Source organism: Pelodiscus sinensis, chromosome 4 (assembly GCF_049634645.1).
Source record: "Pelodiscus sinensis isolate JC-2024 chromosome 4, ASM4963464v1, whole genome shotgun sequence".
NCBI classification, from domain to species: Eukaryota; Metazoa; Chordata; order Testudines; family Trionychidae; genus Pelodiscus; species Pelodiscus sinensis.
The window spans coordinates 124,875,452-124,936,394 of record NC_134714.1 but is presented as its reverse complement, the minus strand read 5'-3'; the positions used below and the strand labels follow the sequence as shown (position 1 = coordinate 124,936,394).

The following is a 60,943-nucleotide window of genomic DNA, read 5'->3' as shown; positions in this document are numbered from 1 at the left end:
GAAATGAATTGGCCTCCCTGGGGTTAAAAGAAAACTTTGGAGTTTACTCCAGAGAATGTCTGGATGAATATGACACTGGTTTGTAGAGCCCTGATACTGGAGAGGATTTTTCTGTCTTTACAGAAGTGTTTTCAGAGGACTCTTGGCTGTTGTGGGAGGATGCAGAGCCTCTATATGCCATCCAGGTTCTGAATGCTGACAGCCTGAGCGATCATGATTTGGAGTTACCAATAGCAAAGGCTCCCTTTTGTGGTTTCTGAGATGGCTTCCTCACAGCGAGCCTCTTCTGGCCAAAGGCATACTCTAGAATCTGCTCCACTGTGCTAGGGAGAGGAAAACAAACTGAGAAAAACCTTTACAGAGCACAGCCCCATTACAATTTGTACAGCGAAGAGGGGAAACATGCTTTTTGTTTGCTGCTACCTCAACATTAGCTTGGAAAGCAAGTTTGGAAATACATAAAGTGAGAGTAGAGAGCCTCTGCTCTGTTTGCCCATGCAGGCAGATAATAAGTGTGTGGCTGAGAGAATACGGCCACGCCCTATAGCCTCAGAACATGTCTGAACTGCCTCCAGAATTTACTTGGAAACACAAGCACAGAATCATCCAGATAGAGTGAAAGGTCAGGATCCAGAAGGGGATAAGCTATAAAAAGACAGAATCATTACATTCACAGTGCATTTACTCACAGGCTTTCTGCTGGGTGTCATTACTGCAGAGGGCTGTCACTGAAATAATAGATTTAAAAGCCCTCTCTTGTCTTAAAACCCAACACTTTTCTTATATAGTTGTCCTATTCTCTGATTACATGACTGTGTTTTCCCATTAAACAGTAACATACAACAGGCAGGGATACTGCTGAATTCTGGGGGGGTGTTTTAGGAATTAAGCTAAAGGATGAATGTGAAAATATTTCAGCATTACACACATGCCCAGAAGAGCTCAAAATGCAGTAATATTACATTGAGGGGATTATTTATTGAAGAGTGAGCTGGGTTGTATTGTAGTCCTCCCAAGACAATGAGTTTCACATTTAAATGACTTACACTATATTTAAAAAGAAATAGTCACCTTTCCTGTATTACTGATGCTTGGAGCAGTTTGAAGTGTTAAGTCTGTTGATTTTGATGAAAATTGGAAACCTGTGATTTCCACTAAAATCCAGCTACTTAATCCATAATTAATTGCAATCTTAATCCAATTTAAGCATCAGGAAATTTCCCATGAGAGTAAATTGTAGTCCTTCGCCATATGTTTTCTTGGGGGGAAAAAACAGAGCAAACTTGTACCTTTCAGGCTGCAGCATAACCCTAGACCAGTGATGGGCAACCTGGGCTAGTGAGTGGGCCACATGGGAGGCCCTCATTCAGCTCAGTGGGGCACAAGATTGTCATACCAAGACAGTCTCCTGAGATAGGGCAATTTTGCTAACTGTGCTTGTATACTTAGAATTTGCAGGGGGAGGGGATGTTGATTGAACCGCAGCAGCACTTTGAGGGGATACAGAGGGGAGTGTCTGACTTCTAGCAGCCCAGGGATCTTTTTGCACCAAGGGTCCTGGGCTACAACCCCTTTCTTAGTCTGACCCTGCTGTTCCCTCCAACACTCCCCTCCCTGGAAAACGGCAATTCGTTCCTAGAGTCCCTCTCTGCTTCTGTAAGGTGAGGGGCAATAGGGCTACAGAACTAACTGAGCCTTAGGGAGCACAACTGTGGAGTCTTGCAGCAGTACAGATGGAGAAAATTAATTGTATAAAAAGGAGTGGTCACCCAAACACGACCTCTCTCCCTCCCCCAAAATGCATCCTCTGCACACAATGCAGGGAAGGACAAGACCTCGCCCCTCATCTGTAACATATTACAGAACTAAGCCCTATAGTTTTAAACTTAAAAAATAATTACAGCCTGTCAGTTTTCGAGTGATGCACAACAAAATATGCAATCACTTTTCAAGTGTTTGTCACTTGTTTGAATTGCTTGCGCCATAGGTTGGCAGCTTTGAAGGCTGGGCAGTATGCTTGAGTATACAAACATCATTTCTGTTAGCTAAGTGGGGGCATTCTGTACTGGCTCTGTGATTCACCCATTGCATAGAATTGCGCTTTTCACTTGAGAGCCCATCATCACACCAAACTACTTTCATGGCAGCCAACGGGAAATGAATAACTCTAATGGAAAGCCAGAAAGTCAAAAAAACATTGTAAAGCATTTGGAATGTGCTACAGTCACAGTTCCATGAAAACTTCCTTGATACATGCCAATCTTTTGTTAACAAACCTCAAGTTAATTTAATACTACTAATGGAAAGGTGTTGGATTTGTTTCATACATATCTTGAACCACACCTACCCTTCATAGAATCCAGATATTTCTCTGTGTTGCCAGCCTTACCTATTCTTGGTTCCTATAGGCTCTGACCCTTTAGGGACAAGGTAGGGAAAAGAAGCAGGAAGACAGCTACAGCTATCCTTTACATCAGGGCTACGTCTAGACTGGCATGATTTTCCAGAAATGCTTTTAACGGAAAAGTTTTCCGTTAAAAGCATTTTCGGAACAGAGCATCTAGATTGGCACGGATGCTTTTCTGCAAAAGCACTTTTTGCAGAAAAGCGTCCGTGCCAATCTAGATGCGCTTTTCCGGAAAAAAGCCCCGATCGCCATTTTCGCAATCGGGGCTTTTTTGCGGAAAACAAATCTGAGCTGTCTACACTGGCCCTTTTGCGCAAAAATTTTGCACAAAAGGACTTTTGCCCAAATGGGAGCAGCATAGTATTTCCGCAAGAACACTGACAATCTTACATGAGATCGTCAGTGCTTTTGCGGAAATTCAAACGGCCAGTGTAGACAGCTGGCAAGTTTTTCCAGAAAAGTGGCTGATTTTCCAGAAAAACTGGCTAGTCTAGACACAGCCCAGAGGTAGCCAGGTTTTATTTACTGTGCCCCACTTAGATATTCACATCGTATTTGCCCCCACCACTGTGGAAGACAAGGGAGAGAGAGCTCAGCCAGCTGAACTGGCAATGTTCAGGTCAGAGGGCAAAAGGCAAGGAGTTGGGGTACCTGGAAGAGTGTTGGTGTAAGCCTGAGGGAGGTGGGAAGACAGGGGTGTTCCCCATTCACTATTGCTCCCTTCCCCCTCTCAGGAGAAGGTACTAACCCCACACTGGCCCTTTAAGGGTTAAAACCCAGCCCTGGGAGCGATGGAACCCACAGCTGAGGCAAATATATCCAATTAGGGCCCATCTGGGGCTGCATAAATAGGAGCTCTTGGAACACACCCACATTCTTGCTCTAGCTAGGGAGCAGGAAGGACTTAGCTGCCAGGGAAGTTAGAGGCTTCCCCTGAGACAGGGCTGTGCTGGGAAGAGGCTGGGAAGAGGCTGGCAAGCTCTGGCCTGGCCTGGCCTGGCCTGGCCTCACGCCACAGCTGCAGGACCTGGGATAGAGCTATAGGCAGAGCTAGCAGACTCTGGCCTGAGGGTACTAGGGCTGCAGGGGAACAGCCAGGCTAAGGAAAGGCAGCAGGTCCATATTCCCTTGCCTATGTCGAGTGACCATTTCAGACTGTGGTTTGCTCCTGACATAAGGGGCTAGATAAAGACTGGCAGTGGGTCACTGAGGCAAGGTGGGTATAGGGGGATTGGGGAGGAACCTAGACTGTAGGAGCACCGAGGACAGTATCCGCATGTGTGACACCAGCGGATAGGGGTGCCCTAGGGCTAAAGAGCTAATTCCTAAAGCAACCAGCAGGAGGTGCCTTTGGGCAGAGTGCTCATCCTGTGCCAGTACCCAACATCTTTGCTGTTGTGCTAAGCCCAGCAAGACCATGATTTGTAGCTGCCCATCTCCATCTGCCCTGTGCTGCTGCTTGCCTACAGCATGGGACTACAGTAACTCCTCCTGGTCCTGCTGAATCTAGTGCCCTGGCAGTGCACATGCGCAGGCACCTCAGGGCGGTTCAACTGTCTACCTGATCCAAACTGGAGTGAAGCCTGCTCTCGGAGGCCACATTTCCAGTTGGGTTTGCTGCTGGTGCATATGTAGGTAGCAGAGCAGTCCCACTGGAGGAGTAGAACAGGAAGAAGGCAGAACTGACAACTGTTCAAATGCAGATGTAGCTGACTTGGAAGCTCCTCTGTTTTGTGGTGCTCACTGACCCCCTAATAATTCATTGTGCCTCACTTCCAGGGGGGTGCTCCCAACATTTTGAAAACTGCCACTCTCCCTAGCCATCCACAAGATGCTGCTTTCTTGCTTGTGGTGCATCTCTCTGACAGGGCTGGCCCACAACATTTTGGAACCTGAGGTGGGGAGCTCAAATGATGCTCCCTTGCTTGGGCCAAAATTTTGAAAAGTCTCAATTCTGCCTTCTTCCTGTTCTACTCCTCTCATGGTACCGCTCTGCTACCTACATATGCATCAGCAGCAGACACAATTTTCTACACTCTGGGTCCTAGTGGTGCTTCCTCCTCCCCCCCCCCCCCCACAGATAGTCTGGCACCTGAGGCGGCTGCCTCAGTTTGCCTTATGGTAAGGCTAGCCCTGCTCTCTGAACCTTTTTTCCCCTTCTGCATCTTGTGAGGGCAGGCCGTATTAATCTGCCATGATGAGTTTGGGAAGCTCCTGAACTTTTCTATTCCATTTTCACACTCCCACGGGCTGTGTCTACACTGGGCCACTTACTCCGGAAAATCAGCCGCTTTTCCGGAAAAAGGGCTTTTCCGGAAAAGCAGCCTGCCAATGTAGACGCTCCTTTTCCGGAAAAACTGAAAACGGAATAGTATTCTATTTTAAGCAGTTCTGGAAATTCATGCCAGTGTAGACACAGCCACGCTGTTTGCGGTTCCATTTGAGTAACTCAGTTTACAGCATAAGCTCATGGAGTGAATAAACCATGTCCAGCAATAATTCCCAGTCTGTGGTGCATGTCCCATAAATGGCACTTCAAGTTTTCATGACTATTTATAAACTCTCCCTCCTCGCTTTGCTTATCATCCCCTGTGCTCAGTCCCCATATTTGGCTGACTCATTTAAAAGTTTCTGTTTGGGCAATGTGCAGCTTCACAGCACGATGTTCAAGTTGTTATCATATCCTTTCCAGATATGTTGATGTTGCAGCTGGGTTGCCTGCTTATGGTGCAAATTCTTGATATGATGACCTATAATGGGCTGATAACGTGGTTTAATGCCCCAGCAGAGTCCGTATGCTTGCATGATAAGGCTTGGTCTCAGAAAAAGAATGATGATGATGCAGAGAACTCTGGAAAAGGTAGCAACTCCAGTCCTGGTGTATTGCTGCCACCTGCCTCCTAGTCAGCTGTTTGTTCTCTATCAACAACAGTGAGCAAAGCTAACCCACTACTAGCTTAGGATGGAGAGGGAATGCTATTCCTTACGCTATATAGTAGCTGTCTTTTGATAATCCCAAAACATGCTACAAAAGTTCTTCACTGACCTTACAGCACCAGACATTCCTGTGATATTCTGAGACCCGAATTATACTTGCATAGTGTAATAGGACCAATCACTTGGAATAAGCAGCAATGAAAAGGAGAATGTAGATGTCAAATGATTAAGGAGCAATAAAGCACCAACTATAGAGATACGCAGAAGGTGTTGCAGTCCTAGAGCATTCAGGGGGATGGTGTTGCAGTCGGGGGAGGGGATCAGAAGTAGGAGTCAGCCTTCCTTTGGGACCATCTCTACACAAGGATGTGGTCTTGTACCCTCCTGAGCACCCATCAGTATGATTTCAAACATATCTTCATCTTATCAGTGATGCGGAAGAAAATATAGTATCCTTGCTAGTAGAATTTGCAGGTGACATACACTGGTGGAACGGTAATAACAATGGGAATGGAGTCAGTTATACAAACTGGCCTGGATCACTTAGCAAAGTGGGTTCACTTGAACAATGTGCATTTTAACACAGCTAATTTCATAAGAACATAAGAACGGCCGTACTGGGTTAGATCAAAGGTCCATCCAGCCCAGTATCCTGTCTGCCAACAGTGGCCAATGCCAGGTGTCCCAGAGGGAATGAACCAAACAGGTAATGATCAAGCGATCTCTTTCCTGCCATCCATCTCCACCCTCTGACAAACGGAAGTTAGGGACACCATTCCTTACCCATACTGGCTAACAGCCATTAATGGACTTAACCTCCATGAATTTATCTAGTTCTCTTTAAACCCTGTTATAGTCTTAACCTTCACAACCTCCTCAGGCAAGGAGTTCCACAGATTGACTATGTGCTGTGTGAAGAAGAACTTTCTTTTATTAGTTTTAAACCTGCTCCCCATTCATTTCATTTGGTGGCCCCTAGTTCTTATATTATATGAACAAATAAATAACTTTTCCTTATTCACTTTCTCCACACTACTCATGATTTTATAGACCTCTATCATATCCCTCCTTAGTCTCCTCTTTTCCAAACTGAAAAGTCCCAGTCTCTTTAATCTCTCCTCATATGAGACCCGTTCCAAACCCCTCATCATTGTAGTTGCCCTTTTCTGAACCTTTTCTAATGCCAGTATATCTTTTTGGAGATGAGGAGACCACATCTGTACACAGTATTCAAGATGTGGGCGTTCTGTGAATTTATATAAGGGCAATAAGATATAGTTCATCTTATTCTCTATCCCTTTTTTAATGATTCCTGATATCCGGTTTGCTTTTTTGATTGCCGCTACACATTGCATGGACATCTTCAGAGAACTATCCACGACGACTCCAAGATCTCTTTCCTGATTAGTTGTAGCTAAATTAGCCCCCATCATATTGTATGTATTGTTGGGGTTATTTTTTTCCAATGTGTATTACTTTACATTTAGCCACATTAAATTTCATTTTCCATTTTGTTGCCCAATCACTTAGTTTTGTTAGATCTTTTTGAAGTTCCTCACAGTCTGCTTTGGTCTTCACTACCTTGAACAATTTATTATCGTCTGCAAACTTTGCCACCTCACTGTTTACCCCTTCCTCCAGATCATTTATGAATAAGTTGAATAGGATTGATCCTAGGACTGACCCTTGTGGAGCACCATTTCTTACCCCTCTCCATTCTGAAAGTTTACTATTTATTCCTACCCTTTATTTCCTGTCTTTTAACCAGTTCTCAATCCATGAAAGGATCTTCCAATTTGTCCCATGATAACCTAATTTACACAAGAGCCTTTGGTGAGGGACCTTGTCAAAGGCTTTCTAGAAATCTAAGTATACTATATCTACTGGATCCCTCTTGTCCACATGTTTGTTGACCCTTCAAAGAACTCTAATTGCATCTGGGACTGAAAAATGTAGGTTACGCTTATAAGACAGAGAACTGTGTCCTGGAAATGTATGACTCTGAAAAGGACTTTGAGGTCACAGGAGCTAGTCAGTTGAGTGTAAGCTTCCAGGATGATGTGTGAATTGTCTGTACTGCATGCTTTCTTAGCTTGGTTCCATCACATTGCAAAACACCAGTTTGAATCTACCCTGGAGTCTGGCTGTAGGTACCCTATATATACACAATATGTTGCAAAAAGTGGCATATAATGAAGATGTAGACTCGGATACCCCTGGACTTCTTCAGATTAGGTCATGTTCATGTTTAGTCATCGTTGTCATGGGTGTTCTCCATATTCAGTCATCACTAATCTTCATGACTGGTCGTCATCCGTTTTATTTTGTTAGGTAATCATTATGGTTCATGAAGACAATATAGTCAAAGTGGATTATGGGTAATGAATTGTCCAGAAGGATTGGCATGATTTTGGGTGAGGGACTGAAGTTGGCTCGGGTTTGTCTTGTTTTCTACTGTCCATTTGTCTTGTTTTGTTTTTTACCTTTCTAATTTAGATAATTTAGACTGCACTATTTTACAAAAGCAATTTAAAAAAACCTTTATTTGAAAAAATAGATCATTTCGTTTTTTGAAAGTGATCTAAAATAAACATTTTGATACAAATTCTGCAAAATATCTTTTAAAAACTGACTTGTTTCAAAAATGAATGGAATGAAAATGGTTTAAAATGTTCACTCTTTGATTTCTGACCAGCAGTAGCAATTATTGATGATAGAAATGTTGATTATTCTAAAATCCATTAATTGCAGACAAGGACAATGGAAGGAAAAGGCTGAGTGTGGGGTGCAGTGGCGGTGGGACGGAGGAAGGAAGAAGTTTAGCCCTCCCATAAGCTAGGGATGGTGTGGGTAAAAGTCACATGGGGGGATGGTCACATGGCCAGTGTCCCCTTTGTGTCCCTCCCCAGCAGTTGCCACTGATGGTATGCAGAGAGTAATTTCGGGCAGGTCTTTATTCTTATAAAGAAGAGAACAAGGTAACATTTAATTAAATTGATGGATTTAAAGTTGATAAAAGGAAATCTTTCCATCCCATACCCAATATAATAAATGTGTGGAACCCAGCACACACCACTGAGGCTAAGAGCTTAGTAAACTTTAAAAGAAGATTAGGCATTTATAGGGTTAACTAAAAGGTCTCACTTATATTAGGCAGTATAATAACCAAATACATCAGGAACATGAACCCTTAATTGTCAGAGTATAGGCCAACCCCTAATTTATAAGGGTCGGGAGATGGGAAAGATCCCCCTTTACTTTGGTTAGATCCTTTTGTAATACCCTATAGTCTTATGCAATTTTGACTTCTCTACGTAATTTTGTGTTCACTGTCAATTTTGCTATAGTGATTCACCCCTTTTTACAGGTCATTCTCATTAGTTATAGGAGCTGGAGCTAGATGGCTGCTGCACCCCCTGGCTTGACGTGGTTTCCATCACACACAGGTTTCACAAGTTAGTTCAGTGGCTTTAGGTTGAATCAATATACGTATCTCCAGCTACATTAATTACATAGCTGGAGTCAATGTAGCTTGTTTCAAGTTTCTCCACCGTCCCCTTAGTGGGAGGCTGATGGGAGCAAATGCTTCCATAGGCTTCCCTTACTCCTTGCAGGAGCAGGAGTGGCATGGGTGTCTGCTGAGTTTGATTTAGTGAGTCTTAACTAGAGTTGCTAAATCGAACTCCAGAAGATCGATCACGGCAGCGTCGATCTGCCGTTTAGTGAAGACATGGCCTTGGATAGCTACCAAGATACCAATCTTGGCAAGACACTGGGTAAGCTAAAATGACTGTCCTTCCAAATTTGGTCATAAAGAGAAGAAGAGTTGAGACTTATTAGCCTATTGCAGCCAAAACTATGTTGTTGTTTCCTTCAGCAACCTCACGTTATTCATACAGCTTAGGGACCATTAGAGCCTCTAGTCAGACCTTCTCTGAAGAACAGGCCATTAACATTCACCCAAACACCCTTATACTGAATCCAATAATTTGTGTCTAGCTAACGCATATTTTCCAGAAAGGCAGCCAGTCTTGATCTGAAGAATCCATTACTTCTTTGGGCAAAATAAACAGAGACAAAATACATTTGCCAAATCCCACAGGAGACTCCTCCTGGGAGAAAAATGTGCCTAGCACTAATTACTGGATATTCTGGACTGTCTCCATTGCCAGGAGGAGATCATTGATTAGTAAGAGCAAAGCACTGTAATCAGATAGAAAATGAGAAACACTCAGTTCAACATATTAAGCAAATGCAGCACGGACTGACCAGGCTACCCACCATCCAGATTGGTTCATTTTCACTTCTGAAATCCCAGTCAGTATAATTGACTGTTTCCTCTTTGCTGGAAATTACATTATAATTTCATACCAAATTGTCCAATCTTGCTTTTAGGCTTACTTAGTCATCACAATTAGTCATCTCTTCTTTCTGTACAATAGTAATTGTATTTATCATATAAGCTACTAAAGGAATAAGTTTTTTTATCGTTCTGTGATCTAATTCAGTTTCCCTCTAGTAAACGAGGACTTTATAGAAGGTTTGGTTTTTTTGGTAACCTATGACTTATATGGCACAATTATTTTTTTTCAAAATTACCCTGACACAGCAGAAACTCAAGCTGATTACTTTAGCACAGGTTGAATGCCAAAAATCTGCTTTCATCTATGTTCTGTGTGGGCAGCTTCTTAAAAGTTTGCATTGTGCTCCTAACTTTCTTGACTGCAGCAATACCATCCGTTAATGTCCCTGTTGGGCTTGCAAGATCTCAGTGGGGATAGCAGGCTGTAACTTGCCAATGCTGCGTGTTCCTGTAAGTTAGTTAATTTTTCCCTCTTTGTTTATTCTTGGCATTATTTATTACATCTGTGGTTTGGTATTTAGGCCACCAAGGCCTATGAATGTGTTCATCTTTATTTCAGTAAGCATGCCACTTTGTTGTTAGTTACAGAATCATAGACATGTAGGGCTGCAAAGGAACTTGAGATGTTATCTAGTCAAGACCCCTGTGCTGAAGCAGGACCAGATATACTGGGTTATACAGCCACATACATCAGGTAGTTCTGAAGAATGTGCTGTTCTGAAAGAGCGGATTTTGTAAGACCCCTTTGCAGTTTCTCAACATGACAGCATTGCCAGTTCTGAAAATTGAGAAATACCACTCTCTCTCAAGCATACAAATACCTATGTATCCAATTGTGACAATGCTCTTTTGTCTCCAGTCCCTAATTTTTGACCTCTTGTCTGAACTCTAACTGAGTCCTGCTTGTGGGCCTGTCTCAGGATGAAAATTCAACCTGAAACAAACAGGAAATGCACGTGGAAAAATGGGAGTGGGGAGGGGGCTTCCTTGTCTGCCTTCTAACAAGGAGCCTCTATTTGCTTTCTCTTAACTTTGAGGAGATATCACTTCACTTTCATCACCATGCCCTGCCCTTAGTACTCACCAGCATCCCCAATCCTGCTTCTCATCTCCCTTCTCTTCTCCAGCCCCTCTGGGCCTGGTGCTCTGACCCATCAAACTGCAACCATCCCTGTTTTGCTATAACTAGCCTCTCCGGGCATGTCTACGCTAGGAAATGATTCTGAAATAACTCCATTCAAAATAACTCCCCACATAACAAAAATCGATATAGCACAGGGGTGGCCAACCTGTGGCTCTTGAGCCACATGTGGCTCTTTGCTCACAGAAATGTGGCTTTCAGGGTTACAGCTCGTTTGCAGCCGGACATCCACTTTGTACACATGCCCCAGTTCCTGGAGGGAGAAGTGCATGGCTGTGGCGGTGGCGGTGAGATCCAGGCATTGGGTTAGAATGGGAGGGGCCTGGGGGTGCCGGGCTCTGGGGGAGGGGGAGGGCTTTGGGTTACAGTGGGAGGAGCTGGGGGTAACTCTGCGGGAGGGATGTGTGGCTCTTTGCACTACTATCCACAACTCTTTTGGTTCTTCGTGTCTAACTGATTGGCCACCCCTGCTATAGCATGTCCACACTAGGGGGGAGCTTTGAAATTAGTCTGAGGAAGGCTCTGTTAATGTGGACGCACTACCTGAATTAGAGCCCCAGGAAGCACTGGAGAGCACTGGAGAGTGATTACTTTAAATGACTCTGGGGAGTAGTTATTTCAAAATAGCAGCAGCAGAGTGTCCACGCTACCACTATTTCAAAATAAGCATTATTCCCCGAGGAAAGCAGGAGTACAGATTTCCAAATAACCAGCCCGTTATTTCAAAATAACAGGCTTGGTAGTGTGGACGCGCTGCTTATTATTTCGAAATAAGGGGGGTTATTTCAAAATAACTCCCTAGTGTGGACCAGGGCTCACAGAACTCATCCCTAAAAAGTCCATTTCCCTTGCCTTGTCTTTGGCAGATTCCAGCTCACCTCAGTTTCGTTTATCCTGATGTATGGGAAACTGCGGCAAACCCTTTGCTTCTCCTCAAACCAATCCAGCAGATTCAAGCAGCCCACACTATTTCTGCATTTCTAGTACTGCCAAAAAAAAAACCCCAAAACAAATAGAAATATCCAGTTCCTAAAACAACCAAGAAAACCCTGTCTGCACTCCTTGAGGATTTACATTCATATCTCTCTGGCAGTAATTGTTCTTACTGGATTAGACAAACACCCCCAAAGCACCAAGCACATGAGAGGGAAGATACTGCCAAAAATCACAGATGGATGGCACCAACGGTAACTATCATAGGGTAAATACAGATCTAACTTTGCAGAATTTATAACACACCAAGGAAGGCATTGATCATGGTAGGAAGAAAGAAGAAGTAGCATATCAACTGTCTAGTATTATTTCTAGAAAATTGTTCTCTTAAATGAACAATAGTGATTTGCAGAACAGTGCTTCTCTGTTATTATACAGGTTCCTAGACCTTTCCCCTTCCTGACTGCTGTGTAAGCATTTCACATCTCCTTTAAAACTAATCGCCCAATCAAGCTGCAATCACTGAAGTTCTTTCCAGCCTTCGTGAAAGTTTAGACTCTGAGCCCTGGTCTAGCCTACACTAGTCTACAGTGGGAGGCTGAGAAATTTCCACCACAAGCAGACAGGAACATTGATGAAAGTGCAGGGGTTTTTGAATGCCTCTTAGGCGCTGATCTTTCCCTGCCTTTCCATAGCAGCAGCTGGCATAGCACTTAAGAGTGAAACTGTGTTAATTTGAAGAGTGGCAGGAGTCATCTGTATTAACCTTCTCAAGGAGAAATTGAATAGAAATAGACTTGCTTAACATCCATTTTTGGAGCATCTCCCCCGCCCCATGCGCTCTACTTTCCATTAGCCTTCTTAGTCGTCCCTCCCTCATCTAGGCTGTAGCACTGAGTGAAGACACCGCCGATGCTGAAAGGAGAGCTTCTCTGTCAGCATAGGTACCCCAACATCCCCAGGTGTCAGCTATGTCAATGGGAGAAGCTGTCTACAAGAGGCCTTAGGTCAGTATAACTGCATCACTCAGGAGTGTGGATTTTCCACACCCACAAGTGATGTAGTTCCACTAACATGTTTGCAACGTAGGCTGGCACTTAAGACACCTTTTAGAATGAATAGATTTGTATGAACCTCAAATATGCATTAAGTACAAAATACTTCCTTGTAACAACTTTCATTCCCTGTTGATCTGAACTGAATCATACATGGTGATGCAAATGTGAAAGGCGCCTGAGCTATTCACTCTTCCAGTAAAGGGTTGTTTCAGGGCATTCATCCATGATCTGATCCCTCCCACTTAATTATGGTCAGAACGTTTTAGGAAGCCTTCTCTCACATTTGCAAAAGCATGCTTTGTACTGGGCATTGATGGCTGCTTTTTTGAACAAAGCTCTGACCCTCTAAGCATCCATCAGTGTTCCTTAAATATCCTGTAAGGCTTCCAGATTCCTCACCTTTCTGTTACCACTCTGTGGTTATTTCATGTCATTCATTTAAGGCTACATTAATTATGTTACAGATGACCTACACAGTTGAAAAGAGTACTAAATGCTCATTTGTGCTGTCTGGGCAATCAAGTGAATACATGTTAACTTATTTTTGAACCATTTCCAGTATGTATAGAATAAATCTTGTGGCAGTTCTGTATGAATGGAAATTTCTGTCCTTGAAAATTTAGTGGCTCTTCTGGATGCACTAGAAAAGTTCCAGAATGCATTATTCTGGAACAAAAACTTCAGAGGAGTAGCCAAGTTAGTCTGTAAATAGGAAAACTTAAAAAAAACAACAAATACAGGCAGTCCCCGGATTACATGGATCTGACTTACATCGGATCCCTACTTACAAACGGGGTGAGGCAACCCCGCACTAGCTGCTTCCCCCCCGCAGACCAGGGAGACGCGAAGCTAGCGCCTTCCCCCCTCCCCCAGCAGACCAGGGAGACGCGGAGCGGCTTTTCTCAGCAGACACCTAGGCTTGAGAATAAAGGACTGAGGGAAGTGAGGTGTGGGAGAATAAAACTGAGCTCTGGAGAAATGTTTGGCTAGAGTTTCCCCTACAATATGTACCAGTTCCGACTTACATACAAATTCAACTTAAGAACAAACCTACAGTCCCTATCTTGTACGTAACTCGGGGACTGCCTGTCGTCTAGCAGCACCTACCTGTTTTGTTAGTCTTTAAGGTGCTGCTAGACTATTCATTGTTTTTTAAGTTTATTCTGGAACAGACAAGGCAAAATAATATCTGTTGTTGGTGAAAGAGATGCTTTCAAGCTACACAGTGATCCTCTTGAAGGCTGGGGTGACCTGAAAAAGAGCTCAGTGCATATTGAAAGTTTGTCTCTTTCCCCAACAGATGTTGGCCCAGTAAAAGATATTACCTCACCCACTCTGTGTCTTATAACCGGAGACCAGCAACAATGCAATAATTCTGGGAGGTCAATGATTCCAGGACTCTTCTGGAATGTATGGCATGCCAGGATAACACGTCCCAGGCATCTTTAAAGACATGAAAGCCAGTGGATTGTCACAAAAAGGAAAATACTTTGTTAAAAATTTTAGATGAGATCTTTTGAAACTGAGGCCAAGTCTACACTGATGCTCTACAGCGCCGTATCTTTCTGGTTCAAGGGTGTGAAAAAACACCCTCTCCATGCGCTGCAAGTTACAATGCTGTAAAGCCACAAATGTGAACCAGGCTCTCAGCACTGTTAGCTACTCCCCTCGTAGAGATGGTTTACACAGAGCGCTAGCAGAGCTCTCTCTCAGCGCTTGTGCGGTGGCCACACTTTCAGTTTTAAGTGCTGCCGTGGCTGCACTTTGAACTGTTCAGTGTAGACAAAGCCTGAGGCTCTGTTGGAAGTTATACAGAAAGTGTCAACATTACTTGCTTTTGTGGTATCTGAACAGCCTGGAATGATGAAAGCTGCTATAGAAAGTTAAGATTATGAGACTTTATTTCGGCTCTAAGATCATCCCACAACTGGGTGAACTGGAGCAGAGTCAGCACGTGCAACATTTCCTGCCTTGCCTCAGTCTGCCTTTTAGTTTTGCACTTCAAAGTTTCCCCTCAGTTTTTCCACCTCTGCCTGCTACTTCAGTACATGTTGTGTGTCCTGCAGAGTTGAACCACAGGGTCACTGTGCATGTCTCTTTCAGGGAGACAGAGGGAGAAAATACAGAGTTCTGGACAGCACCCAGCCTGGAAATAGAATTCTGTCCCGCTCTGTGTTTATGCTGGTGAGGGCAAGAGTGCAACTTAAACTTGGAACAGGTGACGACCCTTAGCTCCTGTAGGAGCCCACTCCACAGTTGTAAACCAGTCCCAAGAAAGCCACGTCTGCTGCACAGATGAGATGAACCCAGGACCACCGACAGGGGTGGGGGGACAAAGGGAGCAGTTGCCCCGAAGCCCTGAGAATCGAAGGGGCCCGGAGCTCACAGTGGCAGCAGCCGTAGCCTGGGTCCCTTTGAATTGCTGCCAGAGCTCTGCTCCATGCGGCGCTGAGGGGGCACTGTGGTCTGGGTGGCGCTACGGGCTAACTGCCTGAGGGCACCCCTACACCTTGCCTCAGGGCCCATGGTGACTGTCGATCCCACTGGATTAACCTTTATGTTGGAAGGGATGGGGGAAAAACAGGGAGGTTTCTTTCTAATCCCCCACATGAAAGACAATGATGGAAAAGAAAAGGGACAGAACAGAGGAAAACAACCATAAGAGCCCAGACGATTTCATTTAATTTACACTCTTTATTCAATGCTTCAAATTTATGATTTAATGGCAATTTAATTAATTCCATTAAACAAAAATGAATTCTCATCCGAGCCATTGTCGAAGGTGAGGTGACATTGCCTTCTTCCCAGGCCAGAGAGCGAAAGTTAGATTTCTTTCCCAATCCCCTTTAGATACTAGGGCCATGTCTACACAAGGAGCTCTTTGCTGGCATGACACACAGCGGTATACCCTCCTGGCAAAGCTTGCCATGTGAAGATACAGCTATACCAACAAAACTGTGCTTTGTAATGGCATAGCTTATTCCAGCCCCTCTCATCTATCCCAGGAAAAACCAGCTAGCCAAGGAAAGCCCAGTTCACTGGTGTAGCTGTGTCTGCACTAGAGACTTTTGCTGGCCCAGTTGTGCAGGTCAGAGATCACACCCCTTCTCACCCTGACACAGCTGTGCCAGCCAAAGTCTGTGGAGTAGACTGAATCACCTGTTACCTTCACTGGGAAAATCTGTTGGCTGGCTGCAGTAGGTACCAGAGGGAGGGCAAGGCAGGAAAGATGAGGAGTGTCCTCAGTCACACTTGTCCATTTAAGAACCTCAAAGAGAGAAGGAAAGAGGTTGGACCCCTGGAGAGGGGTGACGCAAACACAAAGAAGTGATGGGGGCAGGGAGGGAGCGAGTGATCAAACTGCAGCCGTTGGAAAGGTCACGTGAGGTGCTACTTGTACTTTGGCAGTTGGGGTGTTAGGCCTTGTAGGTGGTGTCAGCAAACACTGTTAAGGCTAATTCATATTTTGACAGTGTTACAGTGAAGCCCATGCCCTTTCAGAGCATGTCTCGGAGGCACATTTCTTATCAGGGTGTCTATACTGCAGTCGAAGAGCCAGGGCACTGGAGGGTCTTGGAGCCTGGGATCTTGCCTGAGCCCAAACAACTACATGGCTATTTTTAGCCCCACAACCCAAGCCCTCCACACCCAAGCCGGCTGACTGAGTGCTGTGGGCTTTTTATTGCAGTGTAGACACACATACCCAGAGACAACCAGAGGAACAACATATTTGGCCTGTGTTTGTGTGCATGTAATGCATGCCTCCACTGCCCTCTGCTGGCTGCTATATTAGACATGTTCAAGTGGTATCCTGAACACTAATGCCTCAGCAGGGGAAGATTTGCCTGTAGGTCACATGGGAGCATCCTGTGCTTTAGATGTAGAAAACCCTGAGTTCTCTCCCTATACACAAACGCCTCAGTAGTCACAGGGTATAACGAGTGTGCACTCCCACGGGTCCATGGATTAGTTATACAGTCTTTTTCTTCCTAAACTGCTAAGGGCTCATCTGGGGGACTAGAGGCTCCATTTGCACTAATGTCTACCTTTTTAGAGCATCAGTAACTGGCCCATCAACTCTTTCACTTTTAGGAGTATGGCTGTGGAGGCTATTCAAGCCATCTCCAGTGGAAGTTGCAATATGATCATTTACTCAGGAATCCAGGGGCCCACCCTCCTACCTTTACAAAAAAAAACCACACAAGGCATGTATATACCAGCACTCCCATTTGGCACAGCATGCCAAGTACCCCGCATCTATGGAACAGCTCTGGCATCCCATCTGTGCCTCCGCTGTGGTTTGGTCTCTCTCTTCTCAGATTTGTCCCAACAAAGCCGTCTAAGCCCTTGCCCAGTGGTTTGACCTCTCTTCTCTACCCTGCTTCTCCAAGGTTTGCACTGGGGCTGCCATTCTTAAATGCATAATGATGCTTAACAACACAGCCCTCGCATAGTTCTCTTCCCCACACTTGCATTTCTCCCTCTTCCCCACACCCAACTCCTATTTTCATCAACCTCAGATTGTGCCAGATTCCTTGATTCGCGTACATGGGGCCAGAGCAGGGCAGGGGTTAGATACCAAGGTGCCAGGCATCTCAGAAATATCTATGTTAGATAAAAGGTTTCTTTCCTACAGACACAGCAAATGAAATGTCACCAGACAGAAGGGTGTTAATTCCCAGGCCCACAGACTCCTCTTTCCAGGCAGGTGGTCTCCTCCCTTCGCATCCTCTCTATTGTTCAGTGCCAAAAGAGGAGGAGTAGGAGAAGGACTAAGAACAAACATCTTAAAAACCCCACACTCATTACTGGAATTAAGCTTCTGCAGCTCCACACCTCTGGCTTAGCCAGCTCTCTGCCCTCGGTGCTGTGTCTTCTGGGAGGCAGCAAGGGAGGGGAATACCTCTATGTGGAGCTGCTGCTGCTTATTTATGTAGATAGGCATCCAACCAGAGCTCCCCAGAATCCTTCAAAGAGCTGCAGGACAAAGAGAGGGAGTCTGATTAGTTTAGCAACAAAATGATGAAATATAGCAGCACAGTGAAATTAAAGATCAAGACAGCACATTTGAGGGCTGGGGGAATGAAATGTAGCGTAATATTTAAATCTCTCGCATGGAACGTATCAGGAAGGCCCTCAAAGACACAGCGACTTCAGGCTACAGATCCTGGGACAGGCATAGGACAAGTCACTATGGAGTCATAAGGAACTGCTGTATGAGCCGAGGGTTAAAGCAAACAACCCACCAGGAGATATAAAGGAAGGAGGCAAGCAAAGGAGAAGACATGGTCAAGCAAGGTTTCAAGGCTGCAAATAAGAACTACAAAAAGAGAAAGAAGGAATGAATGAGGCTTGGGACAGACCTGTCTAGCAGACCCCCATGCTGGCATAATAGCAGAGTGACGAGAGGGGAGTCAACTAGCTGGGAGAAGAAGCCGCTGGTGGAGGGTTCTCCAGTAGAATGTCCACACTAGCTATCTGCATCTGATTCAAACCAGTGGTGAGATATAAATGGGTCCATATCCCATTCTCAGTCCCCTGAACCACTCAATTCTATTTCTACTGCCTCTCTTCTGTGCACCGGTAGCCCTTCCACCCCACATCACTAGCAGACTTGCTTTCCCACAATGGCCATTGTCTTCCCACAAGGCTCAGTGTCCCCATCTTGTCAAAGGCTACTATCCAACATTTTTACATTGACTGATACATACTGCACAATGTCTGCAAAGGCAGTGAAGAGGGGCTTAGACTGGTATTCGATGTCGTGCTTGGCACACAGGGACTTCACCAGGGGGGCCACCTTCCAGTAGTTGTGTCGAGGCATTGTGGGGAAAAGGCTGTGGGGAGAAAAGGGGGCAGTCTTAGTGAGCTCTCATAAACTTTAAGGCAGAAAGGATCGTCAGGATCATCTAGTCTGACCTCCTACATGTACACTGCAGGTCACAGAACCTCACCCACCCACCTCTGTAGTAGACCCCTAACTTCTGGCTCAGTTAGTGAAGTCCTCAAATCGGGGTTAAAGAGTTCAAGTTGCAGAGACTCCACCATTTACATTGCAAGGGAGCTGGCCTCTCGCTCAGTGCTTCACAGGCTTCCTGCCTTTCCACAAGGAGCAAACCTCACAGATGCATTATTCCCACCTTGGCTCTGGGATCACTTAGGCTACGTCTACACTGGCATGAATTTCCGAAAATGCTTTTAACGGAAAAGTTTTCCGTTGAAAGCATTTTCGGAAAAGCGCGTCTAGATTGGCAGGACGCTTTTCCGAAAAAGCACTTTTTGCAGAAAAGCGTCCGTGGCCAATCTAAACGCGGTTTTCCGCAAAAAAGCTCCGATCGCCTTTTTCACAATCGGGGCTTTTTTGCGGAAAACAGAACTATGCTGTCTACACTGGCCCTTTTGCACAAAAGTCTTTCGGAAAAAGACTTTTGCCCAAATGGGAGCAGCATAGTTTTTCCGGAAAAGCACTGATGATTTTACATGAGATCGTCAGTGCTTTTCCGGAAATTCAAGTGGCCAGTGTAGACAGCTGGCAAGTTTTTCCGGAAAAGCAGATGATTTTCCAGAAAAACTTGCCAGTCTAGACACAGCCCCTGTGCTCTATAGCATTCCTTTCTCACGCTAATCAGGGCCTGTACTCACAGATCCCCCAGACTGTCTCCTTCAATGGATGTAGTCACTGGGGCCCCAAGAATATTCCTGCCCATCTGGTGCCCAGTACAGTTCCCTCTCCTCCTCCATGCCTGGTGTCCCATAGATTTCCTGTCCTTTGTGCCTGTCTTTACTGATGCCCCACAGGATCCTTTGCCCTCCCCATAGTAACCGATGTTCCTTCACCCCGGTACCTATACTTACTGATGTTCGATCTGGAAGTTCAGGTGCCCGCTAAACCAGTCATTGAACAGAGACTGGTGAACATTACACGTTGCCTGGAGCTGAGGAAAAAGGGGAGCAGTGAGTGTGGTTCTGTGAATGCTCCTTTCTCATTTGCCTGAACAGTAGGACAACCTGGTACCTCCTCCTCATCCTCACTCTGCTCTCATTGGAACAGATTCAGCTGAGGATGGGGAGCTCTCGCTCCTGCGGACAGTGGGGCCAGGCCGGGGTGAGAATGGCATTCTGGGATATGGGATCACAGTCCGAACCAATACTGAACTGGTCTCACCAGCAGGATTAGGCCAAATCTGTCGCAATTCTCCTCTGAGAGACCTCCTCACACAGGAGCCAGGCACAAGAAGCAAGAAGGACATAGCTGCCTCTTTCACTCCAGATCACCCTGCAGTCACCATGCCAGCCCTTCTGAGTGCAGGCTCCCATCCCATTACCACAGATTCCAGGGTGATCACAAGGCCTTTCCCTACTGAACCCTATTATACCCTATGGCTCCCTTCTGACCCCTAACAGCTAGGGCAAAGTGCCACCTAATCTGGAGTTTACACCCACACACCCTCAGCTCCCAGGGAAGGAAAGGATCATACCTGGGTAGATAACCAGTCCACGTTCTTATCGTAATCGATGTGCATGGGGATGTGGTTCATTTGCGTCACCCACACGAACCAGTTACTCTCTATGAACCTGTGTGACAAACCCACACAAAACAGTCACTCCCCATATGCCCCACTAAGCCGTGACAGCCCAGGAACAAACCCATAGACTGGGCCAAAGTAGTCACTGCTTGATAAAACCCCTCCCATAGACTCCAACCAAAAGGACAGCCATAGGCCCACACAGGTGATAACACCACAGGGAAAATGGTCTCCCCAGGAAGTCACAATGGACAGAAGAGATGGGGCAGACAAAAAGGAGAGACGGAAAAAGTGACAGGAGGACACAGGAAGGGCAGAGCAGAGGGACTGATAACAGCTATGAGCTGGAGCAGCCACTGGGGGCTGTAGGGAAAGTGATACCTGACCAGAAGAAAGAGCCCCAGGAGCCCTTTCACCCCCAGTAATGGCATGTAGGTGAGGAAGAATCGGATGTAGAAGGTCAGCATCCAGGCCAGGTCCTGCCAGAGAGGAGACAAAGAGAAACCTGCACTGGCAGCCCCAGAAATCAGCACTGTAATCCCAGTCTTCCCGTTCTGCCCCCCACAACACGTGCCATCTGAAATACAGCCCTGAAGACACCCGCCCCCCTGTCCTTACTGCCCATAGGATTTAGCTTCCCTCCACTCTCCAGCACATAATCAGCCTGATCGGGTCATGGGCCAAAAGGCGGCACATGCTGAAAGGTCATATCTGGTTCACCTCTGAAGCCAGAATGGGCAGTGAGGGTAAAAAGGAGAGACTCTGGAGGTGGAAGGGGAAAAGCAGCAGCTGCTAGCGACAGCCTTATTCTGCCTCATTTCCCTCCCACCATTCTTTGTTCCTCTTCCCTTTCCAGCAGGCTTTTCTCCGGTACTTATTCTCTTTCCTGCTTTCATCCTCTCAGCTACTTTTCTGTTCAGTCAAGAATCAGATCCACCTGGCACCTAAATCTCAGGATAGAGCTCTTCCTTTTCTGCATTTGCCTCCCAACCCTCATAACTCCCTTTTGTCCCAGCATACCCCCCACCATGCTCCTCCCCTGAATCCCCCATATTCTCCCTGGTCCAGTCCACTCTGGAGGTCTGGGCTCTAGGCCATAGGGAAGGCCGAACAGTGTAAAGGGGAGATAATAAAGCCTCTGCAGGCAGGGAGAAGTGGCACATGAGGCACCCAGGAGCCTGACACTGCTCTGGGTGCTCTCTCATGCTGGGCTGTAGAGCAGGAGCTTGGAGGCTCCACCACCAAAATTGAATGGGAGAAGTAGGATAAAGGGGCCTCCCCCCCCCAGGAGAAAATCTACTTTTTTTGTAATGTACTTGTCCTAGGCAGACAAGGCACCGAATCCCATTATCAGCTCTTCTCATTTCTACTCTGTTCTTTCCCGTTCCCCTCAACTTTCAATGGTTTTCCTCCTCAGGCAGCCACAGAAGGGTAAGCACTGTCCTCCTTCCTGGCCCAAGCCAGCAACATGTGCCATCTGATGATCAGGCACCACAGAGCTACTCCAGCCCCACAATTTGAGAAGACAGACTCAGAGAGCCTTGCTGACTGACTGCCATTCCTGCCCAGCAGCAGAGACCTGACAGCTGCCTTTCTTACCAGAGTAGGAGCTGGTCCCGCACAGACCAAACAACACATGCATTAGGTGACAGACACCCAAGCTCAGAGGATTTGGCACCACTCAAACACCTGGCCACTGTGTCACAGAGGAACATGGTGACCAGCCACTAGAGGCTCAGGTCCTTCCCTCTGATATTTCAGTGCCAACTCCTCACACCAAACATTATCCAGAAAACTAGAGGGAGATACCACCAGGTCTGGCAAAGCGGGAGATACTCACCACCCACTGTCTACGCTGCACTGTGAAGTAGAATATGTACCACTGGAAATAGAGGGGCACCAGGGCTGGGGGGCCAACTAGGAGAGAGGAAAAAAAGAATGTGGAAACATGAAGCATTAATTGGAGGATTCTGGTGATGGCTGGTACTGCCCAGGAGTGGAAATACTCACTTATAAAGAAATATTTGTGCTGGTGATTGTAAGGCATAAACTTCTTCTTCTTCATCCCTAGCTGTGAAGGGAAAAGAGAATACAGCAGGTTATCTGGACTACAGAGACACTTATACAAGTACTTCCACTGCTCTCCCTGAAAGAGGGAGAGAGATTCACAAATCCCCTACCAACTCTGTCAGAAAAAATGACCATGTAAAGATCTCCCAGAGAGAAGCCACATGAGGTCCCATCAGTTGTCTCTTCATGCCAATATCTCTCTCAGCACCACATGACCCTATTTTATATTTATGTTATATTTTCTAGAGAGGCTACTCCCCACCCTGCCTCTGACTTACAACTGGCTAGTCTAGGTCAGTGTTTCTCAACCTTTTTTTATAAAGTACCCCTTTCCCTCTCTCCCCCCGCAAAAAGTACCCTCTTTTTTTAAAAAAAATAAGTGCCCCCCAGTACTTACAGTTTTCAGTCACACATTTTTTTCTACCATTGCAACACATTTGTTTAATCAATGTAATCATAGCTGTGCAGGTGATGAAATTTTTGGGTGTAAAAAGTACAAAAATAATAAAGTGCTGTAAAACTTAAAACAAAAATTCAGTTTTCTCCAAATTTCAGTTCTGTTGATGTACCTCCCAGACTTCTCTCAAGTACTCCTAAGCAGGAGTGGCCTGAGGCCGGCTGCAGCAGCTGGCGCCCTAGGTGGAAGGCGCGATTGGCGCCCCCGTCTGCTCGGCCGTCAATGGCCGTGACGTCATCATAGGGCACCCGGGCCGGCGGCTCCCTAGGCAACTGCCTAGTCTGCCTAGGCTCACGGGCCACCCCTGCTCCTAAGGGTATTGTACCACTGGTTGAGAAACACTGGTCTAGGCCCTTGAAATGTGAATGCTAGCATGCACCACAAGCTCTACCCCAGCAGGGGGCACTGAAGCCACATCACAAATGTAATCCTATTTATTATTCAGACCAATTCCAGGGTTTTGTCGTATCAAAAGTGTTCTCTAGAGACTAAAGAGCTGATAAGACCCACACAGACAAATGACGGCATTCACTACCAAATTTTATCAAAGCTAATGTTAGAAAGGTACATAATACACAGCTTAAGAAATGAGAATCGATACATCTGGTATTGTGCTTAGATAGTATCCACCAAATTTGTTTTTAAAAAAATCATATGATACTTATAGTACATAATCATCAATAAGCCAAATATAGGTGAATAAACTTTATAATGCACTTTGGATATTGACACCTAACTATTTGGCTACATTATTCGTGAAAAGACATACAAAGAGTTGGCTGCAGAAAGCAAATATATCAATGAATGAAGATTGACCCTCAGTAACTGAGAATTTAGGGTACGTTGTCCATTAGAAAATACAGTCCATCAGAGAAGTATTTGAAATTACTTTCTTGACTGTGCTTCTCATTGGCAAGTAATACATCCAACAGCAAGCCATGTGCACAGGTTTCTCTGTGCTCTCAGGATTAACTCACACCAGCCTGTTAACCAAAGGAAGGAGATTGCGAAGATGGAAGACAACACACACCCAAACCTCTCTAGGGTTTTGATCACCACCCAATCCATATCCTTCAACTCAGTCACTGGGACTCAGAAAATAGGAATGCTTTGATGTATACTCAGTTATTGTTTGTGATGTTGCTGCAGCCATGACGGTCCCAAAATGTTAGAGAGACAAGATGGGTGAGATACTATCTTTTAGTGGACTAGCTTCTGTTGGTGAAAAAGGCACGTTTCTGAGCTACCATGAGGGACGTGAAGAAGAGCTCTAGGGTAGCTCAAAAGCCTCCCTCTTTCAACAACAGAAGTTGGTCCAGTAAAAGGTATTACCTCAGCCTCCTTGTCTCTCTAAGTTAATAAAGCACATCTGCGAGCCAGCCCAGATTAGAGCCGTCACCTTTGTAGAGAAGGAACAGGTGATCCTACTCTGCTCCATCCTTCCTCTACTGAAAGAATGAAGATCAGCAAAATGGCTCCATGTGGATGATTCTAATCCAGAAAGCTCCCTCTACTCTGGCATGCACAAAAGGTCCCACCACATGTGCAGGAGAGAGTGCTTATCACCTGGGTGATACACATAGGCCAACAGACAGACCTGTAGCTGAATTTTGCCTTCTGTAATGCTCTGGAATAAACCAGGGACCAGGAGGATCTTGGATCTGAGATGGACTCTTCTTCATCACCAACAATACTCATGTCAGTAGTCTCTTTGAAGCCCAGTGGAACTAGTCTTGTGCTTAAAGTTAAGTACATGCTGGACTGGGGTTTTACTCTACACTATAACTTGCTATTGATAGCAGAAGCTGGCAATATCCCATAAGGTTGCCTTCTAGCTGTTTAATACAGTTCCTAGCACTGGGAAAATGCACATGGTACAAAGCACAATGTGTATGCTATGCAAAAATACAAAAACTAAAATAAAACATGATGCTATTAATACACGTAGCAGTGTTTAGAACCTCCACCCACATCAGATTAACCACCAAAGCAGAGACAAATACTTCCATGGAGTATAGGTGGTTATCTCCATGGAAACAAGGATAAATAGATTTTCCTGTCTTGGAAACACTTGATTTTCAGTTTAGATAAGTGAGACCATATTACTGCCATCCTCAGACTACCCTGCTAGCTCCCCATAAACAGAGTCACAGAATCACAGAATCATAGAAACCTAAGGCTGGAAGTAACTTGGAGAAGTCATCTAGTCCAGCACCCCCTGCTAATGCAGGACCACATAGTATCTTGATACCCCTGATGGGGGGTTGCCTAACCTGTTCTGAAAAATCTCCCCAATGGGGATTCCACAGCCTCCTGAGGTAATCTGTTCCAATGCTAACTATAAAGGTTTTCCACCTCGCTGCAAACTAAGCTGATCACTTCGGTTACGTCTACCCAGCAGCACTGTTTCAGAATAACGGACATTATTCCGAAATAACAAAGAGCATGTCTATACTACAAGCTTTTATTTTGAAACAATGCTGAGCAGAAGGACTTCTTACTCTAACTCATGGTAACCCTCATTTTACGAGGAGTAAGGGAGTTGAAGGAAGAGTGTTCGTTCTTCAACTTCCTGCTGAATAGACAGCACCCAAAGCCCAAATAAGCTATTTCGACTTAAGCGATGCAATTGAAGTAGTTGAAGTTGTGTAGCTTATTCCAACTTTAACCTTGCTGTGTAAATGTACCCTTTTTTTCCTACTCTTGGAGGACAAGGAGAACTAATCACTGTCTTCTTTATTACATCTCTTAACATTTGAAGCCTGTTATGTTCTTCCTCAGCCTTGTTGCCTTGATACTTCACAGGCACAGGGTATTTTTAACCTTTCTTCACTGGGAAGATTTTTTTTAAACCTCATGTAATTTTTGTTGCTCTCTTCTGGATTCTCTCCAATTTGTCTACATATTTCTTAAACTGTAATACTCCAACTAAAGCCTCACCAAGCAGAATGGAAGAATTATCTCCCAAGTCTTGCCTATGACTCTCCTTAATATATCCCAAAATGTTATCTGCCTTTTTTCTCCATCACGCTACACTGTTGACTCATATTCAATTTGTGATCCATTATAATCTCCAGATCCTTCTCTCCAGTACTGCTGCCTATCAACTTATTCCTCATTTTGAATTTGTGCATTTAATTCTTCCTCCTAAGTGTACTACTTTGCACTTGTCTTTATTGAATTTCATCTTACTGATTTCAGCTCATTTCTCCAATAGATCACTTTGAATTCAAACCCTGTCCTCCAAAAAGCTTGCAACTTCTCCCAGCCATGTGTCATCCACAAATTGTATAAGCATACTCTCCACTCCATTATCCCAGACACTAATATAGACCCTTGCAGCCAATATAGACCCTTGCAGCACCCTATTGGATATGCCCTATCAGGTTGATAGTGACCCATTGCTAACTATTTCTGAAACTGTTCTATTAATCAGCTCTGCATCTATTTTATAGTAACTTCATCAGGACCATATTTCCTCAGTTTTCTTACAAATATATCATACTGGAATTGTGTTAAAAACTTTACGAAAGTCCAGACATATCATATCTACTGTTTCCCTGCACTGACTAGATCAACAACTCCTCAGTTCCAGGGAAAAGTCTGAGCCAGTAACTATATTCATGTTTTAAAAACCCAAATGCCAAAACCGTTTCCAGAAATGTTACACCAGGGATGCATCTGCACTCCCGCTGGGACCCATTCCAAATCTCACAGAAACCTACTCACAGATCCCCACTGATTTCAGTGGGCTTATGGGTGCAGCACTGAATTAGCTAATGTTTTGGTTGAGCTACAACATAGGATGCTTGAATCACTCATGTTTGCTAGCAGGTGCTTCACTCGTTGGAGCACCAAAATTAGCCACCCTAATCTGAAATTAGCAAAACAAGCCACTTGTATCCAGATCTATATCTCATCACAGCCCTCCTCCAGCTGAGAAAATGATCACTGACTCATCATCATGGAGCAATCTTTAACACATTCTAAATCACAGCCAAAAAAAAAGCAACTTTTAATGAAGTGTAACTGTATAGAAAGCTGAATGAATTATAACAAGCTATTTGGAGGGTGAGACAAAGCAATGTTAAATATAGTACAACATTTCAAAGGAGAGTAATTTTTATACTGATTCAAAAGCAGTTTAATGGACTTTCTCTTTGGTCTCCTGAGTAAATCTGGGAAAACACATTTAGCCTGAAAATTTCAAATCAAGGTTATATCAAAATAAAAAAATAATGGAAGCTGGTTGCAACCCTAGTTACAGGGAGGCTACTGCCTCTCCATCATCTCTCACAAGAAATTGGATTTTGAGCAAGAGGGCTGTCTCTCCCAACACTGCCCCAGAATGCCTGAAATGCAGGGGCAACCCAGCTGTTCTGCAGCTGTGCTTAGTAGTCAGTGTTCTCCCCTACTTGATACTGCTGCCTGATTTTGGATCCTTTTATTGAAGTATCCTTCCAGTGACCCAACCTGCCCCAGACATCCTTCAGACTCACCTCCACAGACAGCGTCTTTCCCAAAGCAAAAAACAAGGGGTGCATGTTAACATCAGGGTCCTTGCGGAAGCAGTTGGGTTTGGCATGGTGCTGGAAGTGCAGATGATTCCACCAGCTTGCTGGTGCACCCTGCAGGAACAAACGAGACCAAACCTTTAATGCTGCCAAATACAAGTCAACTCCTCCACTATTCATGTACCTTTTGGCCTTTTCCAAGAGCTGCACCACATTCCCCTCCCTGTCATGTTCTGGGAACAAGGTGCTTCTTGAACCTGCAGGACTCCATGTGAAAACTCTGACCATGGCTCTAAGCACTGAACACTTACCTTCAGATGGCCAATCACAAACTTGTGAACCAAGTGGTTCCATTTGGATTTGCTGAACACTGAAAGGTGCCCGAAGTCATGCTGGAGCCACCCAGCCTGGGCCTGAAAGACAAAAGGGGTCATAGAGACAACATCCTGAACTCAGTGAGTTTCTGCCACAGAGTTCATTCTCCACCCGCAGCGGTAGGGACAACATTCCTGCTCTCCTGACGGTTCACCTCAAGCAGGTGAGAGCACCCTGTACTGCCCACACAACCCCAAACATCAGTCCCTCCCTGCACAGCCACAAAACTCCAGACCCCCTCTCGACTGCGGGAAGTTACAGAGCACTGGGGAGTTGTTTTCGTGGGGAAGGGGGCACACGAAGAAAAGGCTATGGATCTAAGAATCGGGACATTTATTCTCTACAGGCTGGTCAGAGCACTGTAACAAAGTAGCCTTTGTAATTCCAGAGGGACCACCTGGGCAAAGGAGAAACAGCTGGGGCTTTCAGAGCTGCTATGTCCTGTAGGCCGCGTTCCCATGGGAACACCAGGAATGCGTGGCCACTGTTAGTGTCTCTCAAAGTTCATCCAAACCAGAGCAGAGAAGTACAGCCTTGTTGTTCCTACAGAAAGACCAGGACGAAGGAAGTGCTCGAGCAGACTATGGGGACGAGATACATGGGATACCCCTTCTAACTACTCACTCAAAAAGCCTGTGTCAAGGGACTGCATCGCTCCCCCCCCCCACACACACACACTTCAACCTCACCTTTGGATGGAAGGGAGGGGACAGGAATTCTTGTGATCCTGCCACATTCAGAGCTTCTGGTTTACTCCCAAAAGCACCTCCTCCTAAGAGAGGCTGGGTCTAAACTAGCTGGGAGCTTCCCACAACCACTGCTCCTCCTCTATAGACCCTCCAGTTAAGAGAGGCAAGGAATGAAGAACCTGACACTGTTCATCACAGTGCGTCTTGCTGGGAGAGATTACAAATGTTTTCAGCTCCCCTCGCTCTGCCTTGCAGAATCATTTTCAAAATGATCTTGGATCATCGAGTAAAAGAGTCTCGCGGGTACTGACAGAAGCACCTGGGGATACAACACTGGCCCTGAGTTTGTGGTAGAATAAGATGGCCCCCGCGCAGGTTACCTGGACGGTGCCCAGCAGCAATGCAGAGAAGAGGAAAGGCAGCAAGGATGACCCAAAGTACCAGATGGTGAGCCAGGCGGCAGCATCCAGCAGCAGGATGTGCAAGAGAAGCAGGAAGAAGAAGAGGTGGTTGGGCTGGAGGAGTCCCATCCGCTCGACAGTGGTGCGCAGCTCCCGGAAGTCTTCAACCAGCAACTCCTGCAGAGAGACGCACCTCCAGCACTCTGCCTTGGGTGTGCAGGACAGCAGCCAGCAGCTTTAGGAGCCCTGGGAGCTCCAGGGGCGTCAATGCTGCAGTGGTGGAAAGCTAGAGTCCTCTCACAGGAAGCAATTATGACATCAGGGGAAGTGTGTAGCTGACTTGCTGTGATTCTTGGGTGGGTGAAGGGTCTCTGTGACACGGGGAGAGCCTATGGCTGACGGGATCTGACCCCTGACACTTTGAGGTCTGAGTCTATGACTGAGGAGAGCCTGCAGCTAACGCATTCAGCTCCCCAACCCACAAGTTTTGTAGTAACACGTGAGGGAACCTGTGACCATCAGGCCCTGTTTTCCCAGGCTGGTACTGCCATGACACCAACAGGAAGTTTCAAAGAGGCATGTGTCCAAGATGCAATGTGCTTTACCATTTACTGGGAGTTCTGGTCACCAAGGAGAGATATCAACACATCCCCCTTGCTGCCACAATCCCATCCCAATGTCCAGCTTTTACGACACTCACATTTTTGCTGGGCTCAGAGCTGGGTTGATCCGGTGCCAGTTCCCCAATCAGCAGCGAGCTCATGTACTTTCTCACCAGAGCCTTGTCAAGGTGGAACGCCATGAAGGCATCCTGAAATACAGACAAGAGAACGGGGTGAGATAAAACACACCTTGGGCAGGACAGCAGACAAGATGCCATGTGAACATCCCCAGCCTAGATGAAAATAATCCAGTGCCGGAGCCGCTGGGCCATTCTTCTTCCCCTGCCCAACACCTTGGTGATCTCTTCAAAGCCAAAACAATTACCTTGCAGTAGGAGCTCTCTGACACTATCTAGGTAGACATTTCTGATGCACATCAACATGGTATCTGGGCTCTCTTCCTCTTTATCTCTAAACCAGAAGCCTTTCTTTTCCTGGCCAACCCATAACAAGTCTCCTTGACCCTATTCTCTTCTGCCTCCTGTTTCTTCTCATTTCTCTCCTTTCTTTTGATGCCAGCCATTCCCTCTTCTGGCTCCAGTCCCTCCACTTTCTCAAAGATGTACCCAGCCTTTCTCAAATCTTTTTGTTTTTCTTCATTTAAATCATTGCTCTGTGTGGGCTGTGGATGAGGGGGTCAGTAGGCAGGCTGCCCCAGGGAGAGAAGACCATTTCAGCCCAATCTTACTGCAGCAGCTTGGAGCCAGCTGAGAACACCTCTCCATGGCCACTGCAACTACAGCGGGCATAGCCAAAGGGGAGGTGCATGTCCCCCAGCTGGGGCAGGTCCAGGATTGTCTGCTCCCTGCACTCCCCAGCCAGAGTGAGGAATGCAGCAAACTGTACACTTTCCCCTTACTCCCTGACCAAAAGGGGAACAGCCAGCAATGTTCCTGTAGGAATCTAGGGAGTAGATCTAGCCCCCGTTCCCCTGCCATCCTCCCTTAAGAGCACCTGGGGGTAGGAGACTTGGGCCTGGGTCAGTCCCGGTGGGGGAGGTGCCCCCAGCCAGCCCCTTTCACCTGCCTGTTTCTTTTCTGTATAGTTTAATGAGAAGCAATTCCATTCCAGGCACAACCAAACCCTGACCTTGCTCTGTCAGTGTTTCCCAAATGGGGTTCCACAAAAAAATTCTACTCCCTCACCCCCTGCAGAGCCTGTAGGCAGCTCCCATTGGAGCTTTGCCAGCGGGGGCAGGCTTCTGGGGGCGCGTGGCTCTGGCTGCTCCACCACACACTGTGGCTGCCCCACCACCATGCACTGCGCAGTCCCCTCCTCACTCCGCAGAACTGCCCCTGTCCCACGGGGCCTCCGGCGCCACACAGCTTCCTCCTCCTCGTGTGCAGGCGGTGGCTTCTTACAGCCGGGAGGGGAGAGGTGGCTGGGTCCGAGATGCCAAGTAGCGACTCCTGGACCTCGGCTTTTTTAAACTGCTGCTTGCGCCCCAGCAGAGGACACATGGAACTCGGCTGGGGCTCTGCCACCCCCCCCCCCCCGGGGCACGCTAGGGCCCACTGCCCCCCGTGCACTGCCGCTCTCTCTCCCCCACATCCCATCCCACACTGCTGGGGAAGTGGCAGAGTCTGGTCTGGCGGGGAAGGTCGGGGTTTCTACCTCCCCCCCCAGCAGGAAGCCTGACCTGGTGCTGCAGCTGCGCTGAGATCCCCACTGCATGGGGGGTGGGGGACTGAACTCCATCTCCCGCCCCCCCGGAGGAACAAGAGCATGCTGCTTGGAGGCTTTCCCTGCTGCAGCAGGGAGCCAGGCCAGGTAAATGTCCCCTCTCATGCCTAGACCCCGCACCCAACCCCCCTTCCCTCCCCCTGCCGAGACCCCACTTTCCCAGCTTGCTCTGACATCCTGCTCCATATATAAGACAGTTATTAGGGGTTCTGGGAAATTCTTTTGAATTTAAAAGGGTTCCGTGGCCAAATAAAATTGGGAAACACTGCACTAAGTGATAAGAGGAAGCTGTATACGGAATTTGGTGGTTCTAGCTCTTTCTGTGTAAGAGTTCTTGAACAGACAGACACACAGACAAACTCTTTCAGATATGCAAATGTACCATCTTCTGTACTTCACCTGATTCTCTAACACCTCATTTCCCACTCTCCTTTACCTCTAAACATTTCAAGGAATGGTTTACTCCCATTCCCTCCAATTCCCACACTTCCAGCTAGGCTAAGGACAGGCAGCAAAGCTCACCCTGCAGTTGCTCCACCAGACCACAGGAACTGCTATGGCACCTCCAACAGGCATGACTATTTTGGGTGCTCTGTACTCTCCCTACTGGACTAGCCAGCATGGTTCTTCCACGCAAAGGCAGCTAAGGAGTTTCTGGAGTCCTAGGTCAGAGCAACAGGGGTCCCTCCTGACCTCTTCCTCTGCAGCCCTGGCAGCAGGCTGGGAAGCTGAGTTAGAATGCCAGGGGTTTCCTCATCCACCCACCACTCCTGCCAGTGAGCGAGGTTGGGGCATGGGAGCTTCCCGCATTCACCCAGCGCACCGGCCAGTGAGTGGGACTGGGATCTGGGGCTTCTGCCATCCGGCTGGTTCTCCTGCCAGTTACTAGGGTTGTGAAATGGGAGTTTCCTTCATCGGCCTGGTGCTCCTGCCAGGGAGTAGGAGCAAGTCAGAGGACAGGACACCCATTTTTCCGGAGCCCCCCAGTTGACCGCAGGTCCTGGGCACATGTCCCATTGGTCCATCTGCCACTGCCTCCACTGCAAAGAGCTCCTGACTCCCCACCACCTGCATGCTGCTGCTTGGGAGAACCCTGCAAGGGAATCAGTCACTTCTTGTCACTTGGGAAATTGTCAGGCACTTAGCAGCAACATGTTGCCTGTGCACTCTCTGGAAAAACGAGACCCCAACCAAGCACGTCAGGGTTTATAAACCTGTATCACTATATTCATAATCCTCCTTGCTTTAGATTCCAACCCCACTGGAGGGGGCGCACGTGTTACTTTGGTGCCTCGCTCTGGTTGAAAGTCTCTCCGTCTCATGTTACATTTCCTCTCCCTGCATGTGTCTTAGCACAGCAGTCACATTCTTCCAGGACTTTGTTTTCTCTTTTCAAGGGAATCCCTGCCCCCATTCCTGGGTTTCTTTGTTTCCAGCACACTGCTCAGCACTGCCTTGTGCCCACATGGCTTTGTGTTCTTTTGCAAAGTGCTGGTCCTTTAACTGGTCCCTAGCCAGGAAACAAACAGCTTTCAAATGTGGCTGATGCAGCCAATTCTAGCTCAGCCTTGTTGTATTTAATCAGGAAGGAGAGAGGGCATCCTTTCTGCTCTAGCTTATCTAAACAGGGAGAGGGAGAGGGGCATTTTCATCTCTGTTCTCCTATTGGAAGAGGGAGAATTAGGGGGTGGTACATGGGCAGACCAGGAGACGGTGGTACCATGAGTTTAGACCAATCATTACAACGGTGGTTGTACAACCTGGCAGTAAAACCTCAAGGGAGGTGGGGGTGGGGGAACTTAGGGGACTGATGGGGCATTAATGAGCTTTCTGGAAATCATGATACTGAGGCAGCAAGCCGCACGGTTAAAGGGGAAGTGCTTTTCCTTTCCTTTTGTTTCTTCTGAGAGTCTTGATTTTTGCTCTCCAGACTAGAAAAATATCCAAAAAGCTGGGACTGCTCCATCTCCAGCCACTTCAGTGGTCAGCAGTTTGGTTTCAGAGTAGTGGAGACAACAGACATGCCGGGCCCTTGGGCAAGATGCAGGAGTGAGGGGGCAGCTCCATGCTCCTGGAAGGGGTGGGGTCTCAGGCAGAAGGGGAGGGTCTGGGGGATGGCACTCCAGCCACTGCCATAGTAGCAGTGGCCAGGAGCCTTTTGTATTCCCCCTCCCCCCTTCCCTTCTCCCCCTGCCCCAGAGAGTACCTGAGAGAGCATAATGTTTGTAGCGTATGTCACAGTTCAGGGCAACTGCTCCCATATTCCCGCCTTTATGGTCCAGCAAGGGCATCCCACTCTTAAGTGTTTGGCTTCCCAGCCATTGCCTCTGTAGAGTGGAGATTTGCATTTCTCTCCCTTCTGAATGAGGTATTTCCAGGCTGAACATTTCCCTGCCTGCTCTCTGTTATTCCCCAGAGAGCTGGACTGCCTCAACAGGCCAGGAGCTGTGCTTTGCTTTCTCTTCAAAGACTAATAATAGGGTAAACGCCAATAGTTATGGATTACCAAACAGCTCTGTCTTAAACAGGCACTTTAATTCTTATGGGCAAAGCATTACAAGAGAACGTATTTTAAAACAATAAAAGAACCTACAGACATGGTAATATGCTTACCAGAGATCACCCCGACTCCAACATGAGCTCTGAAAGGCACCACCCAGGGACTGTCCAGTTATTTCTGATTCATAACACTCTTTGGCCTGGTCTACACTAGGACGTTAGTCTGAAATAACACCCCCACGGTCGAATTTATAAGTGATGCGTTCACACTACCAAGCCCATTATTCCAGAATAAGGGGCAGCAGAATTTGAACTCTGTACAGGCAGTCCCCGGGTTACATGGATCCGACTTACATCGGATCCCTACTTACAAACGGGGTGAGGCAACCCCGCACTAGCTGCTTCCCCCCAGCAGACCAGGGAGACGCGAAGCTAGCGCCCCTCCCCAGCAGACCAGGGAGACGCGGAGCGGCTTTTCTCAGCAGACACCTCAGCTTGAGAATAAAGGACTGAGGTGTGGGAGAATAAAACTGAGCTCTGGAGAAATGTTTGGCTAGAGTTTCCCCTACAATATGTACCAGTTCTGACTTACATACAAATTCAACTTAAGAACAAACCTACAGTCCCTATCTTGTACGTAACCCGGGGACTGCCTGTACTCCCACTTTTCATGAGGAATAAAGCTATTCCCTAACTTGTAAGTCCAAAATAACATTAGTGTGGATCCTCTGGTGCTGCTAATTCGAACTAATTGGCGGCCTCCCGCAGCTCCCCAGAGTGCATCCGGGGGCTCTGAATCCAAGGCAGCGCATCCACGTTAACAGAGCAGGCCTCGGGCTACATTCAATTCTTCCTCATAGTGAGGACACAGAAATTAGAATTTGTAAAATCAGGTGTCCAGAAGTCGAATTTAGTAAATTCGAAATAATCCTCTAGTGTAGACATGGCCTTAGCTCAGAACAAGAACCCAAGTTTTATGGGGTCAATGGGCCAAAGATATCTCAACCCTGTTCTAAGGATCAGGCCCCCCTTGGATAAAGGGTCTGCTCTATTTGCTGGATCAGAAAGAAGTCAATTTTAACTCAGGCCATTTAACCAAAAATCCTTTCTTTATCTATTGGTCTCCAGAGAATTCAGTTAATGCAAAACTCACCAGGGAGAGGTGCTTTTCTGCAGCGGTTACAACCAGAAGAGCTTTCACTAATCACCCCTTGCCTCTTTTCTCAGTTCCTGGAGGAGCTCTAATTACACTTCCCCTGGAAATACATACAATACCTGGCCCACAAGAATACATAAACCATTCATTTAATACAATGGACACCAAAGATATTAAACTCTGTTCAATAAGGTTTCTTGGGAACCATACCTGTTGCAGTTTGCTCCCTGGCTCTGTTAATACCTGATATCACATACACCCAATACTAGGTACCAGTGAACCTTAGGACTCACCCAGTTCCAGGAGGCCCCCCTCACTGGAACCATTGCTTAAAATGGATGGAACTGACATGATCTTGTGGAAGTTGCAAAGGTCAGCACATTGTCTTGGGCCACTGGCTATCAGGTATGTAAAGGGGTAACTGGTTATGCAATAAGCACTGCCTTACTGGCACGCTTACTGGAGTAACCAGTTAACCAGCACCCAGCCCAGCGGGAGCAATCCAGCTGGGCTTACTACATTGCAGGCGGAGGCTGGCTCAGTGGCCCCGACCTGCGGTGCATCATGGCAGGCCAGTTAACTGGTTAAACGTATAGTGCCTTGCATACACAAGTCCAGTATTTGTATGCAGATGTGATCTGGCTGTCTGTCTCTCAATCCATCTGCGCAAGAGTGGACACCTAACCTTGAAAATCTGGCCCATAATGAAGACTGCATTTGAAAAATCTTCCACTGTTGCCTTAGACAGTTTTACCACCTGTGAACAGTTGTTTATGCCCACTACAGTATCTTATGCTTAGTACAGAAAATATAGTAGAATCTCAGAGTTATGAGCACCTTGAGAATACAGGTTATTTGTAACGGAAATGTTTGTAATTCTGAACAAAATGTTATGGTCATTCTTCCAAAAGTTTACAACTGAACTTAATACACCTTTGAAACTTTACTATGTAAAAGAAAAATGCCACTCCCACCTCCTTTTTTTTTAGTTATTTACATTTAATACAGTAGTGTACTGTATTTGCTGTTTGCTTGACTTTTGTCTCCACTTCTGCCTTCTTGAGTATTTCTGATTCCAAATAAGGTGTGTGGATGACTAATCAGTTTGTAAATCTGAGGTTCTACTGTACCTAGCAACATTGCAAATACTGATCTTATTTAAAACAATCGGCAAAGGAAGTGCTCTGACAGTTATGAAGTAACTAAAAATGTAGATTTTTTTTCAAAATCCTCTTGTTATAGATGAGGAAATTTCAGCTAAGAGATGTTAAGAGCCATGGTCCTGACTGCAAACATTTACCTCAAAGGAATACTCTACTCAGATAAATACAATGAAATGTGCAGATATGTTTACAGGTTCAGGGTCATCATTTTCAACTGATCACTCATTTTGTATGCCTCATTTGTAGACAATTTAAACAGAAGGATACCATTAGGCATCCACAGTCAAAAATGTTGGCCTTCACTTTTTCTAAGGCTCAGTTTCCAAACATGTAAAATGTAATACCCACATGCGACCATGCAGATTTTAAATTCAGTATTTTTGGAGGGTTCTCTCTGGTAGACATTTCATTGCCACCTTCCCAATTGACAAATGAGGAAGCTCAGACCCAGAGAGATAAATTGCATTATTTGGGCTGGGCATGTGATAGACTACAGGATCAGGAATGGAGCAGGTAATTAAAATTGCTTTTTTAGTTTTCTCACATCTCTCTAGGGACGTAAAATCTAGTTTAATTGGCTATCTCATTAAACTTTTTTTTAACCAGTTAATTGATTAAAGGGGGATAAGCAGGGGAGCAGAGTGGGACACCAGAGCAGACCCTGCCTGCAGCGGGCCAGGGCAGCCCTCAAGCAGGGGCTGCTGCAGCATCCCGGTCAGACTAGCCCCTGCCTGCAGGGCACCTGGAACCCAATACAGGTAGAAGCTGCGCTGGAGAAGCCCCTGTCTGCAACAGGTGCCGCCATGGAGATGGAGCAGCCTCCTGCTCGCAGCAGGTGGGGAGCTGCTTCAGCCCTATTGGTTAACCAGTTAAACCTTCACATCCCTATATCTCACTGCAAAAAAAAAGTCTTCTAAAATCTTTATAAGCCTTGTAGGGTGTGGATCTGCAAAAATCACATTCATTCAATCATATACATATTTCACTGAGGAGACCAGCATTTCCCAAACTGGGGGTCCTGACCTACAAAGGGGAGGTGGGAGAGATGCAAGGTTACTGTGGGGGGGGAGGGGTGACAGTAAAGTGACCCTTACTTCTGCTCTGCCTTTAGAGCTCGGCCCTCAGCCACCCAGCTCTGAAGGCATCAACCCAGACATAAGTGTGGCAATATTGTGACCCCCTACAATAACCTTGTGACTCCCCTGCCTTTTTGGATCAGGATCCACCGTATGGGAAGAGTGGTCTCTTCCCATGAAATATGTATAATATAGGGGGAAAGTACAAAAAGATGAGATCTCAGTGAATGAAGGGGAGGGACCAGATTTCATGGTCATTTTTCATGGCCATGAATTTAGTAGGGCCCTATATATATAAAACAAATCAAAACTAATATTCTGGAAAGCAGATGCATTTGCATGTGCTTACTTTGAAGTGTGTGAGTAATCCCGTTGATTTCTTGCTTCAAGTTAGGCATATGCTCAGATGCTTTGCTAGACTTGGGCTTAAGTGAAGGAGCTGAGGATAACACTGTTGACGACATCCTTGTAAGGAGTAAACCAGAAAACCTCATCTCTACAAATTGCCTTTCCCTGTTGAATCTAGATGTTCAGCAACATGCTACCAGAGCTCTTTACCAGGACCACACAGGTGGGGCCTTCCATTCTTGCATACTACCCTCCAGTTAGGAGATATGTGGTAAATTTACAAGTCCAGTTGTAAACATAACGTGATCTGCTTTTTACCTTTGCTTCAAAATCTCTGATACACAATCAGAATTAAACAAATAAGCCAAGCCACCACTACAGCAAAAATACTCATCTCCCTTTCCTCATTAGTGCATCCCCTTGCCAACAGCAGGGCACATGTTCCATAGAACTTGCCCTTGCCCTTTCTTCTCTCCCTCCCTGTCTTACTATGGGCTTTCAGGGTTCCCATCACCTTACAGCTGCTCCAGAGAGCTCCTACCCTAGACTCTGTCAGGTACATGGGAGAACTTGGGCCATACAGTCATGCTGCTGGTCTTTACTGGCATTTCTGTGTGGAGACTAGTGCTGCTCACTGAACTGTGGAGGTATCATCATCATCACATGCTTCGAAGAGCAGGTGGCCATTTGGAACTGGCCGAATCACAAGATATTTGGAATGGACTAAAAAGCAATGCCCAGGGCATGCAAACAGACCTGGCCTTGAGGTTAGCTGCTGATACCCAGGGCGAACTCGGGCATTCCTGTGCCTCATATACACTCCATGCTGCTCCTTCCTCCCCTGATTTATTCCCTCCATTCCTCTCCTTTCCTGGCACTTGCTTCTAGATGAGCCCTTTCCCATCTCCAACATACAGTTCTGCACCCCTCTGGAGAGAATAAAATCCCTGCCATTGAATCCCTTCTTGCCCTCTCCCCTTTACAGAACACGTAGGCTCCTCACTTTAACTCACCCCCAAGCACTATCCTTTCCCACCCCAGTGCCCTGCTTATCTCCCCAACCCTTCAACTCCTGCCACACACGAAGCTCCCAGCATCCTGGCACACCGACCCTCCCACCCTGCCTCTGGGGCCACACCAAGCCACCCGCACCCCAAAGCGGGCGCAGCCACAGTGCACTGGGGCTGACAAAGCCCTGGCTGGGATGATTGAGTTGGGGTTGGCCCTGCTTTGAGCAGGAGGCTGGACTCGATCAGCGCCCCCTGCCCCCGCCTCAGTGCGGGGCTCAGCTCCGCATGGAGGGGACAAAGGGCTCCCCCAGCCTCGGCCCCTCACCGTGGCGTCCTGCCCCGCGTAGTGGCTGATGACTCGGGCGCCCCCCGGGTGCCGCCGGTAGAACTGGCTGATGTCATAGACCTTCCTGTTGATCACCAGCCACCGCTCCTGCTGCGGCTGCCCCCGGCCCGTGCGCAGCCCGATCTCCTCCCAGGTGAAGCGCCGCGGGGAGGCGCCCGGCTCCGGCTCCCCCATCCCCGCTCGCCGCTGCCTCCGCGCTCAGCCCCGCTCCACCGGCGCGCGCGGCAGCCGGCTCTGCCCATTCAGCACCCTCTGCCCGGCGGAGCGCGAGCTCCCGACTCTGAACACGCCCCTCGGAGTTCATTGGCTAGCCGCCCCCCCATTCAAGAGCGCATTGGGCGGTGCCTTACTTAATCCCGCCCCCTCAGCCGTCCATCAACAACTCATTGGCTCAATCCCGGCACTTTGCGTCCCTCGCTTACAGAGACCCAGAATGTCATTGGTTCTTGAGTCATTCGGCGGCCACCGCGGGTCCTTGCCCTTTGATTGGCCTAGTCGCTGCGCTGGAGAGCGCCCCGGGTTTCAATGTTACTCCGGGGCTGGGCAAGCGGGAGCTTCCAGCCCCAGCAGGGAGCAACGTGTCTGCCTGTTCTACAGGCTTCTCTCTGGCTCCTGCAGTGTTCCAGCCCCCGCAGCTCTGGGGATTCCTCTTTTTCATCCCTCCCGCGCCTCTCTCCTGCCCCCTTTAAAAACCAGGGAACGTGAAAGCATCAGCCCAGCGTTAGTTCCAGCCCCCCACGGGTTGGCTTTCGAGTTCCCCAAAGTCAGGGAATTCCAAAACTGAACGCTGCTCCCACCATAGTAGTCACCTGGGTACTTGGCACCTCTACGATAATACCTGGTCTAGATCTCGTTACCAAATGTAACCATGAATATATATTATCACGGCCTGTATACCACTATAACGTAGGGCGAGCAACCTTAGCATATCCCAGCCATTTATATTTACAGATGCAAGAACGCATTTGCTCAGCTTTTGGCTGAATATCTTTAATACACCCCACAGTCCACCAGTTCTCCCTGTGAGTGATGAGGTAGACGGTGCCCAATCTTTCCAGGTGTTCCCTTGAGGGTTCTCAGATAGAGATGGCTCCTGGTGCTGGTGCTGCAGCAGAGAGCTTTCCACTAGGCTGCGGTTCATAGGGCTGGAATTTGGAAGAGACCTCAGGAGATCATCAATTCCAAACCCCTGCTCAAAGCAGGACTAATCCCAACTAAATCATCCCAACCAGAGCTTTGTCAAGCCTGGTCTTAAAAACCTCTAAGGATAGAGATTCCATCCCCCCCTCCCCAGGTAACCCATTCCAGTGCTTCACCACCCTCCAGTGAAATAGTTTTCCCTAGTATCCAACCTAGACCTCCCCCACTGCAACTTGAGTACATTGCTCCTCATTCTGTCATCTGTCACCAAAGAGACCAGCTTCTCTCCATCCTCTTTGGACCCCCCCCTTCACGTAGTTCAGGGCTTCTATCAAATCCCCCCTCATTCTTCTCTTCTGTAGACTATATTAGCCCAAATTCCTCAGTCTCACCTCATAAATCATGTGATCCAACCCCCTAATCATTTTTGTCTACCCAGGCAAACTGCTATTTCAAAATGAATTTTGAAACCGCAAAAACCGGCGGAGCATCCACACATCAAGCGCACTTTTGTGCAAGTCAATCGGCAGACGAGAAGGCTTTTGGCGGTACAGTTATTCCTCTCCCCCACGAGGAATAAGTCCTTTTTGCGCAAGAGCTGTCATGCAAAAAGGCAAGTGTGGATGCTCAGCAGGGGTTTTTGCGCATGTAATCCCTATCCGAAAAAGCACAGGTGCTCTGATGGCCATTCTGTAAATGGCCATCAGAGCATTCTTGCGCAAGAGTGCCCATGCAGTAAGGACGCTCTCTTGCACAAGTGTACAGATCTGGACACGCTTTTGCACAAGAAGTTTTTGTGTAAAAACTCTTCCGCAAAAGGCTTCTTGCACAAAAACTCTGCAGTGTAGACGAAGCCCTAGAGAGTGGGATATTTGGGAAAGTTAGTGAGTTTGGAGGGAGTCAGGTCCTTTGAACAGAAGAGGAGTGGACCATCTGCCAAGAAGCAGCCATCCTACAGGTTGGGGGGGAGAGGGATAAAGAGTTTGGAAGATGGGCATCATATTTCACTGTGCTTTATGTCCTTACGGGTTCTAAGGGTTAACCTGAAGTGCCATGTTAACACTTTGTCAAGTTGAGCAGCCAGGAGCCATTTTGCTTTTTTTTTTTCTTTCATATTTCAAAACAAAGTTTGAAAGATGAGAGGCAAACCTGTTCCATTTGTTCAAGCTCACAGAACATAAGGAAGATGAAGTTCTCATTAATAAATTACTCTATAATTACATCAGCACTGACCTTTATCTGTTGCAATAGCCAGTAACTGTGGCCTCTCGTCACAGAAATCATCATGACATAGTCCATAATTCCATTACCAAGGAAAATAATCCAAATAATCTCAATGTCAGAATTTTTTAAACAGCAAGAATACATTCCCCAGGCTTCAGAGAGAGTGGTCATTCCTGACTAGTGATACAACCACACAGAAAAAGTTGGAGAGATCAGAGGTTAGCCTGTATTAGTCATGCAACTGAACTGAGGGAGAAGTCCCTAGGATAGTAAAGTGTTTGGGACACAGTGTCCTTCCTTAGTGACTGGACCAGTTTCCTTGGCTCTTCAAATAGTAAGTATTCATTCCCTGATCTTTGAAAAATTAATACAGGTTGAACCTCTCTGGTCCAGCAATCCCTGAACTGGCATGGTTTTAGTTAGCTGTATGTCCAATTATCATGGGTGTGGCCAAGTTTGTTTATAGCCACCAGTCCTGGCTCTCAGTGCTCTGTGCTGAAATTCAGCTCTAATTTACCCCTAACTGTCTTCTCAGACCCCAATAAGTAGTGGAAGTATTAGCAATGCTGCTAGACAGTGTTGACCTCCCATGGTCCAGCAAATTCTCTGGTTCAGCACCAGTCAGGTCTCCAGGATGCCAGACTAGAGAAGTTCAACCTGTATCAGAGCTTTACCACTTTGTAGCACTTGTCTTATACTATGCATAAACTTCCCAGCAGTCTTCAGTATTTTGCTTTCATCTGAGACAAAATAGAGGGAGCAGGTGTTCACATTAAAGATCCACACAGAAGAGGATTTTATTGATGTTTTTTATCCCACCCATCTTTTAAGATTCCTGAGCTCTTGCTATGTTGACTATTTCCAGTCAGACCTTTTGTCCTTACTGGGGTTTAGAATGTTTTGGTATCAACATTTTAGCAAAGGTTGGTCTCACCAGACTAAGCTGGGTTATCACAGAGCTTGGAAATCCTGTAGTTACAAAATGGGATCCCAGCTTTGTAAAATATCTATGTTTTGGGTTGGCAGGACAAACATTTTCTGTCATTTTCAATAACAGTTCTACAGTGAAATATTTATCTGGTGCATCCTTTAGTTTCCATCTTCTAAATATTCAATTAAGGATCCAGGAAAACAAAATAAAACCCCAATTCCCAGACTCTCTTCTAAAGGTCAAAGAGGGAAAAGATACTGCACAAAGAAGCATAAAATAGATGTGTGGGAAATAGGCAACTAACCTCTGTTCCCTTGGCATCCAGGCCAGCCTGCACTTCGACGCTGCTTAAGCCACATGGCTTATCCAGTGCCCATTCTGGAATGTAATACTCAGGCCAGAAGTGGAAACACAAAGGGACTTTCTGTCTTCTGTTTGTTGGGCTTGTGTAGCAGCTCAGTTCCAGCCAAGTATCCCATGGCTACAGAAAGCAATGTCAATTCAACAGCTTTAAATGCCTTCCAAGGGCTGATACATTTCACTAGGTGGCATCACACATAAATTGGATTTAGTTTTGTCTTCAAATCAAACAACACAAAAATATAGCAATATTTTGGTTCAGAGACCAATGATGAGTCAGGCCTGATACCTAGGTAAGTGCTAGGTAACAATACAGAGACAGTACACTAGGTAAGCTATCCTATCAGAGCTAGTATCCAGATGAGGGCTATGTATATTATCAGTCCATATCATTCCCAAGCACTACCACTGCCCAGTCTGAGCCTCTAGCTGGGATGAAGATTAGCTATTAACCCTCATGTGTCTAGCCATTCAATCCCATCCATTAAATCCCTGTGGGCAGGAAGAATCTTCCTCCTTGAACTGTTAGCACATTATTTCCTAATTTGAAGGGATTCAAGTTTTGTAAGAAGACTTTGAAACTAGCAACTGTCAGAGAGAGGATACTGGATGGGATGGACCATTGGTCTGATCTGAGATGCCAGAGATGCCACTCACACACCAGCCCCATAAGGTGGGAGGAGAAATGCTGAAACCTGGAGATTTGCCATGGGTCACATCCAAGTAAGCCAGAGGCTGGATCTGGCCTATAGGCTGTAGGTTCCCCAATCCCACCCCTGCTCTAAACAAAGGACTGCTACAAGTCTGAATCAAGAACTTGCAATTGTTGTATATATTTAATGCCTTTAACCAGTTCTAGTTCTTTCTTTCTTTCTTTCTTTCTTTCTTTCTTTCTTTCTTTCTTTCTTTCTTTCTTTCTTTCTTTCTTTCTTTCTTTCTTTCTTTCTTTCTTTCTTTCTTTCTTTCTTTCTTTCTTTCTTTCTTTCTTTCTTTCAATAAAGCTTTAGATTGTAGACTCTAAAGGACAGGCAGTTGCATGCTTTTCAGGATAGGATTCTAAGTTATAAATTGACCTGGGAATGTGGGTGGTCCGTTGGGATCAGAAGAACCTTTTTATTTTATGAGATTGGTTTTCATAACCTCTATCTGTACAAGCAGTGGTACTTGTGGTGACAAAGAAGAACTGGACCTCTCCTTTGGCTCTGTATACAGTTACAAAATATTCCTGGAAGGTGAAGCCTTGCCCTTGCCTTTTTGAAAGGTTCTAGTATCATCCCAGCATAGATTATTATTTTCCTTTCCTTGGGCTACAAAAAAAAATCATTTCTGGCAGCCCAAGTGAAACAATGACCCGGTGCAAACAAGAAAAATGCATGGTAGATACTGCCTACCTTCAGGACAAACTGCTCACCTGCACCCAAATACTTCGGGTGCTTTTCTGGGTGACACAGCCTGATGGCTCCTTGGCTCTGAATTCCCCCACACCATGCTATACAATATCCCTGTATATTATGGACTCTCAAGCTCATTTCCCTCAGCACAAGTCACTAGTCACTGCCTGAGAGACAGGAATTTATTCATGGGAAGGCGAATATTGCATTTCATTTATAATATACATGCTGGTAAAAAACACAAAGACAGGTTTGGCGAACATTCAAAACCCCTCCACCCAGGAATGGGCCGTCATTCTGGCCCTCAACCCCTCTGGCTTATGTAGCTATTCCAGCCACCTCAATGCAGAATCAGGCCCATTCCTGCTCCTGAATCTTACTAGGTTAGGCAGCCATTCCAGCCACCTCAAACCTGGCCCAATTAACCACTTCAACCCCTCATAGCCCCAGGGTTATTAGCCTTTCAAAGTTCCTCCCCTCCAATTTCAGGGAAAGGGGCAATAACCCAGCATCACTTCTTTCTCAGGCAGGTTTCCTGAGGCTAGATTGGAGTTTGGGGGTGGAGGGGGGCTGAAGAGGCTAATAGGCACCTTGGCATTGAGAAAATCCCACCAGGTGCCTCTGCATCTGCAGGCATCTAAACACCTTTACAAATCTAGCCCTCAACCTGTTTTTCATCCTAGGGCTGGTGGATTCTCTTGTTCTTTCTCCTCATTCACATCCCTGTTCCCCCACATGCCTACACTCCCCATCTCCTTATACCCCCGCCACTCCCTCCCTCCCCCACAATATCTCTGCCTATTTCCAGCTCTCCATCCTGCTGCTCTCCCTTCACTCTCTCCCCAGTCCTCCCCCCTCCAACTGCCAGGCCCAACTGCCATGGAATCTGGCCCCGACCTTCTGCCCCATCATCAGCTAATGGGGCACCACCCAGAACATGCCACCACCTGTTTGAGAGGCTGGAAGAAGGGGAGATCTCACACTCTCACACACATACTGTGTGCGATTTCACCTTGGTGTAATGGACTGTGAGGAATGTGATTTAATAAAGCCAGTAACCATGGATACACTCACAGGCTATGTGCATAATTGCTCCTCTAGTCCAGCTTTTCTGAGCTGGGCTGCTTATTTCGCAGCTCTGTAGGAAACACCAGTTGGTCCAGTTAGACTTATGTCACACACCTGCTGACCCCAACCCACGCTTCTTGGGCACAGCACATTTACATTCTCTGAGGCAGCAGGAGGAACATTAGATATATTTCACTCCAGGACTATAGGACTTCCTTCCCAACCCCTTGTTTAATTTACACCTGATTACTTCCTCCTGTTAGTTGTGGTTTTGCCACATTCTTCTGACCCTGTGGCATGTGTGATGCACCAATTTAGACTACTCTAGACTCCCTGAGCCATATTCACAGGTGATGTGTAGGATTGCCTAAAAGACACCTGCATACCGACAAGTCTAAGAATCTGACATGCTGAGTGAGAAGTCACAAGAAGGTGTGATCTTGAAGCCCAGAGAATCATCTCTGAATCTTCCTCACTTTCATTTTCACACATCTGAAAAAGTTGTATCCAATTTCACAGGAATGAAATCAATGGGGTTTTATTGACATGGAATAGGATTCTGCAGAAATTCTCCTACCGACCTTAATAGAGAGTGAAATCTTTCTGATATTTTTAAAACAATCTTAGCAAATGCTAAAGTAGGAATATAAAATTCTATAGAAGGTATAAACATAACCTGTGGGAATGTAGGTTTTCTATTAAATTTGACAAGACTTTTCCATCGGGATCTCTCTCACACATACAACCCTACTCTCTCTCTCCCTCGAATAGCCTCTTCAGCTGCTTTTACCTCTCTCCCTAGTTCTTCCTTTTCCCCCTCTAGGTCCTTCCTGTTGTCTTCCCTCCTCCCCCATCTCTCTGTCTTTCTCCTGCCCTGCATTACACAGGAGCTTTTGTGCAGTTAACTGTGCCCAGTTCCCAAGCTTGTGCAACAATGAGAGTAGCCTTTCACCTACTTGGCTGCTGAAACTGTCGTCAGAATCAATAGTTCATTTACACGTCTCCTCTGATTCCTTTATGCTGGATGAAATAAACCAACATGTCATAGCCTTGATGGTGAAGAGGGATGCAAATGGTTCCTGACAGTTTCAGAGGGTGGAGCTGTATAATGGTGACAATGCTATTCTTCTGGCAGTTACTGCCAGGCAACTAGGTATCTGTTATTTATTTCTAATTAAATAGCTCAGATGGAAACCCATTTAGCATGACAGATGGACAGGTATGTGCAGCAAAAGGTCAATGACCATGCAAACCCACCTGCTTCCTCATCAGAGTGTTTCTTTCAAGAAAGGATTTGCTCACACAGAAGAGGCCTGAGGCTCAGAGTTTAGTTATGTAACTGGGCTGTCAGCAGGTTTGAACTATGAGGCTTTCACCAGTAGAAATGTGATTCCCCTTCAGCCGTCCCCCCAACACCAAGTCCACTAGCTGGAAGAAATAACACTCAAACCATTTCAGCAGATCACCCACTAAAGCGGGATAAAGTTGTGGGAGTGGCCATCCCCTCACACTTAGCCTGTCCCTACAGAAAGAGAGAACTTGATCTACGTAGCTTAGAACAGCGAGGCTTCTGTGGCATTGTGGGAAGGTGGTGCAGTGTATAGCACTGGAGGAAGAGGCACTAGATCTGGGTTCTCGACACTCCCACCATTAGAGGGGGTTGATCCAGCTCTAAATAGTCTGATAAGACCCACTCAAATGAGCTACCTGAGAGTGTCCATACATGTCCTCTAAAACATCGTCAGAGGAAAGGAAATACAAAAAACTGAAATGCTGCAAACCAGAAAAATACAAAGAAAGATCATGGATTCAGCTCTGTCTGTTACAGGGATTGCCATACCTGTCAGAACAAAGGGGCATCTCCTCTAATAGCCTGTCTCCAGTAATAGCCAGATCCAGATGCTGCAGAGAATTGTGTGAGAATGCAACAATAGGCAGATGCTGGATAATCTGCTCTCCAAATAGATCTCATCCCACTTGCAAATAATTAGATTGTATCAACCCTGAAGTCCAAAGTTGAATATCCTTTCCAACGTTTTTAGTGTCATTAGTTATGAAAACTTCGCATATTTTATAGGCCCTACACTGCCCTCACCCCAGGCTTCTCAACTTGAACAAACTCAAAAATCTAACCTGAGTAATTTATTCTTTTTTTTGCAATAGTTAAGCTATCAAGATGCATCTGAATAAATGTAGCCATGACAAGGAGGCTATCCAAATGCATACACATTTCCTTTGTATTTGAATCACCATTTGCACAGAATTATTTGTCTGATTGCCAGTCATGAGGTGGATCTTGACATGTAATATTGACATTTAGTGATTTTGCTGTTTTGTTGGAGTCATATTGGTACCCAGATAAGAGTCACAAGGTGAGTGAAGGAGTATCTTTAATTGGACCAAATATGGTTAGTGAAAGAGACAACCTTTGGAACTCCTGAGAGCTCTTCTGCAGGTCTGTGGAGCTCAAAATGGCTAATTTCTCACCAAGCAAAGTTGGTCCAAAATGAAAAAAGACATTACCTTACTCACCTTGTCCATCTGTTTGTATTTTAACAGCTTTACAGCTTGAACTCTTTGAATCTCAACTTCTACTTTCGTTAAAAAATGAGTGAGTGTCTCTTTCCTCCCTGACCTTGGCTGAGCTGGCTGCTGTGCTTCCCCCCTGGGTTAGCTGACTGGCCCTAGATAAGGTCATGTGAGAGTATTCATATGTGCTCCCCTCAGCACATCACCCTGAGTGGCTGCCCTCATCACCAGCCCGTGTCTCATGCGTCTCTCGCTCTGCCAATCAACGTTGATTCTGTCCTGTAGCATCTCTTGCTATTCCACCCATGTGGCCTTTGCACAACTCTGTCAATATGTCCAATCTTCTCCTTTCAGGATAATTTGGACATTGTGAGATTAGCTGATCAGTTTCCTTTCACAGACAAGGTGGCAAGATCTGTACCTTTATTAGGATTTCCCATACTGCTTTGCCTCGTGTCTCTTTGTGGGGACATCACTGCCCTGAGTGCATGTGGGATAACTTGACAGACTGTGTTTCCCAGGGCCTGTGCTAGACTTTCTCACACTTTAGGCAACCCCTCTCAGCACAGAAGCTGTCCTGGCTAGTGAAAGGCTGCAGCTGGGCCAGAGCCCCATTAGTCTGGACCAAGTTGCTGGTGGAGGAATGCCCTTAAAGAAGCAGACCCTTCCCCCAAAAAACTGCCTAACCTGGTGGGTAGTGGCCAGACCAAAGCCACATCAGTGGGGTGGTTTACAGTCCTGGACACAACTGCCAACAATGCTCTTCCCTGGGAAACAGGCCAAAGTTACATTGACAAAAGAAGCTGTCTTCCACTTCTGCTAGTGTTGGGTGGACCCACTTAAAGGGACAGACTCCACCCCCCCCCTTTGAAAACTGTCTTGGCAGGAGAGGTGACTAGGTAGGAGCTGTGGGGCTCTGGTAGCTCCTAGCCCTGCTGCTGCTGCCGCTGCATTGCTATGTGGGAGCAGCAATCCATGAAAATTCAGTGCCCTGGGTGATCTACCCCAACAGTAGCCTTGGTGCCATCCAAGAATGAGTCTGGTTCCAATACTCTGCTATGCCTGGGTGATTTTCAGTCTGCTTATAGGTATTGTTCAGAATGACATGTACCAACATGCTGTTCCCTATACCTGCTACCAGCCAATGTACCTGCTACCAGGCTTTAGAATATCTCTTCATCAGCACTGCAGAATATGGATCTTGGATTTCTGCATGTGAAGAATTAAGCTCTGTAGTCTGCGTGGTGATGTGAAGGCTGGTTTCTCAATAATTGATTCATCCCATTTATAGCCCCATTCAAGTATAGCATAATAATACTGATAACCGGGTCTGCAGCCAAATGCAATTGACTCTAGCTCCTTTTCTGTCTGGGCATGCTAGTCTTTGTTTGGCCTGGATAATTTTGAAGTCAATTCTCCTGAAGGGAAACTTCAGCAGGTCCATTGTCAGCTGCATCTGGCTCTCTCTGAGCTGCTGGACTGAGATTCACTTACTTAGCAAATAAGTCTAACAAAGCTTTATTCAGGCAAAATGCTAAGTGGTGATCAGCTGGGACACTAGGGGTGGTCTCATCACAAGCGCCTCTGCGCTGGACAATAGCTTCCTCCTCCCTTTGTCAGATAAACTCATTTGTAACACTTTGCTCTCTTTTCTCATATGTATGTACTAGTCCCACGTTTCCACATTAACTCTCCTCCCCCGTCAGTTGGATTTGGTTCAACCTAGTCTTTTCTAGCTTTTTATTTACTTTCTTTTCTTTTTCTCACGAACATGATTACTCTGCAATTTCTTACACGTGAGAGGTTCTAATTAGGCTTCAACTGTTAAATGTTGTCAGGACCAATTATCAACATTCACAGCAGGATTCAAGTATAGCATAATAATACCAATCCTTTTCAACTTATTCATAAATGATCTGGAGAAAGGGGTAAGCAGTGACGTTGTAAAGTTTGCAGATGATACCAAACTGTTTAGGATAGTCAAGACAGAAGCAGACTGTGAGGGACTCCAAGAAGATCTCACCAAACTGAGTGATTGGGCAACAAAATGGCAAATGAAATTTAATGTGGATAAGTGTAAAGTAATGCACATCGGGAAAAATAACCCCAACTATACGTACAGTATGATGGGGGCTAATTTGGCTATGACAAATCAGGAAAGAGATCTTGGAGTTATCGTGGACAGTTCTCTGAAAACTTCCACACAGTGTGCAGCAGCGGTCAAAAAGGCAAATAGGATGCTAGGAATTATTAGGAAAGGGATAGAAAATAAGACCCAGAACATCTTACTGCCCCTGTATAAAACTATGGTACGCCCACATCTTGAATACTGTGTACAGATGTGGTCTCCTCACCTCAAAAAAGATATTTTGGCCTTGGAAAGGGTTCAGAAAAGGGCAACTAAAATGATTAGGGGTTTGGAACGGGTCCCATATGAGGAGAGGCTAAAGAGACTGGGACTTTTCAGTTTAGAAAAGAGGAGACTGAGGGGGGATATGATAGAGGTCTATAAAATCATGAGTGGTATGGAGAGGGCTGATAAAGAAAAGTTATGTATTAGTTCCCATAATAGAAGAACTAGAGGACACCAAATGAAATTAATGGGTAGCAGGTTTAAAACTAATAAAAGGAAGTTCACACAGCGTGTTGTCAACCTGTGGAACTCCTTGCCAGAGGAGGCGGTGAAGGCTAGGACTATAATAGAGTTTAAAGAGAAGCTGGATAAATTCATGGAGGTTAGGTCCATAAAAGGCTATTAGCCAGGGGATAAAATGGTGTCCTTGGCCTCTGTTTGTCAGAGGCTGGAGAGGGATGGCAGGAGACAAATCGCTTGATCATTGTCTTCGGTCAACCCTCTCTGGGGTACCTGGTGCTGGCCACTGTCGGTAGACAGGATACTGGGCTAGATGGACCTTTGGTCTGACCCAGTACGGCCGTTCTTATGTTCTTATGTTCTTATGTAGGATTCTATCAGGCCTAATTATGCCCTCACTCCCAGCATCAGCCCAAGCTTGCTTCCATGGGAGTTGATGGCAAAAATCCATGTAACCTCAATGGAAGAAAGGCTGGGCCCCACATGGGTCAAAAAGGCAAACAGTGGACTCCAGTGTGATAAGAAGTTTCATATTTTGGAATCTAGTGCCATGTGGCTTACCCTGAATTAATTCAATATCCCCCGGTAGCAGCCACCATGATGCAGCACTGATTTTATACACATCACTCAGATTGGTTCATCTGGGTATAATTCCACTGACTTTCTGGAGACCTTCCTGATTTACTCTAGCCTGTTCTATTTAGCTCAGTGTAAAAGAAAATAGACTCCCCGCAAAAGGAGTAGCATTCCCTGACAAGAACTAGATTAAGGTGGAGTTAAATTTAACCATATAGCTCAGCACCATAATGCTACGTCTAGACTGGCATGATTTTCCAGAAATGCTTTTAACGGAAAAGTTTTCCGTTAAAAGCATTTTCGGAACAGAGCATCTAGATTGGCATGGACGCTTTTCCGCAAAAGCACTTTTTGCAGAAAAGCGTCCGTGCCAATCTAGACGCGCTTTTCTGCAAAAAAGTCCCGATCGCCATTTTTGCGATTGGGGCTTTTTTGCGGAAAACAAATCTGAGCTGTCTACACTGGCCCTTTTGCGCAAAAGTTTTGCGCAAAAGGGACTTTTGCCCGAACGGGAGCAGCATAGTATTTCCGCAAAAAACACTGATTTCTTACAGTAGGAAGTCAGTGCTTTTGTGGAAATTCAAGCGGCCAGTGTAGACAGCTGGCAAGTTTTTCTGGAAAAGCAGCTGATTTTCCAGAAAAACCAGCCAGTCTAGACACAGCCTCAGTGTAAGAAACACTAGAGATGTGATTATCCTCAGACAAATCCAGGGAATTCAACGCTCTGCCAGTTCATGCCAAATGAGTATCTGGCCCTTGGTGGTTTGTGGCAGCACTGAGACGGCCTGGCTACAAATGGATGCCAGCTAGTGCAATCAGGAAGCTCAGAGCACATCAGTGGTGGGGGCATTCTATGATCTGAGGTAAAGCTGATTGCGCACTGTACAGTTGCACTTTGTCAGAAGCACTCCCTATTTTGGGGTCCAGAATAAGTGGATCAGATCTGTTGTATCATCATCATCTGTTGTATCATCAGATCTGTTGTATCATCCCTTTAAATTGCTGCTGGAGCACCAGGTGGTTTCTGAGGGCTGGGGATGTGGGGGGCACACGGTGGTGCAGGCGGTGCTGAAGGCTGACTGTTCCTGGCCCCAACCCTTCTGCCCAAGGCTTCGCCCTTTCTGGGAATACCACAGGGCCCAGCGAGGCTGTCAGCTCCCCTAATCAGCATTAATAGGGGGCATTAGAGTGTCAGTGAATATTCCCAACATCACCACAACTTTTGCAGGCAGAAAGGATTTTTCGGGATGACCTCCTGCTTTAAGGATAGAATAAGCAAGACCAGCAGGATGCTAAAGTTAACAGCATGAAGCTTTCTATGTTTATGAAAGGGGCTAATCCTTGCTGTCCATTTGACAGTGATGCTGGGGGCCATATAACCACTGGATAGATGCATGTAGCATCCCTGTGCCTAGCACATTTGTTGGGGGCTGAAATAGCAATGAATAAAATATTAGTTAATCAGTGTCTGTGGGCTGATGCTAACTTCTACTGCTCCTACCATTCTGAGAGGTGGTTTGCTAGGAGGCCCTGACCGAGGTAACATGGTTGGTGCCCATTGGTTTTCTAAAGCAGCAGTATTTTGCTAGGCTGAAGAGAAAGGGCTTGGCTGTGCATGACATAACCAGCGTGGATCTGTGCCACCTATAGGTCAATAGCATGCATAGCTCTGTGGAAGTCAGATCTCTGTCCCTTTGCAAAGCTCCATTATCACATTTTCCATTGTGACAACATTTTGGCTGGGCAAATTCCTGTTCTTGTATGTCCTTCTGCATAGCACAAAAGCCCTTTTTGTAGCTTTGACTGCTGTTTTCCTGTGCCCACTCCTGTGTGTCCCACTGTTTTCTTTTCCTTGTGATACAAATGCATGTGATCAATTTGCATGGCATCAACCACTACTACCAGCTGCTATCAAGCTACACTATGACTCCTGGTTATGTTGGCTTCTTTCTCTAGCACAGCTCCCTGACTGGGCAATTTGTCTCTAATCTAGGGAGAGTTTTTATGAAAAGTTACAGGCCTCATTTTCCTTTAACAGAAATCTGACACTGATGTCACTCACCCACTCAGTTAGCCTCATTAACATGGGTCTTACAATTGACAGATACTTCTGCTGCTGGGAAAACTTAAAAAACAACAAGTAGTTTAGTAGCACTTTAGAGACTAACAAAACATGTAGATGGTACCATGAGCTTTCGTGGGCACAGCCCACTTCTTCAGATGACTGGAGGGTTGGAAGTCCAGATCCAAGAATAAATAAGGGAAGGAGAGGAGTAAGGGGGGAGAAGGAAAAAAGTTGGGGGTGGGGAAGATATTGGGTACATAAGCTTCAAAGGGATAGCTGAGCTAGTCTGTAGCCAAAAAAACTTCTGCTGTTATATCTGTCTCTTGGTTTCTTTTACTTCCACTCCACTTCATCTGAAGAAGTGGGATTTGCCCATGAAAGCTCATGATTCTATATGTTTTAGTTACTTTCTATGGTGCCACAGGACTACTCGTTATTTTTAAAGTTACAAACTAACACGGCCTCCCCCCTGAGACTTTAATGGAGTTATTCCTGGATACTATGCAGTATGAGGGCCTGATACCATTGACATTAGTGGTTTAGATTATTAGGCCACAATCAATAGGTGAAGTAGGTACGCTATACCTCCAAGATGGCAGGTTGAAGAGCATGGCTGAGCAGTTACAGAGGAAGCCTCTTTGGGTTGGACTGGTGGAGCCAATGCCGACGCTAGTCATGAGTGATGAGGGTGGCCACACAGAGGGATGTGCTGATGGAGACACATATGAATAGTCTCATGTGAGCTTACCTGGGACCAGAAAGCTAAGCAGGAGGGGAAACACAGCAGCCAGCTCAGCCAGGGTCAGGGAGGACAGAGGCCCTCACTTGTCTCAGGCCGTGTCCAGACTCAGGGGTTTTTTCGGGAAAAGTAGCCTTTTCCCGAAAAAACTTCCCCTGCGTCCAGACTCAAGCCGCGTTCTTTCGAAATTATTTCGAAAGAACGCGGCTTTTCTTTCGATGGCGGTAAACCTCGTTTCACGAGGAAGAACGCCTTCTTTCGAAAGTCCCTCTTTCGAAAGAAGGCGTTCTTCAATGTAAAGAGGCCGTCTTCGAAAGAGAGCATCCAGACTCGCTGGGTGCTCTCTTTCGAAAAAGCGGATTTCTCTTTCGAAAGATCCGCCTGCAGTCTAGACGCGATCTTTTGAAAGAGGCTCTTTCGAAAGATGCTTTCGAAAGAGCCTCTTTCGAAAGAAGCCTGCAGTCTAGACATAGCCTCAGGTAACTCCTCTGGTCTGGTGGGGGCAGCAATAAGGGTGGGTGCCCAGGGGAGGGGCTCCCTATTCTCCCAGTGAAAGAGGGCCCCTTGTAGAAGCCATGTGGGGAGAGGGTGGGGCAGGCTGTGCTGGAAGAGGCTCGAGATGGGTGGCTGAGTTTGGTGGGGATTGAAGGGGTGTGTGTATAAGGGCAGCTTCTCTCTGTATTGGGCTGGCTGGGGTTTGGAGCAGCCTTGCTATCTGGCTGTGTATTAGTCTAGAACAAATCTGGGTCCACACTCCCTTTTCTTCCTCTTCCTCCCTAAGAGCCACTTGTCCAGGAAAGGGCTTTCCCCTGGCTCTGCCGGCAGGACTGGTGCACTGTGCACACCTTTCACCCTGCTAAGTGAGCAACAGGCTAACTCAGGATGGTGTTGCAGCCTCCCTGCGATGTCATCCCATCCCTCCTCTGAAGAGAGGTGACATGCACTTTACACACACACACACACACACACACACACACACACACACACACACACACACACACAGAGTTTTCTGCCAGTTTCTGCCTGCCAAGCTCTCTCCCCTTCCCTCTCCTGCTTGCTGGAGGCAGCCAGGACAGGAGAAAGAAGCAAGTAGTATGTGCACCAAATAGCTGAGGCTGGAGTAGTAAGGAGGCAGAAGGCTGCTGAGGTTAGGCAAGGGAGGAAGGAACAGTTGCTTTCCCATAGGGGAACTGAGGGGGTTAGGGTTGGCTACCGGCTGGGGAGGGGGTGACACTTGAGTTGTTTGGGGGGACCTTTAAATCATGCCCCCCATTAGCAGCTGAAGGTTCTGTCCTCCCTGCTCCCCTGGCTCAGAAGCTTCACTCACTTTTTTTGGAAGGTGTGGGGGCAGCTGCTGCTTCCCCAGTGTGAGGCAGGTGGATGGGGGCAGAGGAGAGGGAAACGGAGTCACAGTGGGTGGTGTTTGCCTGGCTGACTGAAACATGTTTACCTTTCATTCAACTCTTGATCACCTATCTACACTCTCAGGTTCTGTTTGTTTTCACTACAAGTTGTACCTAACAGGATGCTGAAATTCCTCAGGACAGGGGGGCTTGTCAAAGCTGTTGTCAGGCACAGTGTTGTTATTGCATTAAGATTAGGAATAAGGAAATGTTCTTTGCTCCTATCTTAACTTGCAAACCTTCTCCATGCTCTGGAAGTCACTGGGGTTCCTATTGTGAGGATCGGAGTATAACATGTAATTGTGACTTGCACTTTCAATCAGGCCCTTAAACTCAGAGGCTATGTCTATATTGCAAGGTTTTTGCACAAAAATGACCATTTTTGTGCAAAAACCCTGTGGAGCATCCACACCTCAAATACACTTTTGCGCAAGTAAAAGGGCAGAACAGAGGGCTTTTGCCGGTGTAGGTAAACCTCCTTCTATGAGGCATAACTCCCTTTTGCGCTACATCTATTGCACAAAAAGGCAAATGTGGGTGCTCCAGAGGATGGCCATCAGAGATTTCTTGCGCAAGAACGTCCATGCAGTGTGGACACTGTCTTGCGCAAAAGCACATCATTTTTGCAATGCGCTTTGAGGTGTGGATGTGCTCTTGCGCAAGAAGCTTTTGTGCAAAAACTCTTGCTCAAAAGGCTTCTTGTGCAAGAAGCCTATAGTGTAGACATAGCCAGAAGGAACTCAGTGGGAATATAAACTCTGACCCATCTCCGCACCCCCTCTGCAATGCTTCACCCCTGCTGCTCTAGCTTATAAATAGGCTTTGTAGAATATACTTTTAATTTTGTAAATAATTTTATGTAATAATTGTTTTAAAACTTGTCTTTTTATAATTTTCACAGTTGTGGGAAATTATGGGGGGAGGCCAGATAATTTTTTAATGACAGTAGAAGTTGGGATTCAAAGAATTCAAGCTTTAAAAATGTTAAAATACAAACAGAGAGACAAGGTGAGTGAGGTAATGTCTTTTTTCATTTTGGACCAGCTTTGGTTGGTGAGAAATTAGCCATTTTGAGCTCCACAGACAGGGAGAAGAACTCTCTGGAGTTCCAAAGGTTGTCTTTTTCACCCACCATATTTGGTACCATTAAAGATATTACTTCAGTCTCCTTGTGACTCTCATCCAGGTACCAATATGACTCCAACAAAACAGCAAAACCACTAAAGGTCAATATCACATGTCAAGATATACAAAATAAATATCCTAAAACCAGACATGATTTGTTGATTTAACTATTCATTCGCTCGTCCATTTGTAACAAGCCCACTTCAGAAGTTTATATCATTCACTTTTAACTCTAACAAGTTGTCAAGCAGCATTTTTCTTGCTTTCCCTATCCGTATGTAATTTAATTATTACTGATGGAAATATTTCAGGATTTGTGTGTACTGTGGAATCAACAGCTAATGTATAAGTTATTTTAAAAAAAAATCCTAGAGATTTCAGGTGCTTTATTTAACCTCTGGAATCACAGTTAGTCACACATTCCTCGTGTAGCTCTTAATGGAAGGGCTTGGCCAAGAAACACTGATAGGGTATATCTACACAGCAAATTTATGTCGAAATAACAGCCCTTATTTCAAAATAACTTTCCTAGCATCTACACAGCCAAACCTCTATTTCAAAATAAATTTGAAATAGCAGAACACTTATTTCGGATTTGGTAAACCTCATTCTATGAGGAATAACGCCAAATTCGAAATAGCTATTTTGAAATAAGTGCTGTGTAGACACTTATATCGAAATAGGGGGCCTCCAGCCTTTCCAGGGTGCCCTGGTGGCCACTCAAGCCTCAACCAAAAGCACTCCACTCCCTCCCCCCTTCCCCACAGCCCTTAAAGGGGTAGACTCTGGCCACAGTGCCTGTGCCAGCTCCAAGCCTGCCAGCCCAGAGCCAGCAGTCACTGCCCCTGACCCAGTGGCCCCAAAACATAAGCCAGCAAGCCACTGGCAGCCAGCCCTCCACCGCTCCCCAGGAGCAGTCTGCCAGCTCCCAGGAGCCTGCTAGGGCCGGAGAAGGAGGGTGCCTTCTTGGTCCAGGGCCAAGATCATGGACCTTATTCAGGTTTGGGGGGGTATGCCCACAACGTTCATGATCTCCGCACTACATGGAGGACATGGCTGTCTATGACAGGATAGCTGCCAGGCTGGCCACAAAAGGCCACATGCGAACCCAGGAGCAGGTATGCATGACAATCAAGTTGGTCCAGCGAGAATCCCAACCCTGAGTCCTGAGCTTCCTCTCCCCCTTCTTCTCCTTGCTTCCCCCTTCTACCTCCCAGGTTTCCCCCTCCCCTCTCCCACCATCTCTTCTCCCTCCTCCCACCTCCTTTCCTCAGTCTCACCAGAGTTTCATTCCCTCCCTCCCAGTTTTGTTGAATAAAGAGAGTTTGTGTTTATGAAAATACATGTATTTTATGTGACATCAGGAAGGAGTAAGTGGAAGGACATGAGGGAGGATTGAGGCACAAGCCCCCATTGGGGCAGGCCAGGGAGGCTCTTAGTACGCCTCAGGGTGGAAGCTCTCCCGCAGGGCCTCCTGGATACTGACAGCCCCCCATGGACCTCCAGGATGGCAGCCTGCAGAAAGTGTAGTCAGGCTTGCAGCAATGCGTCCAAGAGAAGCACCAGAGTGCCCAGGGGCAGCTCTGGCTCCATGATGCAAAGTGCTGTGGTGTCCTGAGTGAGGGCAACCAGAGCACACAGAGACAAAATGCTTTGCTGTCCCTCATCGAGGTAGACAAGCAAGCAGGGAATCCTGAGAACTGGCTGGCCAGGGGGGTCCCTTTAAGCACAGACCTCAGATAGTCTCAGGCAGCAGCCCCACACAGTAAGTCCTGACCTATTGCCCTGCTGGAACTGGTTCCGGCCAGCCTTGAATGCAATTCAGAGTCCACTCAGTGTGGAAACGCTATTTCGAAATAGCAAAAAGCTATTTCGAAATGCATTTTGTGTGTAGATGCATTATTTCGAAACTTCAAAAGAACACTGTAGTGTAGACATACCCATAATGACAATTCCTTTTGCAAGGGGCAGAGGCAATAGCTGGCCCTTCACCCAGGGGAGCAAAGGACTGAGCAGGTTCCTTCATGTGCCCCAAGGACATGCCTTGCCCCTTAATCTCCTGGGACTGCAAATCCACCCCGTCTATGGGGAAAGCTGTGGCTCACAATCTCACCTGTCACAAGCAATGTCATAGTTTGCAGCAGCAAAGGTGCACAGCACTTACCTGCTGATCTTGGGGAACAACATTTTGTATTTGTTCTTATTAATTAGGTTAGTGTTTAGTTTAATGTGTAGTTTATTTGACACTTAGCTATAATGTTTTTATGCTCAGATGACTGTGTACGTCACGTGCTGTAGGAATCCCCGCAAAGTAATTTTTTTAAAAAATAGAAGATATCGTTTTAGAAAATCCAATCTTTATTTAAAAACTGACACTGATGGAGAATTCACCATACCCCTGGTAAATTGTTCCTATAATTACTCTCATGGTTAAAAATTTACATTTTATTTCTAGTTTCAGGGTGTCTAACTTCAGCTCTCAGCCACTGAATGTTTATTGTACCTTTGTCTGCTGAATGGTAGAGTCCGTTACCAAATATAAGTTCCTCATATAAGTCCACTAAACTGCAAACAAGCCACCCCTTGTCCTCCTTGATGTTAAGCTAAATTCCTTGAGATTCTATGTCATGCTGCTGCAGTTCAGGATTGAGATGTATGGTAGCGCTATGGTATCTGACCATATGTCCTGGATTTTCTGGAACTGTCTCGATTTTAAATACTCTGTCCCGGTGTCCCCAGCAAGTAGTGAAATGTCCTGGAAAGCGCCGTCAGACATTTCACTACTGGACGGGGGCACTGCCTCATGGAAAGAAGTGATTGAGTCTGTGCACTGTCACTGCTCCTTGTGCAGCACAGCAGCAATAGCTGCCTCCTCCCTTCCCACTGCAGAGTGTGTAGGTGGCTCCATCGGAGCTTTGCCAGCTGGGGTAGGTTTCTAGTGGTGCGCAGTTTCTGTCCCCCCGCACTTGCAGGTTGGCACCTCGCAACTTCATGAGAACATAAGAACGGCCATACTGTCAGACCAAAAGTCCATCTAGCCCAGTATCCTGTCTGCTGACAGTGGCCAATACCAGATGCCCCAGAGGGAGGGAACACAACGTAATCCTCACGTGATCCCTCTCCTGTCATCCATTTCCTGACAGAGGCCAGGGACACCATTCCTCCTCATCCTGGATAATAGCCATTGATGGACCTAAGCACCATGAAACTATCCAGCTCTTTTTTGAACCCTGTTAAATTCCTAGCCTTCACAACATCCTCTGGCAAGGAGTTCCACAAGCTAACTGTGTGCTGAGCGAAGAAAAACTTACTTTTGTTTGTTTTAAACCTGCTGCCTAGTAATTTCATTTGTTGACTCCTAGTCCTCATATTGTGGGAATAAGTAAATAACTTTTCCTTATTCACTTTTTCCACACCAGTCATGATTTTATAGATCTCTATCATATCCGTATGTAGTCTCCTCTTTTCTAAGCTGAAAAGTCCAAGTCTTCTAAATTTCCCCTTATATGGGACCCGTCCAAACCTCTAATCACTTTTGTTGCCCTTTTCTGCACCTTTTCCAATGCCAATATATCTTTTTTGAGATGAGATGACCACATCTGTACGCAATATTTAAGATGTGGGCGTACCATGGTTTTATATAGTGGCAATAAGATGCTCTCTGTCTTATTCTCTATCCCTTTTTTAATTATTCCTAACATTCTATTTGCATTTTTTACTACCACAGCACACTGAGTCGATGTTTTTGGAGAACTATCCACAATGACTCCAAGATCTCTCTCTTGAGAAATTGTAGTTAGTCCCCATCATATTGTATATATAGTTGGGAATATTTTTTCCATTATGCATTACTTTACATTTATCAGCATTAAATTTCATTTGCCATTTTGTCCAAACCCTTAGTTTGCTGCACCCCACCTCCCTCCCAGACCCTGCACCCCATCCCTATCCCAAACATTGGCAGCCCTGTCCCACACACAGAACTCCTTGTTTTGTCCCCATTCCAGAGCCGAAGGAGATCCATAAAATCCATTAACTCTGGAACCCCAGAAAAGTAAATCTGGCCTATGGGAAACCCTGGAGTAGAGATGTTAGGGAGTAGTCAACTAGTAGTCAAGTAAAGTATTGACAACTTGCTTCCCTTCCCCTCTCCCTCTTGCTGCCTCTATGCTGCCCCAGGTGGGCCCAAATCCATCCCTATTGATAGAGGAAGGTGGGAAGAGTTCTTAGAGGGGTCACACAACTTTCTTTACTTCTGGTCATGTGTCCATCTTGACCCCAGAAGTACTACCTCTAGGGATGAGACTTCATATGACAGGTGGGTATGACTAATGGGATCAGGGGCATAGCTAATTGGGCCAGGGAGACATGCCCCCATTTTTGGATCTGAAAATATGGTCACTGTGGCTATGAGGGAGTGGAATAGCTGAGATCCAACAGGTGCATTTGGACCTCTGTGAGCCGAGTGGATTTAGCATAACAAAAGGGGTGTAAGTGTGACATGATAGGCCTGTTGCAGATGAGCAGGAAGGTGTATTGGCAAAACTGTGCAGGTCAGAAAAAGAAGGGGCCAAGGGCCTGGACTGGATTGCACTGGGGAATTGTCATAAATGTCCTTCCACACCTGGATTAAGGTAGTGTAGCTGCTGCACTGCTCTTTTAGCCTGTGAACTGCCATTGCCTGGCCACTTCATTTTATTCTGAAGTGCCCTTAGGCTAAAGAAAGAGAAGGGGATTCTCCTACCTACCAACGAAATTGCCAGGGAAGCACTGTTTAAGCAAAGAACTGTCTTGCAAAGAGGGGAACCGCCTCTGCACTGGGAGACAGGGGTTCTGGCAAACCCAGCCTTAGGGCAAGGCAAACAAAGTGGTTAGGACCTCGACTCGCCCGGGCCTGCCCACCCAAGCCCTGCAAGCTCTTGGCCCTGCAAGCTCTTTGGCTGGGCCGGGTTGTGGCCATAATCCAACATGATCAAAGCCACCCA

At 46.3% G+C, this 60,943-nt stretch overlaps 1 protein-coding gene across 4 annotated transcripts; it reads right to left on the bottom strand.

The window, feature by feature from the left end:
• Positions 1 to 15,513: 15,513 nt before the first annotated feature.
• LOC102460779 (acyl-CoA (8-3)-desaturase) lies at positions 15,514 to 44,597 on the bottom strand. Of its 4 annotated transcripts, XM_075928379.1 has the most exons (13): positions 43,861 to 44,597; positions 42,414 to 42,590; positions 29,572 to 29,682; positions 28,851 to 29,048; positions 27,718 to 27,819; positions 27,392 to 27,520; positions 22,376 to 22,436; positions 22,206 to 22,282; positions 20,747 to 20,844; positions 20,318 to 20,414; positions 19,695 to 19,774; positions 18,551 to 18,676; positions 15,514 to 17,816 (listed from the first exon to the last, which is right to left on the bottom strand). In XM_075928379.1, the coding sequence occupies exons 1-13, from the start codon at positions 43,996 to 43,998 to the stop codon at positions 17,765 to 17,767; spliced, it is 1,446 nt and encodes a 481-aa protein (XP_075784494.1). In that variant the 5' UTR covers positions 43,999 to 44,597; the 3' UTR covers positions 15,514 to 17,764. The 4 variants fall into 4 exon arrangements, with proteins under 4 accessions (XP_075784494.1, XP_075784495.1, XP_075784497.1 ...); XM_075928380.1 differs by lacking the exons at positions 42,414 to 42,590; positions 43,861 to 44,597 and adding an exon at positions 38,794 to 39,097; XM_075928382.1 differs by lacking the exons at positions 42,414 to 42,590; positions 43,861 to 44,597 and adding an exon at positions 34,869 to 34,978.
• Positions 44,598 to 60,943: the final 16,346 nt, after the last annotated feature.

Coding starts and splice junctions, on each gene's coding strand:
- LOC102460779 (XM_075928379.1), bottom strand. CDS start 43,998: ATGAGCTTGAGAGTCCATAATATACAGGGATATTGTATAGCATGGTGT. Junction 29,049..29,571: donor GCTCTGAGCCCAGCAAAAAT/GTGAGTGTCGTA, acceptor GTCTCTCTGCAG/GAGTTGCTGGTTGAAGACTT. Junction 27,820..28,850: donor TGCTGCTGGGCACCGTCCAG/GTAACCTGCGCG, acceptor TTTGTCTTTCAG/GCCCAGGCTGGGTGGCTCCA.